General features: G+C 42.5%; 3 protein-coding genes across 4 annotated transcripts; 2 read left to right on the forward strand and 1 right to left on the reverse strand.

Moving 5' to 3' along the window:
- Positions 1-10,291: 10,291 nt before the first annotated feature.
- On the reverse strand, positions 10,292-26,637 carry CUNH12orf4 (chromosome unknown C12orf4 homolog). 2 transcript variants are annotated; one of them, XM_050324563.1, is made up of 14 exons: positions 26,505-26,637; positions 25,814-26,013; positions 25,395-25,540; positions 24,100-24,281; positions 22,782-22,881; positions 22,565-22,686; positions 21,262-21,368; positions 20,306-20,503; positions 18,682-18,789; positions 17,505-17,573; positions 16,254-16,456; positions 12,186-12,243; positions 11,510-11,577; positions 10,292-10,553 (listed from the first exon to the last, which is right to left on the reverse strand). In XM_050324563.1, the coding sequence occupies exons 2-14, from the start codon at positions 25,989-25,991 to the stop codon at positions 10,461-10,463; spliced, it is 1,632 nt and encodes a 543-aa protein (XP_050180520.1). In that variant the 5' UTR covers positions 25,992-26,013; positions 26,505-26,637; the 3' UTR covers positions 10,292-10,460. The 2 variants fall into 2 exon arrangements, with proteins under 2 accessions (XP_050180520.1, XP_050180519.1); XM_050324562.1 differs by having other exon boundaries at positions 18,661-18,789.
- A 55-nt stretch (positions 26,638-26,692) lies between these two features.
- On the forward strand, positions 26,693-33,792 carry RAD51AP1 (RAD51 associated protein 1). Its single transcript, XM_050324590.1, is given in 9 exon segments — positions 26,693-26,739; positions 28,358-28,407; positions 29,869-29,998; positions 30,388-30,497; positions 30,836-30,910; positions 31,501-31,524; positions 31,527-31,643; positions 32,319-32,459; positions 33,294-33,792. Coding segments are annotated over 9 exon segments (795 nt in total). The 5' UTR covers positions 26,693-26,719; the 3' UTR covers positions 33,422-33,792.
- Positions 33,793-42,595: 8,803 nt separating this feature from the next.
- Positions 42,596-59,910, forward strand: DYRK4 (dual specificity tyrosine phosphorylation regulated kinase 4). The gene is made up of 14 exons (XM_050324560.1): positions 42,596-42,840; positions 46,649-46,732; positions 47,585-47,734; positions 48,530-48,665; positions 49,796-49,959; positions 50,302-50,438; positions 51,336-51,476; positions 52,368-52,506; positions 54,179-54,260; positions 55,535-55,707; positions 56,677-56,737; positions 57,279-57,408; positions 58,842-58,996; positions 59,427-59,910. Exons 1-14 carry the CDS (start codon positions 42,817-42,819, stop codon positions 59,651-59,653), a joined length of 1,803 nt encoding a protein of 600 aa, XP_050180517.1. The 5' UTR covers positions 42,596-42,816; the 3' UTR covers positions 59,654-59,910.
- The last annotated feature ends 7,323 nt before the right edge of the window (positions 59,911-67,233 follow it).

The following is a 67,233-nucleotide window of genomic DNA, read 5'->3' on the forward strand; positions in this document are numbered from 1 at the left end:
AGAGGAGAAAGGAGATTTCCAGGTGGCAAACCTGCCTCTTGTGGCAGGGCAAGTGTTGCAGACTCTGGACAACCTGCATGAAACTCTGCAAGCCCAAGAATGTCCACGGGGCCCCATCAGACCATCTTTAGGCTAGTGGGGTTTGTTGGCCAGCATGTAGAGGTTTATAACACAAAGAGTGGGACTATTATGAATGAAATGTGAATCACAGTGTGGAAACAGCAGAAAAAAGTAATCACAGAACATGCTGAGTTGGAAGGGACCCACAAGGATCATCGAGTCCAACCCTTAGCCCTGCACAGAACCATCCCCAAGAGTCACACCATGGGCCTGAGAGCACCAAATACAGCAAAGGTTGCAGGGCTGGGCTGTATTGACACCCAAGGACCCACCAAGAGCCATAAAACTGGTTAAAACTCAGGAATGTGTTGTGGGCATCAAGACTAATTTGGATGGGGCCACAGCATAGGTGACCAATCAGCAGCAGATCTGAGCCCTGGCAGCAGGAGGGTGACAAAAAGGGTTGTAGCACAATGAATTTGTTATTTCTCTTCCCATTATCCAACAGAGAGGTGGATTTTTTGTCCTCTGCTGAGATTTCACACACTACAGGCAGGCACAAATCACAGAACAGCTTCCAGTTATTTTTTTTTTTTTTTTGGAGGGGAAGTGGGAGAAAGGATCTACTCCCCAAGGAAATGGTGGCAGGTTTAGGACTAGGGAGATTCTATCTTCCTTGGGGAAAAAAAAATCTTGGTTTACTGCTTATTCATGCTAAATTAACTTTCTGAAGAGGGACTGTCAAGCACAGATCCAGTCAAATACCCCCATCTTTGCCTCCTGAGGTGGCTGTGGCTGTCTCTCCGTGTCTCCCAGGAGCTGGAATGACTGTCAGAAGACACAGTGGTGACTCCACAGAGAACCTGTGGCTTCCCAGCCGCTGCTGTGCCCCCCGGCCCACGCTGCTTCTCTCATCACCTCCTCAGCTGTTCCCACTCCCCAGGGACAGGCAGCCCAAGGGTAAAAGGCTGAGCTGGAAAAAGCAGAAGTGACAGCCCCCAGCCCCCACAGGGATCTGCTTGGTGATATTTGTTAGGAGAGGGGAATGACATGGTGCATGTTTAATTTGGGTTTAGCGTGGTCACGTGTATGGTTTCCTCGTTCCTGCAGGACCAGGGATGCTAAATGCCACTTTTAAGTAACATAACGAATAGGAAAGCAAAAAACACTGGGTTTTATTGCTGTTGGTGATGAGATTTTGTTCAGTGTCCCAACTGACCAGATCTCGTGGTGATTCCTGGCCATGGAAACTATTCAGATTAAATGATGTAATGCACTATAGATGACTGAAGGCAATTTCTGCCATTTTCCAGGTAAATTCCTTGTGTTGTGTATCATTAGCTCAGCTGAGGACTTTCCTTGCATATCAATTCTTCACCTGTTGGTCTGGATCCCTCCTCATATTTTGAAGGGGAATTCTGAAACCTTTTGTGCAGTCATCTGAGCTTTTCCCTATTTTTTTCAAGCTTTTTTTTTTCCTGCATGGTGGGCAACACTTGAAGGTTCAAAGCTTGCAATTCATTTTTTGACAGCAGTTGTGACTTGTAGTCTAATTTCCGTAGAAAGGACCCTATTTTTGAAATCTCCTCCTGTCCTCTTCTCTCACCCTTTTCCCATTCCCTCTGCTGTGCTGGTGGGAGAGGAGCAGGTGGGAATATGCTGGCAGCCATGGAGCCCAGGAACTGACCCAGCTCATTCCCTGCTAGTTGTGTTTTCCAGAGGGAGCTGAAACACTCCCAGGACTCTGCCACCTTCCCTGACAAGGTCTGTGTTTCACAGGGCCTTGGTTAGGAGGTGCCTTGAAGATCATCTCATGCTGCAGATTGATGAACTGGCCTGACCTAAGGAAAGAAAGGCACATGTAGAAGGTAGGAGGAGCATTAAGGAGAAGAGGGTGTAAAACAAGCAGTTAGTGAACCTCTTTTTGCTGTGAGATGAAGGAGACAAGGCAGCCTCTATCCCAGTGGTGTAACAGGATTAGTAAAGAAATTATGAAAAGAAATGTGGAAAGAGGTAAAATATGGCACTAGAAAAGTGGAAATGAACTCTGTTCATTCTGTGAGACCTGGACTATTGGCAGGAATAATGTATTCCCAGGGCCAAGGCTTTGCATTTGTTAATGGTAGACTGCATGAGAGCCCTGTCAACCCATCCCTCCACCTTGCCAGGGTCCTGCTGGATGCCAGCCCTACTCCCATTGTATCAGCCTTTCCTACAGTTTATTGTTGCCAACTGCCAACTTGTGGAGTCAGGGAAATTAAACTAATCCAGTGCTGGTTGTGGATTCTTCCTCAAGTGCCTGCTCCACTCCTGCAGCACGTTGTTTCCAGCTCCCCACATTATTATTCACTGCGATTTTCTACCATGTGCTCATCACTCATAGCACCCAGAGGAAAAAACAGCATTAAAAAAGCAGATTGGGTTTTTTGCCAGAAAAGACCTTATTCTTTAACTTGATCTTTTTAACACCCGCTTTTTTATATGTGTGTATGATTCTAGATCACAGAATATTCGGAGCTGGAAGGGACCCACAAGGATCATCGAGTCCAACTCTTAAGTGAATGGCTGGTTTGCTCCTAATCCATGACCATACAACACACTGAAACCAGCTGTAGCTTCCCCCCAAAGCACAGCCCAGAGGTTTTCAATCAGCCAGTTTTAATATTGATTGCACTGATCATTGCATAATATTTTTAAAGCCTGCAAGTCCCATTTCCAGAAAGGGCCTTGTTATTTCTTCGTCGGGAACCACAGCATAAGGTATTTGTTGTGATGGTTTTTAACATGTGGAAGATCAAGATCAGATTCCTAAAATATTCAGAAAACCAGTTATAGCTTTAACAGTGGTTGTGGTTAAATATAAAACCCAAGTAATTCGTTCTATTAAAAAGCCCAAGTCTTATTTTTATCAAGTGTTGTTATGAGGACATGTTCTAAATCAGCCTAAGGCTCTTGCAGCTACAAGAGCTTCATTTCTGCAATTTTTTAACAGCCCAATTAAGTTGGTGCAGCTTCTTGTGCATGTTGTTAGTACAGAGTTCTCCCTCTGACACTGCCCAGGTCTGACAGACTCCAGAAGATTAAACATCTGAGGAAGACAGGCGAAGAAAATGCAAGAGCTGAGTAATGACGTTGAGTTTATTCTTCCCCTGCAAAGGTGAGTCTCACTGGGACAGGGTCAGGTTGTGATGGGCACACGGGACTAAGAAATAAACCCATACATTTTATGCATTCCTGTCACACTTCCCTTGCCATCCCTCCCCACACCGCCCTGCACTCCACAGGCACGGGCCCAGTCTAAGATCCCGCTGCCAATGATGATATGCAAGCATTCCAAGCATCCTCTGACCACAATGTGTATCCCATGCAGGATTAAAGAGCAGTTTGCCTGATGCCCACTGGACAGGCGGTGTGGTGTGGAGCAGGGTCAAGGCAAGCACGTGGCAGAGCCCTGAAATTCCCTTTTTGATCAAGCAGGCAGTGAGCACATGTTGGCTCACCGTGGAATGTGTGCTCAGCTTGCTTTAGTGGAGTTTCAGCACTGACCTTTCGCTGCATTCCTCCAGCAGCAGTAAAATGGTCCTGCTTAAGTAAACTGACATGTACCACGTGCAAACCCAGCTGTCTTCTGCAGCCCACCATTTCTCCTACTGTTACAGAAAGCCTGGGGGCCCGGCAATGCCGTCATTTAATGTGCAATAACCTCCCATGAAAATAACGTTGTGAAAATTAATTGTGCTCGTGGAACGACAAAGTCCACCCTGAGAAACCAGAACTGGCCACAGGGGTGGGTGCATGCTAATAGGTCCTGGATTGTTGTACCTTATTGCTGTCTGGGTGACACAAACACAGGAAGCACCACCTCCAGCTCCATCCATCCTTACCTCTCTTTGATTGCTTTATGTTTTCCATTCTCCTTAGTTTTTATTTATGAGATGCACTGAACTCCAGACACTCGGGCTTGGCTCTCAGACAGTGCTGAATGTCTCCCATCTGAAAGTCAATCTGCTTTAGTTTGGGTACTCAAAATGAAGCCATTGCTTGGTGTTTGGAGAGCTCTTTCCTTTATGTGCATGGCCTGAGCTTCCCAAAAGTCACAACTGAAAGCATCTTTCTTCATTAAAAATAAAAAAAAAAAAAATCAAGTAGAAAATACAAAAAAGACATGGATCCAGCATGTGTTGCATAAAGCCTGCACTGCCAAATTCTTGATGCCTTTGTCCTAGAATCATAGAATCGTTCGGGTTGGAAGTGACCTTTAAAGGCCATCCAGCCCAACACCCCTGCAATGAGCAGGGACATCTTCAACAGATCAGGTTGCTCAGAGCCCTAGTCAGCCTGACCTTGAATGTTTCCAGGGATGGGGCATCCACCACCTCTCTGTTTCACCACCCTCACTGCAAAAAATGTCCTCCTTTTATCTAATGTCAGCTGACCCTTCTTTAGTTTAAAACCACGACCCCTTGTCCTGCCACAACAGGCCCTGCTGAGAAGTTTGTCCTCGTCTTCCTTATAGACCCCTTCGAGAACTGAAAGGTCCCCTGGAGCCTTTTCTTCTTCCTGCTGAACAACCCTAATTTTCTCAGCCTTTCCTCCCGGCAGAGCTGCTCCACCCCTCTGGACTCTCCAGCAGATCCCGTGCTGGGCACCTGAGGGGTCCCCCCATCACAACAACCAGGATGTGCCGACTCACCTGGTGGGTCTCACCCCCAGACAAGGGGGCAGATTGTCCTCATCAATAAATGCCTACTTGTGCAAAATAATTATGGGCAAAAGTAAAACTAGAAAATACTGTTATCCTCTTCCAGCAAAAGATTCCCCACTGTAAACCACAGTAAGATATAACTGTGGTAGTCAGACACAGAATCAGCATGACTGAAAGCCTCTTCTTCCAAACTCTATATATGAATACCCTTAATGAGTTCTGCACACCCCAAAGATTCTCTTTTTATTTTTAATTAACATGATCCCTTTAATTACAATCTAGGTGTGAGATCATGCTATCATAGAAATGTTGGTTAGTAGGGAACTCTGGAAGTCATCTGGTCCAACCTCCCACTTGCATCAGGACTCCTGCCAGCCCTAGAAAAGATCAGGCCATGGCTGACCTTCATGTTGTATTTCCAGCAGTAGAGAGACAGCCATCTAACTTAACATATGATGATGGCTATAGGGCTGAGAATAATTCTCTGACTAGGTTTGAATACACTGGATGGTACCTGTTGCGAAGAGCAGTGGATTTTCCTCTTTTTTTTTTTCCTTTCTTTTTTCTTCCTTTCTTTTTTCTTTCTTTCTTTTCTTTTCTTTTTTTGTCTTTCACAAAATCATTTAGGCTGAAAAAGACCTTTAAAGATCATGGACACCAAACACCAACACTGCCAACACTAATCCATGCCCCTAAGCCCCACATGCACATATCTTTCTAAATCCCTCCAGGAATGGTGACTCCAGCACTTCCCTGGGCAGCTGTGCCCATCTAAACCTTCCCCTAGCACAGCTTGAGGCCTTTTCCTCTGTTCCTATCACTTATTCCTTGGGAAAAGAGACCAATCCCCAGCACAGTACAAGCTCTTCTCAGGTAGTTGTAGAGAGTGACAAGGTCTCTCTTCGGTGCTGACAGCAGAATCTCCTCCAGTCTGCTGCCTGTCTCCTGCACGACTTGTCAACAGGGTACCATTCAACCTCTTGAATGCTTCCATTTTTCAATCAATTTAGGAGAATAAATTGCTTGATGCAGTGGTAGGCTTTCTAAAAGGACTAGATAATTTGAAACACAGAGACTTTGCTGGGTGTTGGGCACTTCAGGGTGAGGCAGTTAATTTCCACTAAGGACACAGTCATTTCATCTCAAGCTTTGCCTTCTGCCTCGTGGTCACTCAGAAAGATGCCAAGGGTGTATTTTTATCTGCAAGTTCACATTTCTCAACAGGAAGGCTCCACAAGGACAGCTGAGGAGCACTAATGCAAGAGTGGTGTGGACCATTTTCCATGTAGCAACATCAGCTTGCAAGACTTGCCCGTAATTTACGGACTGCCTGGAAGAAAGAACCACTTCCATGGGCAGGGAGGATTGCCCAAAATGGCTGAAAACACATCCAAGATAACAACTGGTGGTCAGGCAGCGGTTTCCAAACAACCACTCAACAGAAGGACTCACATCCTTTGTGTAGCTGGTCAAGCTTGAGGCCAAGTTCCTGTCACCGACCCACTGCAAATCCCATCTTTTCTTGGTGAGGGAGGAGAGGTTCATTCCTCAAAAACAGGAGGTTTGGCTGGCTTGTGCTGGTGGGATTTCCGCTGTGGGAACAGGCCTGGAGAAGACTGATGAGGATGAGGAGGGGCGGAAGGAAGCAGGCCCTGACTGTGGAGCGCTGGCTATTTCTGCTGGGATTTAAAACCATCCTTTGCAGCCAAGCTGAAACAAGTCACTATAAATGACTTGCATGAGTGAGCACAGAGCATTTTGGAGGATTATAATTTATACCAGGCAGGAGCTGTTATGGGTCAGTTTTGGGAACTTAAAATAAGATTTTTGGGAGACAACCAAGCCAGTTTCAACTCTGGTAACTTCCCAGTCCAAGACATTCCTAACATGATGTGTACAGGGTCTGTTCCTGCCTGGGGGCTGAGGGCCTCGAGCTCCTATTGGAACTCAAAGATGCCCTGGTGACATTTGGCACTGTTAAGACCAGCCTGGGATAGTGAGAGGTGTCCCTGCCCGTGGCAGGGGGTTGGAACTGGATGATCTTCCAGGTCCCTTCCAACCCAGGCCTTTCTATGATTCCATGATTCTCTACAATGACAGTTGATAGGTCCTCCTAAGCAATGGAATGCTTTGGGCATGACACTTGTTGTGGGGCCTTATAGAACAAGGTAGGGCTTGCAGGACTGACTTCACATCTTAATCTGACTTGTTTCAATGGCTTTTCTCTTTTGGAGCCTTTATTATAATGGATGAACTCTGTTTTTCGCCCTTTGCAGTTTATTCTGAAGTGGGAATTGGAAATAAGGAACTATGAGCCACCTTTCTTTACCCAGTATCTGGCTTAACCTCCGAGAAACAGTCTTTAAAAGAGCTTTACAGGTAAAAGAGCTTTACAGATTTCTTAGGGGTTTCTCTATACCTTAAAATCATCAGGGCAACCTGTAACATGTGCAGAGAAAGAAGTTAGCCCATTCCAAATGGGAATTAAGATGCAATTTATATGCCCACCTCAGAAGCTGTGAGCCTGCCACTTGGTACTGAAGCACAGGAGTGAAAATGCTTCCAAGAACTGAAATGCTTTGCTTCCAAATATTCAAAAATGCATTTTCATTTCGAGAATAACAAGCACATAAGACAGCAGGCTGTGCCTGAACTCACTCAGGTTTGGTAACCTTAGGTTGCCTTCACCACACGTGCTCTCCCCAGGGCTCAGCCCAGGAGCAAAGTTGTTTGTCCCAGTGCAGAAGAATATATTCTAATTCTGTGGCCCCACGGGACCACAGTCCTGTGGTTGCTACTGACTTCTAGCACCTCCAGTATCCAGAATGAAGCAATAAATGTATTTTTATGCAGTACTGATGGTCTGCCCTGATGCCTCCACGAGGCAAAGATACAAGCAGAAGGCAAGCATCTCTTTACACTGCTGACCTGGTGAGAATACCAGCAAATAGCTCTATATTTTTGGATATAGCACAGGCAAGAAATAAGAGTAACTGAGGCCTGCAAGGACTAATGCTCAAAATACCACACAAGCATAAATTAAACTTTCCTCCAATGAGGGGAAAATGAGATACAGAAGAAATAAACTGATCAACTTTTAAGCTCACAGGAATCACAGAGCTGGGTTAGAATGTGGGATCTCAGTCCTAACTGAGATGGAACCAGGTGTTCTTTAAAGTCCCTTCCACCCAAACCATTCCATAATTTCCTCCTTTACACCATATCCCTTCTTCCATAATCACCTTCCATGGCTTCACTCACCTCTGATACAACAGGAAAAGTCATAAAATATTATACCCTTGACAAATCAAGACTCCTGGCAATTTTTCTTCCCTTGCAACAAGCTCGGTTCAGACTCTGCAAAGGGCACCTGCAGTTTGCAGCTGTCACCACGAGCAGGTTAAAAAGCATCTGAACAACAGCATTTGCTCCTCACTCCTCCCAGTGGCAAGAATTCTTTATTCAGTACGGGCCATGCCTGCAATTTTGCACGGCATTTTCAAGGCATTAAATCCTGTCATCCTTCCAAGGAATAGTGCACTGCATATACAAATAGAAAACCTCATGCCCATTAAGTCACTTTCCTCTTAATCCTGAATAGCTTTTCATGACCCAAACAGGGTTTCTGAGGTGGCTTTACACCAGAAATTGCAGCCTGCATGTAACAGTTGCTGGGAACAGATCAAACAGAAAGTACAGTTTAGGTGATCCCATCTCTATATTCCGTTTTTTGGTTTTTTGTTTGTTTGGTTTTTGTGGGGTTTTTTGTTTTGCCTTTTTTTGTGTGTGTTTTTGTTTTTGTTTTTTGTTTTCTAAAATGCAGTTAAAAATCTGCTGTTCCCACCACTTACTTCCTTAGGAATAGATATGAAAAATGGGAATAATAAATGTCGTGTCAAGGATCCTTCTGACAAAGATTCCCTCTCTGGTAGGACAATTAATCATTTCTAAGGGTCAGACTTCAAGCAGAACTAATAATTTTCCCATACCATTCCTACCACTTTGACTTTCCAAAACCTCATCCCTAGAGCTTGTTTGCTCTTTTTAGTACCAAAGACCAACTGCTGACAAGTTCCTGTGCAACCTGCTGAGGTGTGAAAACACACGTTCTAAGATTAAAAGGCAAAGAGCTTAACTATTTTCTTAGAAATCAGCAGCAGTTTCACCAAAGTGCAACTAAATTAAATGGTGTCTCCCTGCTTTGGCAAAGGAATGGGCATCATTTTTGTTACCAAATAGTCTGGAAGTACAAGCAGGGTATTTGCTCAAGCACTGCTGGTGTTCCACAGGCTCCTTGCTGGTGGATGTGCTGAGGGGAAAAAAATAAAACCAAAACTATGTTAACACAGACCTTTACCACAACACAGATAACTCTCAGAGCTTATAAAGAGGGATACTTCTGCCACCACACCTTTCCCAAGCAGAACAGTGTTAGAGCACTTGCTTTTCTGGGACCAGAGTTTGATTTCAGCTGAAGGCCAGCAATGTAAAACGAGCTCCAACAGGATTAATCCAGCTCCTTCTAGATGAATTTACATCCTTCTTTTCTAGAACACCAAATTAGGTCACATTACTTGCATGATTCCTCTTTAGAAGCTGCTGGCAGAGGAAAAGCAAGCATTTGACAGTGCAGCACGAGATGTTTGCTGGGTCACTTACACGGCTTCTTCCAGCATGCAGGACTCAAAATTACTGAGAGTCTGTTATTACACAGTGACTTTATAAACATCATGAACATGGGAGGGCTTCTTCCAGCCTCCTGGGTCCACAGCTGAGCTCCAGGATGTCCAAGAAGGAGGAAGAACAGTTCCCAGTATCCCCCTTACCTGCTGTCACTGGGACACAGGGCTGGTTTGGTTGGGGTTTTTTTTGGCTGGATTCAAGTTTGTCCCAAGAAATTCCATAGCTGCACCTTGAGTTGTCTCCCTGGCGTTTCTGATTAGTCAAAAAATGTTAATAGCTAATAAGCAGCAAATTATACCTGTACAACAGTCCAGAACACTGCAGTGTTCCTATTAATTGTTCATATCACACACTTGTCAGTGTGAAGTCTGGAAATGAAGCAAAAAGCAAACAAAGTAAAAAAAACAAAAACAAAAACAAAAAAAAAAAAACAACAACAAAAGGAAGAAATAATAACTAAAAAGTCTAATTATTGTCACAGGTGTATATTCATTTGATTTTTTAAACACTCCCATGATTTATAAAATGCATGATTCCTGTGTTTTGTTCTGTACAAATGGGGCAGTAATACATTTTATTTTGTGGCCACTGCTACAAATTATTCCAAGGAGACACCTGACATGGTTTATAAATTTTTTATAGCACTGAGAAAATTCAGAAAACGTTTGTAGAAGTCAACAACCAGAAGAACTTGCTCCTACCATAAGCCCTTATTCCTTACATATTTCTGTAGATTGCACACAATAAGTTACCTTGAATGTCTTTCAGATGAAGTTCAGGACTTTAACATTAATACTGTGGTGAAACAAAGCAAGAGGCAAAAATCAGCTGCTCACACCCAAGTACAGACAGCATCTATCTTTTTTATTTCTCTTATTACGACGACACAATTCTTGAAAATGCAACAAATACCATTTCAGGGTCATCAGCCCCCAGGAAAGAGACATTCTGGTCCAGAATCTCTTTCATCTCATCCTCTGTCCACAGGATACAGCTTTCTGCTCCTCAAAGTTCAGTGTTTGGAGGTCAGAGTCAGCGTGGAGGACACTCTGAAGATCTGGGGGAGCATGTTGCTCAGCTGGTAAAACATTTCCTCGGAAATTGTCTGGAAAAAAACCCCACACTGGTGAGCTTTGGCTTTTGGAAGAATTAAATCTCTCTCTCTCTCAACCTTCTTTCTCGATTTTTCAGAGAGCTGCTGCTTTTCAGAAGACCACACTGGTAATTTTCAAACTTACAAATAACTTTCATAACTTTCAAACTTTCAAATTTAATTGTGTGTTATAATTCTACTTAATTCAATTAAAAGGAAAAGACTGACCTAAAAACACTGTGTATTTATGTGACATATCCAATTTCCAGTAGATTTCTCGTTCCAGTGACTGATTATTTCTACCTAACAAAAGCAGGATAGTGCTGCTTGTTATCCACAGGACTCCTGTGCTCTCTGAATTCCAGCATTAGATTCAACTTCAGTATTTATTCCTGGCTTCCTCCTTGCTCAGAAGCTTCCTACTTTGTCAAGAAATACATGTTATTTCTTTCCTAACATAGCTCTGATTTTATGTCCAGCACTGCCTCTTATCTATGGAAAACTTCCTGCTTCTGAAGATCAGCTACAGTTCCAAATTAAATCATTTTGGATCCTTAATTACAACGAACTTCAAATACCTGGAGTAATTCAGGTTTTTCTGAAAGCATCACTGAAGTGACTGCATTGCAGCTTTCCAAGTTGTTAGGTGTTATGATTAATAAACACCTGAAGTTCTGTAATGCAAGGTTAGCCCATCTCCTCAACATCTCCAACAGCAAAAAAGTGATGCTCATTTGGAAAGCTGAACTTCCCAGTTTGAAATTTTAGCATCCTCAGAAGGTAATACTTGATATTCAAAAATGCAAACCTTAATCCTGTTTTATAGGCAGGAACCAAGCCCACACTGATTAATTTAAGCTCACCCCAACAGAGCAGGGAACAGCAAACACATCAAAACTAGATCTGCTGACAAGTAACTTCTTTTTCCAGCAGTCTCCTGGGTTGGATGTGAAATTGGTTTGACCTACCTGTGGTACCAGGAATTGTACAGTCCGAGAAATTCCTCCATCCCACGAGGCCATTTCCATCATGAAACCTAGAACACCAGTATTTATTATGTATCTATGCAATATTTCCCATTAATCACGCCAGCATCCATCAGTGAGGGAGTTCTCACGTGAAAGTAGGAATGGATGACACGTCCATTGGGAATTACTAAAGGTCACCACAGGAGGAGGTTCCTCAAGCAGGTGGTAGAAAGAACATTACTAACATTTTAAACTGAATGATTGGTTCAAGTATTTAAGGGCACTCTCTCCAGCAGCTCCCTGTCCTTGCTGTGCTGGGATCCCAGAGCTGGGGCAGCTCTGCAGGGGGGTCTGTCCAGAGCAGGGGGCAGAACCCCCCCTTGACCTGCACCAGCAGCTCTTGCCCTCCTTCAGAAACTTCTCAAAGCAGTAATAATCACTTTTTCTCCTCTATGTTTAGGTTGTAAAGATCCTTCTGAAACATTTTTCATCTCACTACTCTAAGTGTCTATTTCCTGGTGTGACTGCTTATAGTTAAAAATAAAAAAAAAAAGTGTGTTTAACAAATGATAAATTTTGAAAACCACCTTCTTAATTCTTTTGTAAAATACACAGCCTGAGCAGAGACTGGATGTCACCAAATGCAACACAAACCAAAACCCAACCACTGCCACACCTTTGACACACTTGAACACGAGCTCTGCCCTCTTCAAGCACCATGGGATGGTCATCTCCTAAAAATGAAAAAAAGAAAAGCCTCAGTGCACAGTGGATCTAAGCAACAAGAGTAACAGGGGAAAAATTTATTAAAAGTAATATATTTTTGTTGCAGAACCTCATTTTCCCTGCAGCATTACAGAGTGAGTTTTTTAGAGTTTTCTGGGCAGGTGCTATGTACCTTATAGGACACCATAAAAGAAAAAAATGAAATTGCATTTATGTGAACAGTAAAAACAAACAAAATTCATCTTCATCTGATGAAGGAGTTTCAGATAGAACAGAGAGCAAACCCTTACCTAAAAGTTCAACAGCAAAACGTGGCATGAAAACCACAGGGATTTAAGATACGGCTACAAGGATTGGACTAAATAATTTAAGTAACAGTTTAAATAATCTAGTACATTAAACATTCTTTGGCTGAATATTCCTAGCCAGAGACAGAATGACTCACTGTAAACACTTCTCAGAAAGAAAACAGTCTCTATTTGTTCAGAGGTGGTCTCAAGATGAAGATGAGCACTTTCTAGTCTGAATACAGGAACAGAGAAATGGGAACCAATTTATCTTTCCAGGTACCTTTTCAAATGTAAGCTTTACGTCATTTTCTATTCACCAAAAAAGAAAAACAAAACAAAACAGCCAGGCTTTATTTTGCAACGTCAAACACTGCAATCTGCCCATTATCAAAGAGCTTAATTTCAGGATTAAAGAAAGTTATTTGAGAAGGAAGGTTATCTAAGAATGACAACTGATAACACTGAGGCAATAAACTGAATGTGTGGCCAAAATTCCTACTTAGGTGGGAGTAACTCCTGCCCTCCCAAAACACACAGTATGTTAAAACCAGCCTAAGTTAGGAATGGTTTTTCAGAAGATTTTCATTATGTAAATCACTGCATCAACAGATGCTGCTTTCAGGGTATTCAACACATTAATCAGAACAATGCTGGACAAGTATTGGTCTGGGGTTTTTTTAATTTCTGAGCTTTTTAGAAGAAACACTTGGCCTTTATTATAACTCATCTGCCCCCATGTGCTTTCTGTCACAATAACTGAGGTGTTTGTTGTTGGTTTTGATCTCTGTTTTGGCTTGGGTTAAAAAAACAAGTGACTGAGAAGAAAAGTTCTCTCTCGGGACCACCTTGTGCAATCACTGATGGGAACTAAGCCTGAAGAGGACTGATTGAAACAGCAGGATGTGACACCATTCCTTGGACTGGTTTAGAGGGACACAGATGTTAAATGCTGTGGGCACTCAGGGAAACAACAGGTTGAACCCAGAATGTCACTCCATGAGAGCCACAGGAACTGAAGATGATGTCGTAGTGATTCGATTCTAATCCATCTTTAACAATGTAAATTCTCGTGAATTTGCCACATTATTGGGATTTTTCTCTACGTGCAAACCAAGTAACAGTTGTGAAAATGATGATCATTTAAGTACCAATTCAAAATACAGTGCAGGACACAGAAAGTGAAACAGCAAACAGTCCATCTCCTATAGTGAGTTTTGGTTAATAGCATTCAAGTAAGTAAAAAAAGATTTCAAATCAAATTTCAATGGTTAATTTTTTAAAGTTAAAATTAGCAAGAGTTTGTTAATCAAAGTATGTCTGTGCAAATCCTAAATGCTGTATGAGCAGCTGTACATTTAGAGGGGGAAAAACTCAGAGGAGAAATATCTGAGGTTAACAAACCCATTACTGATTTCTCTATACACATAAACCATGCTCATAAATATTTGTTACACAGCTAACACTCCATTTCTACTTTTCTAAAAAGCACTTTTGACTTAAGTTATGGTAGCAGAGACAACTGCCTGAGATCCCTGAAGAGTCCCAGTGTGGTCACTGTTGCTGTGTGGGACAAAAAGTACCGAGGAACTGTGCCAGCTCTGGCATTTTTAGCAATGATAGTTTATATTAGATGTCTAACAATTCCCTGGAAGTGCCCAAGGATGTGTTTGATGGGGCCCTGAGCATCCTGGGCTAGTGGAAGGTGTCCCTGTCCACGGCAGGAGGCTGGAACTGGATGATCTTTCAGGTCCCTTCCAACCCAGGCCATTCTGTGATTCTGTGATCACTCCTCTGGGGTTATAACCTTCCAACCTTGAAGGAAGACCTTTGGGAAAAGCAGAGAGAACACTCCTAATGAATGCCTGTCAGGGTGAAACATCCCTGCAGCTGGGCTCCTGGTTAACCACTTTACAAAAATGTTCCTATGTAGGTGGTAAACGCAGATTCAGAACTGGGGCTGCTGAAGGCACCGAGTTCAGGCTGAGCTTTCAGAAATCTGTCATTATTCACTTTTCCTTCACCAAGAAGTCACATATTTGTGTGTTCCAAATGAGGTCAGCCAGCTGCAAAGCAGTGCTGCCAATGCAAGTCACACAAGGCAGTTTTGCCTAAACAGGCACTTATCACATACGTCACTCCCTGCTTACCCTGCAAAGACTTACAACTTCATACAAAACATAAATCGTTTCATCAGGACCTTTTCAGAATCCTGCACTAGGCAAGAAGATTATTCTTCAGTTTCACACACTTTCAAGGCACGAGGAACACTTGGTCTTGTGCTTTATGTGTATTTTAAAATACAGATACGCAAACGAAAGCTAAAACTAACAAGGTTTAAATAAAACAAAAGAGGAGAAGAAGAATAAAGTCAGATGGTAACTTGGTTAAGAAAAAGGTCAATGCATTTATGAAACACAGCAACTGGGTCCCACCAGTGACCCACACTCCTGCCCTGCATGTTGTTTACTTGCATTTGTGCCCAAAACAAAGCACTTGATACAAATTTCAGAACTAATTCCACCTGTTCCTAAAAGTCTGCTTTTCTGTATGGGAAAATATCCTTTAGAAGCTTCATTTCCCAACATTTTTACCTTTTGCATTGCTTGCTTTTTCATGATAATTGACCCTGATCCTGCAAAGGGGGGGCCACTTTCTACACCATGGTCCAGTCAAATTCTGTTACAAAACCAGTCACTGTTGAAGGGAATCCATGGATGAGCCTCTACCTTGCTGTGACTCAGGCACTCCCAAAAAAGGAAAGGCAATATTGAAATTACAAGTGAAAAACCAAAGGATTATTTAAAAAAACCCTGTAACAGACTATAATTACCATTTATACCCTTGCATGGATGGCAAAATTATCTCCCTTTTCTCATTTCTTTAGGTTTATAGACTTTCCACCTCTTAAGGCTGTGCTGCCTGTCCATCACTTCTCTCCCTGCCTTCCCACCCCCTTTTCTTCCCTGCTGGCATCTTCTGAGCCAGGTGTGACAGAGAAAAGAGGCTGCCAACAGTTTTCAATCCCTGTGCACTGTGAAAAGTTACTGACTGAGAGACAAGCTCTACATCAGAATCCCACTAAAGAAAGTAAGACAGAACTCAGCCCAGTAGGTAAGAACAGCAATATGCTGCCTCTTGCCCAGCTGGTATCTGGGAGGACTTAGAGGAAAAAAGGGAAAAAAATTAAGGATGATATCGATTAGACAGTAAAGAAGGGGAAAGTTCAAAGAAAAGGTGACATTTGGTTGCTGCTGTGTAGGGCTGAGGTGCTACAGAGTGGTGTTTATGGATACAGAACCCTAAGCTGAGCTTTGCTAGATCTGCAGCTCCTAAAACTTGCTTTTAAGGTTTTATAGCTAATGATAATGAAAAGTGGGGATCTGGTATCACTGCTGCACCAGCACCTCTGAAGGTACAGGTCCCAAGCAAGATCTGTTGCCCCAAGGCTCCCCCTTTCATTAATAACTTTACAGCTGTGCAACGAGCCGGATCCAGGAGGTGACGTGTCCAAAATGAGGGGTGGGAATAACAACTCCAGGTGATACAGCTGGCTGAAACGTTCTTAAGTGGTTCAGTTCCTTCACTTGGGCCACCACACAGATCCAAGTGCCAGGACAACGGTATGTGACTGAGACAGACCACCCCCCTTTGGCTTAAAACACACCCTTTGCAAAAAATCACTTCGGTTGCACCCGAGGATATAAAACCAAACCTTTCCACTGACTTACTTCTGACATTTCGTGCACCAGCAGGAGAGGAATGCTGATGGTGGTGATGTCGTGCGTGCAGCAGACTTTGAGGATGTTTCTGAGCCCCATGATCGCAGGATCACGAGCGGTCACATTGACAGACCTCACGTTGTCGTCCACGCACAGGTGAAAAGCAACGTGGATTTCAGACAGGTTGGAATGGCGTGTGATGTAGAATTCTCCTGCAGAATCACATAAACCAGGGTCTCACGGGGGTGATCTGCACTGAAATCCACTCGTCAGGCAGTGTAAGGGCAGGGCCATCCAAGATAAAAAGTCAAACAGAAATATACAGCAGAGATGGGAACACACACACAGGGAGATTAGAAAGAAAAGGTTAGGAACCAACTGATCTAAAGTTGTCCTGGAATACCACTGTTCTACATCCATCCTACACTCGTTTCCCTGCTTTGATGGGCTCCACTGGCACGGTGGACACGTGGTGTAAGAACACAGCAGTGCCAGCACAGGCGGATATGATCTATATACAGCACGAGGCAGCAAAACAAACACAGAGGAGGTGTAATACTCAAAATACAAGCACTGAATTGCAGACAGGTGTGGGAGGAGGAAATACCAAAAATGGATGGGTTCAAATAAAGGATGTGGAAACAGATAGGGGGTTACGTAACAACTGAGATACGGTACTGGAAGACAAAAGGTATCAGAGATCTTTAGAACTGAAAATAATTCATAAGAATGGGATGATGAGCTGCAGAGTTGTTTGCAAACAAACACGCATTCATCTTCAAATTCCACAGCAGCTCTTGTTACTAAACATCAGGATGTAGATACTGATTGATTTCTCCATTCCCCCAGTTAAAAAAAACACATCCTAAAATGCTTTTCTGCATCCCAAACAGTGATGTACATCTAGTTATTTCCAAAAAATAAGATTAGCTGCTGGCATTTCAGTTTCACCTTTTCCCCAAGACGCTCAGAGATCTTTTTTTTTTTTTTTTTTTCCACCCTCAAATTCTGAAAAGAAATTTTAGGCAAAGAGAAGTGACTTGCCCCAGGTGACATGATGCAGTGGCAAAGCTGGGAATAGAAACCAGATGTCCTGACACCCAGTTCCCTGCCTTAGCCACAGGAACATCCTTCTCCTCTGATTGAGGTCAACTTGGGTTTAGTTTATAATTTATGCTCTGACTTTGGAGCTAAAAATGTGCATGTATAGAACACAACTTGCTTCAGGAAGGGGGAGGGGGTCACTGCAACACGACTCACCCGGCAAAATATTGGACTGGTTTCGTTCAATGCTCTTTAATTTATCTTCATTTCCACTCGTTCTGTTTTCTGTACATAAGCACACAGCAGAATTATTAAACATATCCTCTAATTATCACACTTTAGCATGAAAGTTTGACGTACTGAGATAGTATTTGGCTTGAATTTTTACCACAAAGTCCCCCGAAAGAAGGGGGATGGACAGAAGTGGTTTTGTTGCCTTCAGCACACACCAAACTGAATCCTACCTCAGGTTATTGACTTTCTTATCATATTCTATGGTATCTCTTCATTTGGACAAAACAAAACACAGTTTCTCATGCATGATACTGAACTTTCCAAATTGCCCCCAAAACTGCATAGCACCTATTATCTTTTTAAATGATGTAAAAATGTAACAAATTTGTTCCTAATAGATTTACAAAAATCAGCAGCATTTGCATAAAAACAGCTTTCACTATTTCCCTCAAGACTACAGCAATATTCCCAAGGATAATGCAATATTTCCAAGAAGACCTGTTTTTATTATGTACTCCTATGAATTTGTTCCCATTCCTGACATACTTAAATCACACAAGCAGCTCTTTGCAAGGAAAACAAAGCTCTGGGGTGTACAAACACCACGTGGTCAGAACATTTCACAGCCATTTGTAAATACAACTGCAAAGGAAACCATTCACAAAGGTCTGGTGAGCACTAAAAGGTACACACATTCAGTCAATCTGTTACTCGGTTTTCAGCATTCACTCTGAAGGAAGGGGGAAAAGTCGAAACACTCCTCTCCTGCTACTTTTAAAGATTTAATTTAAATAGAAATAAAAATGTATCCACAGCTAAAGTGTGTGTTGCTACAGGCAGTTTAAACTGCAGAGGAAAGCAGGATGGCCTGACACACTTCCCATGCTGTTAAAACGTGATCAGAACCTAAGGACTTACAGGTTGGTTTTCGTTAAAATTCCATCTGTTACGGCAGCAAAGAGAGGCTTTTATGGCAAGAGAATTTCATGCAGGAGTCTCAGGGTTTACTGCTAAACCCAAACCTCCCAGTTTTACAGAGGAGGTAACAGCAGAAGAGTGGAATCAACTCAGCCCTGCCCACAAACACCCAGCTGCCCACTGCTCTGTTTCAAGGGAAGCAATTCTGGTTGCCACTGACCGTGCTGCCTCTTGGACTTACTGCTGCGCTGGGCTCGGGCCTTGAGCACAACCTTCTGCACGATCTCCAGCTGTTCCTGGATTCCAGGAAAGTGGAAATCTGTGCATTCTTGGCAAACAGTGGCAAAATCTAGGGAAAAAAAAAAAAAAGATGCTGATCCACGTCATCAGGCCGTGCTCAGTGCCATTACATAATTCTACTACGAAGTCAACCCCCCCAAAAAGCAGACAAAGCCCTGCTGCATCCCTTTTCAATTTCTGGGAAAAAATAAATTATGGGAGGAACAAAATATTTTTTGAAATAAATTAAATGCTTGGGAAAAAAAACAACAAAAACAAACACCAAAGGATTATTTATTCAACAACTTTGAGTGTCACTGCTCATCAAACAAAACCAGCCAGAGTAAAAAAAAACTACAAAAGAAAACCCCTGAGCCACAGTAGCCCCAAAAAGCTCTAATAAAATACTTGAGGTAGGCAAGGCATAAAGTATATAAAAAAGAAACTATTCTCAGAGGTTTGAGAGAGTCCCTTCAGAGCTCAAAGAAGTCCAAATTTACTGAGGATTATATTTCACAGATTGTGATACGGTCCATATTTCTCCCTTTACTGTGGCTGGGAGATGCGATTTTGTTTTTAAGGGTACTACTTAAATGTCTTGTCTTATCAACTAATATTTACCATGAAAACAGATCTTCTGCTCTTGTTATTCATTTAAATATTTAAGCAGTTAAAAAAAGCAACTGCAAGTCAGAAACAGCACAAATGCAACTGCACAATTTTTACTGGTACATTTCCCTTCCTTTCTTGCTACAAGCCTGATTCCACGCTGTTTCCAGGGAATCTCAACCTCCAAAGTATATTTTTTTCTATGGCATGGTGGAATAATGACAAGTGATAGTGGCTCCAGTCATAAAAAGGTCATTCCAAGTGTGAGTATTCTGGAACTGAACTTCAAGACTGAGGTGGGAAGGTCAACAGTGTGATTCTCAGAAAGCCCTGGTGACCAAAATTGGACCAGGAACAAACACACCTTCAGTTGGTTAACCCTGACAGGAAACACCTTCATCATAATGTCCAGTTCCTCAAAAGACATGCACTTCAAATGGCTACTTGTCAAGCTTTCCAGGAACAGACCTGGAAGTGATATCCCCATTGTTCATCTTTAATGGAATTCACGCTACCAAAAGCACATGACATTTTTATACATTTACTTATCACTTCAAAGTCTCACAGAAAACATTATTTCATTTTTTGCAAACAGGTTTCAGGGTGCAAATCTGATATCAGAGAGTGAGAAGCCCCTTTAAAAAGCCAGCCTAAGGCAGCAAAATCAACATTGAACTGTCCTCTCCAGCACGTTCTTCACTCAAACACAAAACCTAGGGAAGACATGAGAGGGGGGAACAGCTCAACACTGTCATCCAGCCTCATCCATGCCTCTGTTTTGCATTTGCTACCCTTTTGCAAGGCCATATCCTAACCACTAGGGTTTTTGCTCAACATTTAACTAAAAGTTAACTAAAAGTTTACTAAAGTTAAATTTTACATTAGGGGCTCCACTGAATTTTAACATTACAAGGACTATTTTTCCATGAGAGAAGACAGCGAGATTTTTAAATGACGCACCCTCCGGGAGGTCTCACCTCTTTTGATCCCACTGTATGAACTGATCCTGTTGTCCACCAGCAAAACCAGGCCACAGAGAGAAGTCGAGTAGAGAGACATTGCAGTCTGCAGCCTGTGGAGCTTCACCCCACTGCGATGGTTGCGCTTGTGTTTGCAGAAATCCAGCACGTCGGCCCTCAGCAACCTCAGGTTGTGCATGGTCTTCAGCTGAGCCCCTGGCCAGAGCACACACGGCTCAGTGCACACAGCAAAAGGCAAAACTCAGGACTGGGATTAAAAAGCAAGGGATCAGAGCGCTCCCCTCGAGTTTTGTTAAAAAGATCCGTGAGGGAGTTACAACCAACACCGCTCAAACAAAGTTCTTAACCCCATATTCAGTTTTACAGACGCATCAGCAGCTGGCAAAGTAAAGGGTAAAAACACTGTATTTTCACATGGTGTCACAGAGCAAGGCTTGTTCACACCTGAAATGAGCCTTGTTCTCTGCTACAGAATCATTCAGGTTGGAAAAGACCCTTGCTGGTGGTTTTTTAAGGCACATAATAAGGTCAAAAGAGCACAAGAAGTCTCTTCTGAACAAACAAAAAATGCAAATTTTAAGTATCTATTCTTCTGTTAACTGAGTGTGAGAACTGAGTTTGATAACCACATTTTCTTAGCAAGGAAAGTTAAAATATCATTTTTAAGCACTATGAGCTTTGATGTTACTGTGCTTTTCCACGAGTCACTCTGCTGAAGTGGGTAAAAACTTGCTTCTAGAGATGTCTTCCCTGAAGTACATTTCAGATAGCTAGATAATGCTTGATACAGTTTATACCATCCTATTCTTCTCTTACACATGTAAAGAACAAATACAAACCAAACTGTATCTTATACACATGGACAGTTAAATACTGCAAACAATACATGGCTTAGACACATTATTTGTAAGCCCCCATCATGTTTGGTTTTGGGCTCAGTTTACTCCACTTACCCAAGTGAATAGTAAAGCTTTCTTCTAACAGCCTTTGCTCTTCATAAATTCTTCCATTTCCTTCCACAGATTCTCTCAGTTGACTGGGCTGAACCTTAATTTCATCACTAAAATAACGAGAAACATGCATAATGAGAAGTTTGTTCCTAATTTTTTGTTCCAGACCAACAACTCTGTGAAAGTTATCCAAAGTTTTCTCAGCTGGTCTGTGGAATTCAGGACACTAAAACCTCCATGAACTCCACTAAGCTGGGACTTTACCTTTTCCTTCCTGGCAGCAGGGAGAGTAGACTCCACTGTTAGGTTTACATGCTTTGGCTCATTTGTAAAGCACTTCAAGACTGAGCAATAAAACCAAGTTTTATAACATAATAAGAATGCAGGAATAAAAGGGGAAAAAAATTCTTCTCAGCCTATCTATAATAGTCAAAACCTTATTTATGAAGTTACTAGATAAACCATTTCTTTTGTCTCCCCACACAAAATTGGAGGTTAAAAAAAGCCTTATCAAATGTTCCACAGTGTTCAAAGAAATCTTTCAGATATCAGTTTTAATTTTTTCCCTAAGTTCAGCTGTCTGCTAGTGATACAGTGTGGATGCTGCAGGAAATAACGTGAACTCTCTCCAATTTGAGTCTGCATCAATGAAGCATTTCTCTCTGTTTTCCAAGTGCCTTGTTTATAAACTTATAAAGGTGTTTTATAAACTTTACAAAGGTGTTTTGTAAACGTTGCAAATGCCTAGTGATGAGACAGGACTGAAATACACCGCTGACAAATACATAAACACACATATAAGCAATATAATAATGCATAAATATGTGTGTGTCTCTATGTCTGTACATGTATGTAACACATCTCTCTCTCTCTTTAACCTTAAAAGTGGCTTATTAATTCCAAATGTGTGATATTGTTACCATCATAACCATCATTATGGTATCGAGTCACCATTACTCTACAGAATATCCTTAAATAATAACAAAAAGCCTTGTGAAACAGTGTCAAACACAGACATAAGAGATAAAGGCAAAATAGGAGGAAATTCCATTTAGCTCAAGTCGTATTTCAGTGCATTACAACACCTTCTGGTACTGAAAGGTTCTAGCATTACACAATGAAGAAACTCCTAAAATATAAATATTTAATTATGGTGCTTTATTTGCCTTTGATTTGCTTAATGGTTGTATAGATATTATAATAACCCTAATAAACAAGATTATATTATCCTATTTAAAAGATTACATAAAGGCAAGTCCTTTGAACCATTACAGGTGGAAGTAAGGACCACAGAGGAATTAAATACCTGATTGAGCTGTTGTTGGGATTCTTTAGGTCCTGATGAAGCTTTATCACCCATTCCTGATACTCCTGTTTCTGGATAGCAGTAGTCTGTTTTAATTCATTGGTCCACTTGTTCTCCAAATCCTGACAAGACAACAGTGATAATTTGAGTGGTTTGGGTTTTCTTTTTAGGGTGATTATGAGCTCGATGTTTTCTGGTTCACTGGACCTCAGTTTACCTGCTGGCATTCAAAATGCTGAGCTGCTAAGGAGTTCACATCCTGGTCAGTCAGTGATTTCCCAAGCTCCTGCATCACCTTATCCATTTCTGCTCCTTGTCTGAAAGAGATAAGAAACACAGACTTCAAACCCCTGGCGGAGGAACACCCTTCGCTGTGATAAGAACAGTAGTAGTGGCAGAATGAATGGTTATATATCAGTCCCAGATTTAGCAATGAATACCCACAAATCAAATTAGAGTTAAGGGTCAGGGATTCCCAGTCAGCTCCTGAGTCAACAGAACAACAACCTACACTCATTTGGGACCCTCTCAGCTGCCACCAGCACAGGGAATTCCTGGTTATGACAAATAGATCTGATAAATTCCACCAGAGTCAATATACAGCTGCATCACACCTCAGCTCTAAAACATCACTGCTCCTTCACATTTCAGAAGAGCCAATAAGCAGCAAAAAAGTTTGCAAACCCATTACTGGCAGCATTTATCCCCAAATCAGAAATATGTACAATTCAGTCTTGGAGAAACCACCTGCACAGGTGTGCATTGTATAATGTGAGCTTGGACACACGCAGTTCAAGAGGAGCAGTGCCACTCAGAATGCTCAAACACACCTACTCAGAGGATTCTGGCAGGAAAGAAGAACCCACAATGTATGTGTTCCCTCTTGTGGACAAAAAAGTCACCTGCAGCTATCCAAGCTTATTCCAGAACTTGGGATTCAAAATCAACAGTTTCTGATTTATAAGTGCCTCAAGTCTTTTGCTTATCTTTTCACACTCTTTATTTTCAATATATCTGAAGCCCTTCAACACTTAAAAGGTGGTTAGAACAATGGAAATCAAAACTTATATTCTCCTCAGTCATTGAAAATAATGAAAGTTAAGGCCATCAAAGTAATATAAGACAGTTGTCCCTAAGGAATCATGGAATCATGGAATGGTGTGGGTTGGAAGAGACCCTAAAGATATCTCTTTCCAATCCCCCTGCCATGGGCAGGGACACCTTCCACCAGCCCAGGTTGCTCAGAGCCCCATCCAACCTGGCCTTGGACACTGCCAGGGATGGGGCAGCCACAGCTTCTCTGGGCAACCTGTGCCAGGGCCTGCCCACCCTCCCAGGGAAGGATTTCTCCCTGATATCCAACCTAAACCTGCTCTCTGTCAGTTTGAAGCCATTCCCCATGTCCTGTCACTACATGTTCTTACACTCAGTGTTTACACACAACAAACACAAGTTGACACACTGTCCCAGAAGTTTATACACCCAGGGACATGCAGGAAGAGAGGAGAAAACATAAAAAACACGAAAAGGAATACCTTTCCCGTAGTTTCTTCAGTTCCACGTCCCTTTCACTTATTAATTCCGAGATGCTGACAAAATAGTTGTGCTCCAGGTTTAACAGCATTTCAGAAGCTGGAGAATGTATCAGATCGTGATAAACATCTGCAAAATCTTCATCCCAGCTGGTTTCTTCAGGTCTGGCATGTTCTAATGTTGTCTAAGGATTTTAAAGAGAGTTTAAAGCACAAGGTACCATTTAGGACACATGAGGATCCCTCAGAATGGTGGGGCAAAACCAAGTGGGCACACACACAGCTTCTACCATACACACATTATCTCTCCCAATTTAAACTTTCTACTTTAGCTTTAAATTTTCCCCTTTCCCATATTCTTTCTCTTTCAAAGCAACTGAAGGCAGAATCACTAAGGTTTGCACTACAGGGAGGGATTATGAATTTTCACACAACACCAACCTGAAAAGAACAGCAATGTCCACAGTATTTGCAACTGATAAAATGTCAGATAAGGCCCAAAGCACCTGCTGTGCAAACAAAAATGCTTTGCTAGCAAGGATAACTAACCTCTGACGTCACTAAGAGTTTGATCAACAGTACTGATTTGGGAAAAGATGTTTTTATTGAACAAAGAATGGCCCAAAGGTGCCAGTTTTGAAAGCTCTTTACAAAATGTTTCCCAACATTTTGCTATATTCCATGAGAAGCAAACCTCAATTCCTATAAACTTTTCCTCAAATACTGCAGTTTCTGTCAACTCTTTTTCTGTCTTCACCAGGACCCCTCCAGTTCTTCCCATTCCACTACTTTGAAGATCACATGCAAAACTGGAAACCTCATTCCAGCTAAAGCCTCATCATTCCTAAATACTGTAAAATAGTTCACATGAACTCAAAAAATGAGCTGAAAAGTCACTCTCAAATGTGCACTTTCTCTTTATAGTTTCCATTCCTACTACTGAGATTTAGAAGTATCACTTTAATTTAATTTAAAAAAAACACTCTTCCTTTAATTCTAATGCACTATAACCCTGATGCCTATTTTTGTTTGGATTATCAACTGGTAAATGAACTAGCCCTTTACTTTCTCATTTTGTATCTTTTGAACCTACTAAATTCAGGACAAATCTGACTTAGAACTTGTAGGATGAGGACTTAATGCCCACTTTCACATGAAAAAAAAAAAAACCTTGTAAGAATTCATCAGTAAAAGTGAATTTCACTGTAGTTTTGCCTCTTCACAACTGTGGTTCTGTCTGTACTCACACACTCTCACAAAGCAAGTCCTGAATATTAACTTCCTAGCCTTAACCTTACCTCTTTATAAGCTTTAGCCCAAGTATCTGCCAGCTGGTTGATGTCTACTTTTCCTGATTTCACCGCTTCCAGAGCCACTTCAGCCTCTCTATCGTAATCTTTTACAGTTTCCTCTTCTATGAACTTGTTCAGAGATTGCTTCAGGTCTACAGAACAAGAAGAGAATGGTCCATCGACACAACACATCAAATAGAAGTACCAGCAATCATCTGAGAAACATAAACAGCTTTTCTGAACACCTTTTCCTTGGCCACTTCACTTGACAGTGACTTTCTTTGATGTTTTGCCATATAAATAACATTTTTTTAACACTATTCTACTAAAAGACCTTTTTTTTTTTTTTTAATGTTCCTTAAAGCAAGTTGCAAGACAACTGTGGACAAAGAGACGTGCCACTGATCCAAGAAAGGGATTCATACCATTTTCTACAAAGCACGGCAGGTTGTGCAGAACCATCAGGCGTCCGTGCAAATGGCTGATGTTCTCTTGCACGGGGAATTTGAGAGGCACAGTGAGCACGAAATGCTCATTTCCAGCACTGAACGTGTACACGTAGTCTCTCTCCCGAGTGTGAGTCTTTCCTTTATTAGGCTTCATCTTCTTGGGGTGATTTCCTGCGCTAGAAATGAAAATAACAAGAATTACATTCTTGTAAAAATCTAGAAGAAACGTGGCTTTGTTAATAATTGATAGTTTCCGTCACGTTTGTTTGTTTGTTTGTTTGTTTTTGGTGGGGTTTCCTGTGAACAAATCCACGTGTCGGAAACAGACGAGACAGCTCAGACAGGCAAACAAACACCTCGGGGCAACCCATCCCAAAGCCAGGCGGTGTCCCGGCCCGTCCGGGAGCTGGATCCGAAGGGAAAGCGCCGGCAGAAACCCAAGACTGACCAAGGTGTTCCTGCTGTGCCCCGAGAGGGTCAGCGGGGAGGAGGCAGCGTGGGACAAACCCCCGTCCCAAACCGGCACCTCCTGCTCCTGGGAAAAACAAACAAACAGGAGCAAAGCCCGCACGGCCCGCGGGATGCCCGCACGTTTCCCCAGCCCCGGGAAGGCTGGGAGTAAGAAGGCTGGGAATAAGAAGGGCGGATAAAGCCGTGGCTCACTCACCTGCTGCGGGCGGGCAGGGCGCTCACCCGGCCAGCGGGGCAGGCACCGGCCCGGCCCGGCCCCGCCTCCCCGGCACCGCAGCTTCGCGTCCGGAGAGGCAGATTCGGCTCTTTTTCCGTGGCGAACGTGCTGAGAGAGCGGCCCTGGAGGGAGGGGAGGGAAGGGAAGGGCGGGCGGAGCGGCGGCAGGAGCGGGAGCGCCCGCCCGGAGCGGGGATGGCGCGGCCGGGCAGGAGGTGCGTGTGCCGGGGGGACAGGAGGGCTCCCCGCCCGCTCTGGGGGCCTGGGGCGGCTCCCAGGGTGGCCCTGTCTTCCTTTCCAGCGGGAAGGGAATCGGGAGCGGAGGGTCCCAGGGGGTCGCGGTCAGTGGCGCTGGGTCCGGCTGGGGGCCTGTCACCAGTGGGGTCCCTCGGGGTTCAGTGATAGAATCTGGGAATGGTTTGGATTGGAAGGGACCTGAAAGATCACCTCGTTCCCTGCCATGGGCAGGGACACCTTCCACTAGCCCAGGTTGCTCAGAGCCCCATCCAACCTGGCCTTGGACACTGCCAGGGATGGGGCAGCCACAGCTTCTCTGGACAACCTGTGCCAGGGCCTGCCCACCGTCCCAGGGAAGGATTTCTCCCTGAATATCCAATCTAAACCTGCTCTCTGTCAGTTTGAAGCCATTCCCCATGTCCTGTCACTCCAGGCCCTTGGAAATAGTCTCTGTCCATCTTCCTTGGGGGCTCCCTTCAGGTCCTGGAAGGCCCCAGTTGGGTCATCCCAAAGCTTCCTCTTCTCCAGGCTGGACAATCACAATAAGTGATCCTGCCCCTCTGCTCAGCCCTGTGAGGCACATCTGGAGTGCTGTGTCCAGTCCTGAGCTCCTCAGGACAGGAGGGACATGGAGCTCCTGGAGCGGGTCCAGCAGGGGTTATGGAGATGATTCAGGGACTGGAGCATCTCCCTGAGGGGGAAAGGCTGAGGGAGCTGGGGCTGTTCAGCCTCCAGAGCAGACACTGAGAGGGGACCCCATCCATGTGTGTCAGGGGCTGCAGGGAGGGGGCAGAGGATGGCCCAGGCTCTGCTCGGGGGGCCCAGCAATGGCACAAGAGGAACGGGCAGGAACTGATGCCCAGGAAGTTCCAGCTGGACATGAGGAAGAACTTCTTTGCTGTGCAGTGACCCAGCCCTGAACAGACTGCCCAGAGAGGGTGTGGAGTCTCAGGCTGTGTCCCCTCTGGTCCTCTCAAATAACACCTGCCCTGGCAGCAGCATTTCAAGTGTCTAAAAGTGACCTCACAGATAAATAATTTCCCTTGCACAGGAGCAGCTCACAGGCAGTGTGTCCATAAGGAGAATGCAATGCTCCCATATGACAACAACAAAAAGCACTGTTATTTTAAGATTTTTAAAAAATCTAGAAGCTATTCCTAATAACCCTGTTCTGTACAGTAGTACTGGTTATACACATTATCTCTTCTCTCTGGTGACAGACCCAAGGGCACGGCTGGGGCTGTGTCAGGGCAGGCTCAGGTTGGATGTTATGAGAAGGTTCTTCCCCCAGAGGGTGGTTGGCACTGAACAGGCTCCCCAGGGCAGTGGGCACAGCCCCAAGGCTGGCAGGCCTCAAGGAGTGTTTGGGCACTCAGGCACGTGGTGGGATTATTGGGGTGCCCTGTGCAGGGCCAGGAGTTGGACTGGATGATCACTGTGTGTCCCTTCCCACTCAGGGGATTCTGTGATTTTGTGATTCCCTGCCTCTGAACATGTATTGCTTTTTTTCTTGTAAAACGTGCTTTACCCAAAAATCAACTGATAGCAAGTCAAGACAGTTGTAAAGGACTGATAGTGTATTTTTTTTTGCCACAGGAACAGGAAAGTTGTCGATTATTCTCAGTTTGGGGATTTGGAAGATGACGGTAAGTGGCGTGTTCCTGCACGTAACAGACATGCCAGGAACTAATGGAACCACCCAAAATGGGTGCGAGGGGAGATGAGGGGAGACCCCACAGCTTCCTCATGAGGGACTTGACCCTTGTGTGCCCCTTCCAGCTCAGCATATTCTGTGATTTTGTGAGTCTGTGAAAATATCATCAGAGTGTCTTTAGTGAAGCATGTTTTTTTAGGAACGGTTTGTTGAGCTCTCACTTCTTTCAGCAGCAGGAATCTGGGCACACTGGTGAATATTCCAGTTCCACGAGTGATGGCTGTAAAGCAGAGCCTAAGAGCAGTGTGCCAGGAAACTTGTGTCTTGTTGCAGTAAAATCTGCTTTTCTCCCTGCCCCAGTTTTCAGTGGCAATTGGTTCCATGACCCCCTGATTATTAGCTCACAGGGCTGTAAATGTGAATATAGAGGAGGTGTGAATCATCTCTACACAGATCTAACATTCCTCCACAGCTCTGTGTCTCAGTGGGTTTGTGGTAAGGGCATAGCAGTCAAATTTGGGGTATCATTGACCAGAAAAATAGATTGCAAGCTGTCTGTTTGCAAGCTGGAGGACAAAGGTCCTCCTTTCCTTCTAAGCCCTAATGGATGTTACTCGTTTTTCTGGCAGAGTTTGTTTGCTTTCATTTTTGTTTCCTTTTTTTTGTTTTCCCCATGCTGTTTGCAGGATCCAGGGAATAGTTTGAATTAATGGGAAGGGGAGGGCAAAAATAAATAACACTGAAGGGAATGCAGAGTCTTAGTTTAAATGTGGGTGGTGCATGACTTTTCTTAGTTTCTTGACCACTTCTGACAATCAAGAAAAATATAAATTCTCCAAAACCTTTGCAATCTTAGCTAAGGTTCTCCATCATTTAGAGAATACTAAGGATCATTATTTTTTTTTCCTTATTTTGCACTGTGATGTTTGGTGCCCTCAACTGAAAGAAAGGCAGTTTTATTGCCTTCTAAAGATACTTGAAAATTGTACCTAATAAGAGGCACTATGAAAATGGTAGAAAAAAGGGAGCAGCATAGATTTTCAAAAGGGGGAGTCATTAAGGGGAACAATCCCCAAAACACCAGGAACTCAAATCACAATTACTATGATAATATATAATATCAATCTTATCAATCTTATCAAAAGATTGATGCTCAGCATATCAAAATCTGGTAGCACAGTGGACATGGAAGCTTTATTGCTAATAAAAGTTGAAATCGTTGCCTCTGGAATAAAAGCATATGTAAAAGAGGCCTTGTGGAATTTTCATTTAAAATACATTTAATGATATCAGACTTACAGTTGGGTTCTTTAAACATAGAATGAATTTCAGAAAAAAAAAAGGGTTATCTGTGATATATGTTCAGTGTGTGTTGAGATTTAGGTCGAATAACCTCTTTTAGCCACGTGGAAAAGTGTAGGAAAACTGAGAGCTTGTTGCTGTTTCCCAACAGATGAAGACTTTGCACCTTCCAGCAAAAAATCCAGAACTCAGCCCAAGGAACTGAAGAAGGAGAAAAAAGAGAAGCAAAAAAAGCCACCCAAAGAAGTGACTCAGTCACAAACACAGACACTTAGCAAAAGGTAACAAATGTTGTGGTCAGCTCTGTGCTAATACCAATTATTAGTATGTATAAATATATATATAAAATGTTTTGCAATCATGATACTATTAAGTGTAGAGTGCTTTAAACATTGGGGTGGATTTGACTAAATAATTTCAGAATGTAATGCTCATAACACAAAATGCTATAAATATGTATTGAAAATATGAATCTCTTTACAAGTATCTGAATTTTAAAAAGTTCAGTAAGTCAGAAATAGATGTGTAACACTCACATTTTTATTATTTATTTTATTATTATTTTTATGTATTATTATTTCTTACTATTTCTATTTCTTTTATTATTCTTTTATCATATTTTTATTAATTCTTTTATTATTTACCATGGTTGTGGGGTTTTTTTTTCCAGGTTATCCTTGGATGACAAACTCTATAAGAGAGATTTGGAAGTTGCCTTAGCCTTGTCCGTCAAAGAAAAATCTGCAAATATCCTCGAGGTGCAAAATTCAGAAGAACAAGGTTACTCTGCAGTTCAATGCAACACTCTTCATTCAGATGTAGTGAATTTGAACATGACAATTTATTTTACAGTGATCTAGATGGAAAACCATGCTTGATTTCAAGCATGTCGTGATGAGGAAGTGAGAATTTCTAGGTAGTGCCTGTCTTTTTATGTTCTTGTTTTTTTTCTCTCAGAAAAGTGCCTCTCCTGTAAGACCTCCCAACCATCCAGCTTGATTAGAGACAGATAAAAACTGTTGCTGTTTTCATTTATTAATATTTCTGCTTTTTATCATGTGGTTTTTTGCACATTAACGTTTTATTTTTTTTAACTTTTTTTCTGGATCTTAAAACAGATAGGAGTATTGAATCAGAAAATATACACAGGAGTCCCCCTTTTTCCAACTGCAGTGGAGACAGTGAGATTTTAGGTAAGTTGTTCCCATATTCTGTCTTCAGAAAGAACATTTAAGTAGCTTATCTCTTCTTTGTTTCTATTGGTGCTGTTCACTGATGTGAAAAAAAGAGTCTTTGTCTTAAATAAAGATTGAGGGATGCATTAATTTTTTCATTAAGGAGTCTTAAAATGGGCAAACCTGGGGATTGCTGAGTGAGACTGTTAACACATCACTAAAAGTTAGTTGGAAATCACAACAGGCAATGACATTTTTAGATGCTGACTTCATTTAATTCTTCGAGAAGCTACACTTGCCCTCTACTCTTTTAATGGGTCCATAATGCCCAAGGATCAAATAAACATTTGCTGAGCCATTGGAAACTTCATTTTTCCAGTTGTGTTTTGGTCCTTCTGTTAGCTTGGTTACAGAGGAATGTCACGATGAGAAAGTGCAGTTTGGTTGGTTAAAAGTGTTCAACGAGAACCCCAGGAAAGCAGGTGCCAGTGACATGTTTCTGTGTCACCACAGGTGAATTCTGGGAGCTCAAATGCCTGCGTTCTTTTTGAGGAGGAGAACAGATTTGCTGGGAATTTCAGTCAATTGAACCACCTTCTGTTTCCTAGGTCTCAGTCAGGGGATGGATGAGGACACCCCCGGGGTGATGGTGGGAAAAGAGCGGGGACATCCCGAGTTCCAGCGCAGCAGAAGGTGGTTGACAGTGATGACAGAGAGCAGGACACTGACTCTGAGCCAGAGTCTGTCCCCAGTAAGTTCTTCTCCACAAAAACCCTCTCCTTAAATGTGCTTTGAAAGTGATACCTTACATTTAGTTTGTATTTTCCGTGAAATTCCTGCTACTTCCACTGTATTTTCCCTCCCCCCCTTACTGATTTAACCTCTAATGCCACTGACAACCCAATTGCACTTTTACACTAAATTTAAACAATCGCAACTTATTCATGCACAGACCCCAGAGTGGCAAAATTCCACAGCTTCCCTGCATTTGTATGTCAGGACAAATTTCTTCTGCCCTCCTTGTCCTGCGAGCTTTTGTCCTTTTAAAGAGCCTCTGCTCATTTTTCCTGTGGTTTGCTGGGGTTTGCATCAGCGTGAAGGCTCTGGAGTATGAGCTGTTGGTGGTTTCAGCTTAAGCTTTTTAAAAAAAGTAAATAGGCTCCCTTCTTTCTTTCTTTCTTTCTTTTTTTCTTTAATACTTTCTTTCTTTCCTTCAGTTCTCAACTCTTAGAAAACCAAGCTCATCCATGTCTCAGTCATTCCCCAGTAGGTGACATGTCTGTATAAGTATTTACTGCTCAAAGATGGGACAGTCTAGTACCATGTCTGCTGTTTCTGCAGAGAGCTTGTGCTGATCTGTCATCTTGCATAATGGTTTCTCTGCTAAAGAGTGTCTTCCCAAAGTCACTTGTATTTTCCAACCAAGCATCACCTGTAGTTTCTCCTTCCTGGACAACGGAACAGAAGCCTGAGCCAAGGCAAAAGATGACATCCTCAGAACCAGTTGGGAGGCCTCTGCTTGCATCAAGTCCTGTAGCACACAAAAAGCCTAAGTGGACACCCCCAGGTACGTGTGAGGTTGTAACTGCAAACAGATCCAGGAGCTGACTTGAGTTTTTAGCAATCTCCCCTGAAAGCAAACAAAAAAAACCAAACTATTTCAGCAAAATACCTGCCTTTTTATAAAAAAAGGTTTTCTTTTGACAGATTTAAGATTAAAACAGAGAGAAGGGATGAAAAGCTTTCTCTGTGCTTCTTTTGCAGCATTATCCTCAACTCCTTTATCTGGGGAGGAGAGGTTAATGAAATACTTTCCAGGGTGTGGATCAAGAGATTGGTTTATGTCCATTTCTTTCTTATTTAGAGCTTTTTTAATCTCTGTGACATGCTGCTAATTATCTATCCTAAACAAATAATACTAGAAAAATGTTTGAGAGTTTTAACTGCTCTAGTAAAGCAAATGCTTGGAAGCTTTATTTTGCCAGGTGTTTGAACATGCTGCTGCTGTTGACTCCTGCTGCATGCTTTGATTTTCCTTCTAATTTACTCCTGTGGTTCTCTTTGCTTGGCTCCTTTCCCTCAAGCCTTCCTTTCCCACTTGGAATTGTGCTGTGTGTCTGTGGAGCACCTGAAAACCCACAGTACACTGGGAACAGTTTTTATGGGCAGTGTTGCTCCAGTGTCCTGCTGGTGAATTAGGAACTGTGCACCATTCCAAAGGGATGGATTCCTGGGGACTGGGCTGATTTTCACCTTCTGTGTTGTTCAGACCTCTCTGCAATATCTTTAGAATAATTTTTTTTGTGTTCTGCTGGGAAAACTATAAAAAGCCAATGCTCACGTGATTTTTTTTCCCCTCTACACCTCTTGTAACTTCTTTTTGGTTTAAACTTCTTTTCAGCTCCGTCAGGAAGCAGTAATTCCTCTGGGAAGTGCATTGCTGTAAAGTCACCTCCTCACTGCCTCAGACTTGGCCTCTCCAGGCTGGCAAGAGTCAAACCACTGCATCCCAGTGCCACCAGCAGTTAAATGGTCAGACAAGGTGCCACACGAAGGAAAAGACTGTGGAAAGTGTTTTGCTTATAAACAGCACCGTGGCATCATCCATTTTGGAGGACTGTTGCTTATGGACAGTGTTGTAATGAGTTTTTATCCTGCATCTTGCTGGGCATCCTTGGGTGCTGCCGAATAATTGTACTATTTAATCAGGGTGACACCTGGGTCACCAGCTTTTTCATGTATTATATTCACAGATGTTGGTTTGTGATAATTTTAGTCCTCTAATATCTAAACTCTTGGCAATAAAATAGCCTAGACAGCAGTATGTATGACAGGAAATATGTTTTTTACAATGTTGTATTTTTTAAAAAAACTAAAATAAAGTGCTTTATATAATCTAATATTATTATTTGACTTCATTAATTTTGAAAATCACTTTAAATGTAGGCAACAGCCTGTCAGGTATTTTTGCATGTGTATGCCCTCACTGGAAGTCAGCAGCGTTAGCTGGGCTCAGACAGTGAGGATTTTGGTTGGAGCTCCTCAGGCTTCTTTGAGGACCATTGTCTTTAATTTTCAACGAAAGGGTTGGGTGTAATTTGCTGTAAACAGACTAAATGTAATCTGTGTTTCATGCCTGATCAGTTTTTGTTGTCTCAGCTTCCTTTTCCCCGGCAGACTCGCAACGTTATCAGTGCAAACCACAAAGCTGAAGAACCCCGTGTTACCACTTCCTCTGAGGCTCTGGGCAGAAACCTGCCCTTTGCATTTTAAAACACTTTGTCCTGCTGCTTACCAAGAATTACTGGGCCATCTCCACTCGTGTGTGGACATGGTATTTTTGGGATACTGACAAATCTGAAATTCCATTTCCTTGTATTTTGGGTTTTCCACACCATTTGGGGTTTTTTATTTTATTTTAATTGTTCTTGAATATGATTCAGTAGTTAAAGGTTAGTTTTCTCTAGGCCTGGCTGAATAAGAGCATGAAAGGACTTAAAGCTTGATCCACTGGCACTGAGTGTGAAAGACAAAAGCTACATATTCCTTAGTGTATTTAAGCTTCTCTCTGTTTAATGCTCAGGCCTCTCAGTTCCTCTCACCAAATTCTTCTTCATAATGACAACCCTTTAGGACAAGGTGATCATAGTTGTGATGTCATTAAAAGTTATAAGACCCCGATGAACAAAGAAATCATACTAAAAAGTGGACCTTTTAAAAAACAGATATTTATCTGCTCTGTTACCTTTCTGTTTCCCTCCTTTAACACATGAGAAGTTTCCTTAGATGTTTCACATTTTTTTACTTCCAGAAGATCTTTCCTTTGTTATGTTATTTGGCAAGATTCATTGAACTGAAGGATTCTACACGGTTATAATGAGGCAGTTGTCTAAGTAATACCTTGTGAACCCCATCTCAGCAGAAAGTTTAGAAGACAGGTGCACTTTTTAAAGAATTATATTAATAGTTTTAAAGGATACTGTTAGTATTTTTAAGAGTTTTTTAAAGAATTCTTACCTTAAGAATAATGAAGAATAATAACAGTCTGTAACTATGTAGGGAATCGACATTAGAGGGCACAACAACATCAAGTTATCACTCCAGTGAGGTGGAGCTGTGTGGCTGTGATTTGTATTTGCATCTCAAAGGGTTTGGTGACATTTGGGAGCAAAACATCTAGAACAGGAAAACAAAAGGAAATTTAACATGCAACTCTTGTCCAAGTGTATCAACAGCACAGCTTTAATGCAATTTCATAGGTGAAGGAACTAATAACAGTGTGAAAATTTGTGCTTAGTTATGGTTGCTTACAGCATTGCAGACTTAAAAGAGAATAATTTTGGTAATCATCTCTCCTTTTCCAGGCCCCTATTTCAATCCCATAAGCTGGAGACCATCAAAGAAAATGTCTATATTCTGAGATCTTTGCAGGGTTTTTGAAATCTAGTAAAATGTTAGAATGTCCCCTTATAAAGTATGTTCCCCTTGGCTGTGTTCACACAGCTGTGCAGGACTAACCGTGAAGCCACTGCCAGCCTGCAGGGTTTGGAAAGCCAGGCCATATATACTGGTGTGCTCGAGAGAAAGATCATTCAATGAACACTTACAAGCTCGTTTTCCTGCCACGTGGATGGATCTTGGTGCTCCTGTGCCTTGCCTGGCTGCCCCCACCCATTCCACCTGCCCTTCTGACAGACCCCTGGGAAGACAAAACAGCACAAAGGCTTTCCTAGCAAGGGTGAAACGTGGCCCTAAAGCAAAGGCAGATGAGATTTATTTCCCAAGAGCTGGCTGCATTTAGGACACCTGCAAAGGGACTGCAAATGTGGAGAAGCTGCCAGAGATCCTGGGAATATTTAAATCAGCAAGACAGAGATGTAGCACTGAGTGGGTTTGGAACGATCGTTTTAAGAAGAAGTCTGCATGGGATGTGTTTTCCACCTCTAGCTTATGCAGCTGTGCACAGAAAGTCTGATCCTCCTCATTCATCACCTCTGTGCTCTGTATCTTCATTACCCCAGCGAGGTTGTGATGATAAGTGATAATAGAGCACGTATTCTGTGCTGAACTGTGTTCCTTTGGAACATGGGGGAGCTTGTCTGCACTGAGAGCAGCTCCCTCTCCCCCTTTCCTCATTTGCTCACATTTGTCTGTCTTGCCAAAGAAACTTGGAGGCAGATTTTTCCAGCTGCTCCCAAAAGAGCGGGGAGGTGTGTTATTGCAGAGATGGGAAGCATTCTGTCCTCCACACATCACAGCCAGCCTGTTCCCAAGTGGGAACGCTGCCTGACTCCCGAATTTTCATCCCTATCGCTCCTGAGACATGTTACCCAGCACGTACTGCAGTAGCTCCTCTGGAACAACAAATAATTTATGAGCAAATTTGTGTTTCAGTAACGTGTGATATGATTTATTACTGTCCTGGTGATGCTGCTATTTCGCACTCTGTAGCTGAACGTGCAGGGGGTGTCTGACAAGGAGTGAGAAAGTGACTGTTATTGTCCAAATGTGAGACAAGACTGTGGTACCACTATTAAAAAATGCAGGTCTGGTGTGATAAACAGTGGTACTGCAACATCACTTGGATTCTAAGGCAGTGCTTGAGATCATCTGCTTCAGTTATTCTCTGGACAATAAATAACATGCAGTGGTTAAGGAAATAGCTCTCCTTCGAAATCTCCCTACTATTCTGTGAATTTATAAAACACAGACTGTTATTAAAATATTTTCTAGGAGTAATAGGGAAGTTCTTTTATTAAAAACATATTTCTCCTGAAAAATGTCACAGGAGGAGTGTCTGAGGGAGCTGGGGGTGTTGATCCTGGAGAAAACGAGGGTCGGGGGGACCTCCCTCTAAGGCACATCAGAAAGGCAGTGGTTCACTGCTGTCCACTTTCTCCTGCTCTCATCCAGGGGACACCAGGGTTTCCCCTGGTGTCCCCTGGATGAGAGCAGGAGAAAGTGGACAGCAGTGAACCACTGCCTTTCTGATGAGCCTGAATGCCTACAGCCTTCCTGAAAACTGGATTTTGGCCACTGGAACCTGTGCAGCCGAATGCAGACATCTTGCCAGAGCTAAAAGTGGATCCCAGCAGCAGGCAGTCCAACCTCCCGAAATAAAATAAATCCCTGGGCTTCACATCCGTCCTTTGCAGGAAGGCAGAAACCTCCAGAACAGCCAGAGATGGTCTGAAGCAAAATGCAGGCAGAGGGAGGGCTGTGTCTGAAAGTTGCATCCTGCCTTTACATTTTCCACCTAATCATTAGATCTGTTTTTAATTCTAGTATATATATATATATATATGTATATGTATATATGTATGTCTTTACTTTTTTAGTAGGAGCCATGTAATTGCAATTGTGATGATTAAGGTTATGTGTGAACTGAGGTTTGGGGAGAGGTGATTTCTTTCATCAGCCTAATTTCAAATGTTAGGAAGTCACAGGCTTACACCTTTTTTTACTGCCTTCTCTCTTCTCCAGGCTGAACAATCCCAATTCTCCCAGTCTTAGAGGGTCTCCATCCCTATAATCTTCTTGGTGGCCTCCTCTGGACTCACTCCAACCTACCTTTTCCTTTTTCAGAATGCTGAAATTAATAACAGTTAATTTTCTTATATTTTTATTGTTAAAAAAATTGTTCTACAAACACTAATATTATTTACTCTTTCTCTCAATATATTTTGATGCAAAGAAATATTCAGGACCACAGAGAGATTATATTTTGTCATTCAGTTTTTACCTCTTTTGGAAGTTTAAAAAAAAAAAAGGAAGGGAAGGAAAGAGAAGGATGAGAAAAAAAGACAGTCGGATGACAAAACATAAATGCTAAGAAGTGAAAATCCAAAATTGCTTTAATTAAAGAAAAACAAACAAACAAACAAAAACAAATTAAAAAATTCCAAAGAAACAAACAATAAAATATGAAGACTATAGCTCTTCTTACAAAACAAACAGAACACCAAATTTGAAAAATGTCTTAGAGAATCAGCAAAGAGGTTGTCCCACACAGCAAGAAATACAGCAATAAAATAATAAGTGGAAGGACTTGCACTGTAAAGTTCATTATGAACAAATCCTGCCTTTGCCTTCATATCCTGCTCCAATTCACATCAGTGAAGTGTTCTTCTGTTTCCAGGAGTCAAACTTAGAGCTGGAAAGGAGACAAGGAAAGTGATGGAAAATGGAGAAGCTGAAGTGAGTGAGTGTTTTGTGAAGCCTCGTGGAAGGTGGATTGTTCCCCGCACCCTGAACTCATCACCATGAACTCAGACTGTTCCCAAGGGCCTGGAGTGACAGGACATGGGGAATGGCTTCAAACTGACAGAGAGCAGGGTTAGATTGGATATCAGGGAGAAATCCTTCCCTGGGAGGGTGGGCAGGCCCTGGCACAGGTTGCCCAGAGAAGCTGTGGCTGCCCCATCCCTGGCAGTGTCCAAGGCCAGGCTGGATGGGGCTCTGAGCAACCTGGGACAGTGGAAGGTGTCCCTGCCCATACAGATGATCTTTAAGGTCTCTTCCAAATCAAACCATTCCATGATCCTGTGATTCAAAAAAAAAAAAAAGGAGATTTGAAGAGTTCTTTTCTCTGTTTTCTTCCAAACCCACTATGGCTTTACTGTCCTAAGGCTGGCATTGTTCCTCTGTTTTTTGAAATCTTTCTTTCTCTTTGGTTAAGATCGTGTCTGCATTTTTCTGCCTCTTATGAAACATGAATTGCTTTCTCATATGCAAAAAGAGTAAAGAAAATGATGACTTGAGTCTAAGTGTTACCTACTTCCCCATGGAGTCTGTCAGGAGTATAAAAATAGATTATGGTGAGGTGAATAAAACATGACTGAAGTCTGTTCCCTTAATATTCCAAACTAAGGCTGCTCCTGCTGTAGGCGTTTTGCTGATGGTTAATATATAAGGGCTTCATGGAGGATTAAAATGTAAAAAGAGACAGGACTACCTAGGAGCACTCACTCCAAGACTGCAAGTAGTTTTGGGGGGCTAAGGGGGAGCTGTGAGTCTAAATACTCTGAGTTACCTTTGAATTACCTTCATTAGACAGGTAATGTTTATAGCAGGAGAGGTAAAGCTGTGTCCTTTGAAGAAGAATAAAAAAAAATAAATAAAAGAAGAAAGGAAAGGAAAGAAAAGCAAATGACCCTCCAGGGATGGTTTTGCAACCCTGCTGAGCCCAATTGACAAACATGTTGTGCTTGTGCTAAGTCCTCAAAGATTTCATAGCACGTCAGCAGCTCCTCTGCCATCCACAGCTCAGTTTGGTGTTATTTGGTCTGTGTCAGTGCTGGGGAACGAGGTAAAACAACGTGGGACCTGATTGCAGCCACCTCACCCACAAAACTCATCAGTCAACCCATGCTTTTAGCCCTAGAGGGGCACGGGTTGGATTAGATTAACTTTAGTGCCAGATTCAAATGACAAAAAGGACAATTTAATGGAGGCAGATGTAAGACACGGAGCTTTGCCATGGTGGGGAAAGAAAGAAGGAAACAGTGAGAGCTGCTGTGATTTCAGCTTCTTCAGTAACTCTTGTTTACGAGTGAGAAGAAATAAAAGAATCCAGCCTGAGGTAACAGTGGTTGGCATTTGTTTCTATTGTTTGATGTGCATCTGGGTGCATTAGGCTGTGACACACCTGTTGTGAGGAGTAGAAAAATATCTGTTAGGAGACAGAAGATAGCCTGAGGAGTTGCACCACCTGCCATCAACTCCATATGATATTTTTATTGGATTAACCATAAATTTCTTTAGGAGAAATTGAACTGGGATGTGGGATTCTTGGGGCTGTCCTGTGCAGGACCAGGAGCTGGACTTGATGATCCCTGTGGGTCCCTTCCAACTCAGCATATTCTATGATTCTGTGATTTATTTGCCTACCAACTATTTTTGTTTTGTTGGGGCTTTCTTTCCTTGCCTGTGAATTTTCACCACATCCAGAGCTCCATTTCATCCGTGCACCCCTCTTGGTTTAAATCAGCTTATCTGGTCCATGCCCAGTTCCTGCTTCTCATGTGATTCCTCTACATTTTGGGAGTCCAGGAATAACCATATTTTCTGTTCTTGGAATAGTCCTGAGAACAGATTGAAGCACTAGAAAAGCCTGTTGGAGCACTGATTTCTGAGCTGTCATTTCTGTTTTCCAGAAACGATGATGTTGCTAAGGGTCCTTGTGGCTTTATGCAGTCAGAGAGCTGTTTGGAAAATCCCCAAATTCTATTTGAATTCTGCTGAGGACCCTTGCTCAGATGTTAGGAATTATCTCAAAAGGTTGTGGTAATTACATCCTTAGCTACACATAATTCCCTCCTATGTAAAATTACATTCATGGTCCTTATCCAGCTTTTGAACCCTTTTAGAACCAGCATTATAAATTTTTTCTGGTCTGCCAGGATAAAGAGCAGATCTTAACCATGATAGGAATTGTTAATAAAGAGCCAACTTACTGGCAACTAGCTTAAATGTTAGAATCTTGGTTTTACCATACCCCAAGCTTTTGCACCCTTCAGTGGAAGACATTTTCTAAGGAAGCCAGAAACTGTGAAAACTGTGACTGGTTTCCCCATTTCTAGCAGACTTGGACTGATTGGTTCATCTGGTGGGATCTTTGCCCAAGCTAAATGCATGCAAAACCTGAAATCACCCACTCCCTTCGCACTGATTTTGCCACGGCCTCATTGACACAGTTAATGTGCTTTGTTACAGCAAATGGAGCAGGAGTGGTTTAAGAAGCCTTTTGTCAACTCCACTCACATTACTCTGGGGAATTTGGTATTTCTCTTCCCTGCTGCAGCCTGCAGTGGCAGCATTTGGCTTTCTCTGGGGCCCTGCTCGAGCCTGTGTGGGTGCTCAGCTCATGGTCCCTCTGTGCCCTCTGCCCTCGGCTCGGGTCGGGAGCACTGAAGTGCAGCAGGAGCACAGTAAATGCTGTAAAGAGCAGAACTGATCGAATCTGCTCCTAGGGATGTGAAAATTTAGGGTGGCCAGTCTACATTATTCGCATAGGTTCTTTCTCAAGCCAAGCCAATAGAGAGACAGGGGCACTTCCACAGGGAAATTTATCTTGTATATTTAGCTAAGATGGAATGAATCCTCTTCCCACTTCATAAAGGGTTTTTATTGCATGAGAAGTTCTTTAATTTTCTTTACCACTAATGCTGTTTTACTTCCCAGTGCTGTTGCCAAACTCAATAAATTTGCAGTTAAGGTGTTGTCTGTGTCTATGAGCACTGCTAGCGATCACACCCACAAGGAATTTTTCTACCACTGCACTTAGCTCCATTAATGAAATACCTTTCAGAAGTGGGTATTTTTAATAAAATTAGTTACAGAGACCATACATATTTCCTTCAAACTTTAAATTTGTAAATTACAGCTGAAATATTTTATGCACTGCTTTTTACTTCAGTGTATCATGACTGAGACTTTGTAGTAATCCTGGCAGCTTTCTTGTGCTTTGAGAGTATTGTTGAGAAATGTAGGAGAGAACTTCATTCAGTTTCTTGTGTTGTCAAAAATTAGTTGGTCCTCTTCAGGTATGAGAAAAGAATCATCCTGAAGATTGGTTTTATTCCTGTGTGACTTAGCAAACGAAATTTGAATATGTTTACAAGAATGTAATAAAATAAAATGAGGAGAAGAAGAAGCATTGCAAAGAAGGGAAATAAAGAAAATAAAGTATCACAGAATGGTTTGGGTTGGAAGGGACTTTAAAAATCATCAAGTTCCAACTCCCCTGCCATGGGCAGGGACACCTTCCACTAGCCCAGGTTATTCAGAGCCCCATCCAACCTGGCCTTGGACACTGCCAGGGATGGAGCAGCAGAGGATGTTCTTCTTGATGAATGTTCTTCTTAATTAATTCTTCTTAAAGCTGAACTCTTGGGTAGATCTGTCCTTCACTCCTTTCTGTGTGGGCTGTCCTGGCAATGTTTGTCCTTTGACCATGCTGGGAAAAGTGGTGCCCATTCCAGGAACATCCATAAAGGTGGCAGCCTTCTAGAATGGCTTCTGTGGGTGAGCATGTATTTCTTCCATGAAAACCCCTGCTTTCTGAGTGAAAGTAGAAACCATTCAGGGGTTTGGACAGATCTAAGGCCAGCAGGGAACATGCCATTCCTTGGCTGTATGAAGGAAGGGGGCACACTGAATTTTCAGCTTTAGATATTCCCCTAGGACAGTGGGGGGGATAGGGACACCTCCATCAGTGCTCCATCACCCATGCACAACATCCAAAAGATGAAAAGGATAGACAAGGTGGCAGCTAAGCTCTGCCTCATTATCCACACCAGAATGAGAGCCTCATTATCTCCCAGGACAGAGCAGCTCTGCGCTGATGCCGTCAGGAACCACGGCCCAAGGTGCCACAGTTTGGTCCTCATTAACTGACACATAACGCCCAAGGAGAAACCAACCCTTGAGGAATTAATTTATTTTCATTTTCCAGTCTGTCAGTCTTGGTGAAAAGATTTTGCTCACCGCATAGCGAGGTCTCTGTGACAAATTTTGACAAAAAATACAAGTTCAAGTGTTTTTTGGTTTCACAAGCACATGAGCTCAGTGAGAAAGAACAGACTGGGATGACAAGGAGAACAGCCAATCCTGTTATATTTGTCTTTCTTATTACTGACTTGCCATGATAAATATGGAAAATTATATTTGGCTAGAAGGAGGCTGAGAAAGGGAACAGATGGCCACCGAAAGAATACTAGAGCAGCTAATAGTCACTGGCATATTTCCGGGGTGAAAATTTAAATCTGAAGCCAAGCAGAAGCATCATCCATTTCTTCCTGCTCAGGGCACTGTGCATGGAACTGCTCCTGCTATGCTCTGACTAGATGAAGGTGGGCTTCCTGAAATGCCTTCGCTGAATGGAATAAACAGCTCCTATCCTCCAGTTAGCAGCTCGTGCAGTTATGCTGACAGAAATAGTTGACAAGGTGGGGAAAATGTTTATGTTCCTGCTGCGTTTTGAGTGAATGAGAGTGTGTTTGCTATGGCTTTTCGATGCATTGCATGATTTAACACCTATGCTGCATTCTTTCCGTGCATTCTACAGGCTTTATTCGGTTTTGAGAGCAGAGGGAAGAGAATGCCTATTTAAATGGGGAGACAATGGAGTCTATATTTTATGTAGTTGTGTATTTAATAATTTCTGAAAGTTTAAGGCATTTCTGATTTCTGTGCTCAACGTAGTATTGAAAAAAATCAGCTGTTATTTTGGGAATTATGAAAATGTGTCATGATTTCTGATTTTCCAGAATGCTGTGTGCTCAGCACCTAAAACTCCTTATGCCTGCAGACTAGGCAGTGAATGAGGACTTGTTCTGTGTCTTTGGTGATAGCTGGAATTATCAAGGTGATCCCTGATTTGAAGGGCTGGAATAGCAGGAGCTGATGGTTTGGAGTTGAAGTGCAGCGTTGGAGCTGTGGGACAGGTTGAGTGCCACAGGAGTAGGGCAACCAGGAATGAAATGGAGTGGAATAGTAACAGTTGCTGCAGTTTTAATTTGAGGTGCATCTGCCAGAATTAAACCAGTCACAACAGCTCAGCTGCAGACCCTGTACTAGAAGTGCAGGATTTTGCTAAAGCAGCTCTGATGGGTCACCTGGATCAGGACCATCAAATAAAGCCACTGTGTGGATTAAGTGATCAATCCACCTGCTCCCCATTCATCCACCAGCAGGCACAGATCAGTTTTCCTACAGAAAACATTCTATTTAACTATATGGGGGAATTTTATGAGGGTTATTAATTTTAAGATGTTTTGAATGAATTGCTCAAAGAGCAATGGAGAGATTTAAACTCTTAATAAGCAGGTTTTGAGAAAGAGAGACAAAAATAATCACAATTTTCCAGGATAAAAGAGGCATGGCTTTTTTATCCTGGCTGATGGATAGGCTGATGGACTGATTTTGCTTTTGCAGTGTGAAAGGAGAAATCTTGTTAATCTTTCCTCACTGAATCAAAATTCTGGCAGCACATCTTGGAGCTCATTCACCTTCTTCCTTAGCTCTTGCTGAGCTTTAAAGACATTTGGTGACTTTTTCATGCTCTATTAGTAAATAGAATAATGATAAAAAATTAGTAATATTTTAGTAATGCTTAGCCTTTTAAAAGGAATAAAATGCCATTTTGGAGTGAAGATTCTGCAGTCTGTACAGGTATGCAAAGCCCATTGTTTCTTTGGGTTTCAGTCACAGCTGTTTCTCTCTAAAATCCTGGCTTTATATTGACTTGTAGTTAGGAAAGCATGAAGTAGTTAAGAAACTAAATGAAATTGGATATTTTCGTCAGCTCCAGAAACTGAAAATTAAAGCTAGATGGGAATAAAGTATGGAAGAAGTGTGGGGAGAGGTACAACATGCACTAAAATTAATAAGTCTTATTAGGAGCTTTGTTGGTATGTCTGGTACAGTTCTGAATGTGCATCCCAGACTCACCTTCATAACATGTGATTTTTACTTGGAATGCAAGAAATGTAGTTTGCCATGTGGAGTGCTTTTTTATAAAAATACTCTGGCACTGGGTTTTCCATAGGTCATCCATGGAAATCTGCACAAGGACCTTTGCTGTGCTGGGCAAGCTGTATCGTGCTCTGGGACATTCACGTGTAGGATGCAGAAGTCCAGTGGGTCTCATCTGGATGGTGGTGGTGCTGGGAATGTTTTTGGATTTACATACAATCCCTTACCCCTGGCCAGCTGACCTCCAGTTCCAAAAATGGGAATTACTATGACCTGCAAAGACAGGACACATCCCTTTCCTAACATCCTCCTCTGCTTCAGAGATACCCACGACCCTTCCTCTCAAGCTGTACCCAGTTAGCATGATAAGGCTCAAAGTTGTTCTCAGTTTGTTCTTAATCCTAAATTTACCCTCTAAGCTTGAGGGTATTTGTGTTCAAATGAAAAGAAAGGGCACATGAACACCACAGTTATCCAAAAGGCAGATTCCAGCTGCTCTGCACAGCTGGAGTGGTGTCCTCATGGTCGGTGGTGAGATGGTCAAAGGGCAGCAATTCCTCCATGTGATCAGCTAGATTTGTACACAGGGTTTTACCTCCATGTTTAGCTTGGAAAGGTCCTCTGGAGGTCTCTAATCCAGCCTCAAATCCAAGGATGGATGTAACATCCATCCTGAGCAACCTGTTGGAGCGAGCCCAGAGGAGACACCGAGGTGATCAGAGGATGGAGCAGCTCTGCTGGGAGGAAAGGCTGGGAGAGCTGGGATTGTTCAGCTGGAGAAGAGAAGGCTTTGGGGTGACCTCATTGTGGCCTTCCAGGACCTGAAGGGAGCCCACAAGGAAGATGGAGAGAGACTATTTCCAAGGGCCTGGAGTGACAGGACAGGGGGAATGGCTTCAAACTGACAGAGAGCAGGGTTAGATTGGATATCAGGGAGAAATTGTTCCCTGGGAGGGTGGGCAGGCCCTGGCACAGGTTGCCCAGAGAAGCTGTGGATGCCTGAACCCTGGGGCTCTGAGCAACCTGGGACAGTGGGAGGTGTCCCTGCCCATGGCCGGGGGTTGGAATGAGATGATCTTTAAGATCCCTTCCAACTCAAACCATTCTATGCTTTAATGCTTCAATGATTCTATGATTTTATTTCAATCTATACACATGAAAGTGATCCCCTGGCATTGACAGTGGCACTGGATAGGCTAAAAGTCATTGCAAAGAGCAAAGACTTTACCAGCAGCAGGTACTCTGCCCATTTAAGACTTTGTGACTGGCACAGGCCACGGAAGGCCTGACTGCAAAACAAATAAAGAAAAATACCATGCTGCTTTACTCAAGTATTTTCAATCTGCAGCTCACATCCACAAGATAATTTTGACTGCATATTTGTTATTTTGAAACTCTAGAGCTCCCCTGCTCCTCAAGAAAATGTTGCTGTTCTACAACTTCTGTAGTGGAACTGATGTGTCTATTTGGATAAAGGTGATTTTTTTTTTCACTATGAGTAGAATGACATCGTGTCTCAAAGCCCAGGGGACAAGAGAGCACTTGTGGGGTTCAGTCCAGCCTAGAGAGCAGAGCTCCAAACTGCTCTAACCACAGAGTTTTCAGTGTCTAAATCATCACAAAGATTTCTGCATTTCATTGCAGTTTGCTATCGGACAGAAATGCTGCTTATCATATTTACTAAAAGAACTACTGAAAGCTCCAGCAAAATCTTAAAAATGCTGAGCTGCTTAGCACTCTCCCCATGGCTTTGTTTTTTTCTATCTGTTGCCATCGTTATCTGCCCACTGGAACCAGTGGAGTTTTTCCTGTATATGTCAGTAAATTTAAACATTCATTTGTGTTTAAATCACAAACTGAATCAGTTTAATGCTCCTGTTAACAGTGGATGGGCTCACAATCTACCTTGTGAGGCAGTTTGAAGTTGTCCTTCCAAGCGGACTCACTGCCGGCTTTTGAGGGCATATTTAGGGCTGGGAAGGGCCCCCTGGCCCTTCACTGACCACCTGGGCTCCCCAGGCCTGCTGAGAGGAAGAAGAGCAGAGCAAGCTGTCCCTGCAGCTGCCCACGGAACAGCTGCTCAGCTGGCAGAGCCACTGCTACACCACAGTGTGTTTGTGTTTCCAGCAGCTTTTGTGCTCCTCTCTCCTGCACGGGCACAGGCATTGTCACAGAGGAAGGAAACGGAGAAACCCCACAGAGATTTCAGGTTGGTTGGTTTGTTTGTTTGTTTGTTTTCCAAAACAGTTTTTTAATTAAAGCATCCCTTCGTGTTTGCAGTCTTCCCACGTGGATGCTTTTTCTCAGTCTCAGCTGGCTGTTCAAGAGAGAGATCAGCTGGGATCTAACAGAGTCTTCCATCAGGTATGTGACTCTTCAGCTGACTTTAAAAACTCCTGAGTGCTTGTTTACCAAGAAAGCCCTTAGAACAAAGGAATATGAGCAGAGGCAAATCCTCTGTTCCCTACTTGCTTCCATTTCCACTGTATGACTGTCCCAGGTGCCTGCAAGTATTTTGGTTTTACTGGGTTCAGTAGCACTTGAGGCATTTCTTCTGCCAAATCATTTTTGTTTCTTGAAGCTTTTGGGAAAAGCCCACTAGAATCTCAGTTCTATGGTTATAAAGACTTTTCCATGGTATTGGAATAAAAAACTTTCTCACTGAACTTGACTGGATTGAGAGCTTTGTTTCTTTGCTTTTTCGGAAAAGATCAAACCTCACCTTTGTTGTCAAAAGCTTGAAAAATATGTTTCTATCCTTGCCCAGTGACAGAAATTTCACAGGTTTATAAGGTTTGTAACCTCAGCTCTCTGGATCTTGCCCTGTATTTCACAGAGCAGAGCTGATCGATTTCAAACAATTTTTTAATCATTTGCCAAAGAAATATAATCTACCTCAAAAATTCTCTTTGCTGCTAAAAGGGCAAAGACTTTATATATTCAAGGGTGTTGGAGGTTCTAACGTTCACAAAACTGTGCCCTTAAACGGGTGGCTTTAAATAATGAGTGGCATAGAAGTGTTTTGCAGATAACAATCTCCTCCTGCCACCGGGAGCTGCCGGAGCACATCTGCCCGTATCCCCTTTGCCATTAGGTGTCAGGAGCGACCCAAACGCATTTCCCAAGGTTTTAACCCTCCGCCCTGCTTTTTGTAGCCGTGAGACAGAATTGCTTTGCTGGCTCGTTACGGGATGTTTACTCCTGCTTTCCATTTAGAGGGTCAGCCGTGGCGTTCTCTCCCTCCCACATCTGGACGGTCAAGCAAAGCATGGCTTGGCTGCAGACCCTGCCAACCCTGCCCCCTTCGAGGGCAGCCTGCCTCAAATAGCAGAAAAGAGCTTGCAGAGCGTCCTCCCCTCTCTTCAGGTGAGTGATGAAGCTCTTGGACACCTTATGTGTGCCTGGTTGAGCAGCTTCTCTCTCAGGGCCACTGAGAGTGTCAGCGGCAAAGAGTCACAAAAGTGTTGGTGTGGGGGAAGAGGGAAATCATCAAGTGTCAGCTTCTGCTCCAGTTTCTCTTTTCAGCCATAGTTAAAGAGGGGAAAAAAAGAGAATAAGAACTGTAAACAGTCAACCAGAAAGATCACTTACCAGCATGGCTGTCTATAATGTCAGATATTTTAAAGGACCAACAGGAAGGTTTGGGGGTCAGCTGCACTTTTCCACCCTTCCTGTTTTCTCCTTGTTTTTTTTTTTTTTTTCCCCACAGTTCCTGTGTCCATCCTGTCTGCACTCTTCTTCTTTTGCTGCTTTTCTCCCCAGCAAATCAAGGGCTTGCACTACTCATCATCACAGCTTTTTTTACCTTTCTTCTCTAATGCAGTCTCTTTGCTCAGTGTTGAGAGGTTCTACAGGGCTGCCATGTGAAGTTTTTTCAAATCTCTTGCACTGGAAGTCCCCACATAAAGCATTTTGTTTGGGAGGTCAAGAATCTTCTCAAATACTTTGAGTGACAAATTGGCAGGTTGCTCCTACTAAAAATTATTTTAGTCCCAGAATTATTAGTACCAAACTCTTCTATCTGCTTGTCTGGTGCTCTTTTATCTCCTTCATTTCTTCATGGCTTGGTCCTGTTCTTTGTTTTGCCATTCTGGGAGCCCTGAAAATCTGTGTGTGCTGGGATCATGGTCATTTTTTAATTTTTTTTTTTTTTCTTGGCAGGAAAATGGACCTCAAGGCAATTTTTCCCAATTTAACCTTCCAGACAGTCTTCCTGAAAGTGACACCAGAGCCCAGACAAAACCATCAGAACTGGAAAGCACCAGCAATGGGGTCAGACTGCCCATGACAGCTTCAGGTAGAATATAACTGGACATGCTGAAAAACCTGGGGTGTGTGCAGTCAGGACGCTCAGGGAGTAGGGTGTCCATGAGAAATGGTTACTGGAGTGTTTAACAAACAATTGGAGCACAGGGAATATGGATGGGCTCAGAGATTTCTAATCGTGTGCAGAATAAGAGAATGAATAGACTAACACAAATATAGGAGAGAGTTATGAATTATACAAAAGAATGTATATTTGTGTAAGGTTAGGTCATGGAGGTGACAGCAAAATTCTATCACAGTGATAAAACCTTTTCCCACTTGCTGGTGGCTGTGTCCCACTTTACTGGTGTGGGCTAAACTGCATTTTGGGAGTTCTCAGTTCTAGAAAGTTTCTGGCAGAGATAATCTATTTTTAGAAGGAGTCTACAGAAAAAAAAAAAAAAAGAAGTAGTGGCCTTTTGCTTTGAAATGGTTTAGCAGCCCTGCCTTACTGGATGAAGATCTGCCACTGTTTAACAAAACACCCACACATGCATGCAACATGTTGATTTATAATCTCCTGTCTGAATATATATCCACATTTAAATGTATGAGTGGAGGTGTTAGGGCAGCTGAAATGATTCCATGCAGGAAGAATCAGAAGTAGGAGAACCAGATTTGGTCTCCTTTTAATCCCTAATGCATCTGATCTTGATTTTTTTTTTTTTAATCAGAAAAACAAGCACTTGAAAGCTTTGGTAAATTAAATCTTACTGCCATTTTAAAAATATGACAATCAAATCATTAAAAACATGTATTTTTTTATGGAAGCTATGAAGCTTGATGAAGCTGACAGGCAACAGATGGGATTTTCAAAAACACCTAAGCACATAACTTCCCTCAAAATCAAGTCATTTTTACCTAAGTTCTCTAAAAGTGTTGCTGAGAAATGAGGAATGCTTTGCTGAACATAATATTTTAGTCAAAAACAAAATAAAAATTATATATAAATTTGTACAAAATTGTAGAATGTTTGTTGGAAGGGACCTCTAACAGCTTTTCTCAGCATCTTGCTTGAAGTGGTGTGCTCTGCTGTAAAATGTTCCACTGTAAAAGCAATTTGCCATCAGGTTTCTGACATTTTATTGATTTTTGCTTTTACATTCTTGTTTTCTGATTTAGAAGCCTTGAAAAATTTTAGAAACCAGTTAACAGTCTATGAGCAAAAAGAAATTTTCAATTATACAGAGCTATGGTTTCTTGGCCTGGAAGCTAAAAAGATTGAAGGTTTGCCTGAAACCCAGAATAATAATTGTTATGATGATGAGCATGGTTCCTACTTAAAGGTAAGTGGAAAAAATCATGGTTTTTATTTTCAGCTCAATAAGTTTGTAGTGACTGTGTGCCAACTCTTTAAGTGTTATATGTGAGATAAATGTTGTTTCTAGAAGATAAATGTGAAAACATCGTTACCAATCACTTCAGAGCTCAGAGGAGAATCCACTTTGCATTGGACTATTGAAGCATCGCTTGTGATTTTCTCATTAAACCCTTATTTAATGTAGATTTCACTTGCTACTGGTCCATCATCCTTCATAGACAGCAAACTCCCACACACAGGAGCTACTTTTAAAGCCTGATCTTTGCTGTGCTGTTTGAATCTGAACCCTTTTCTTTTCTTTTGGAAGGTTTTACATGACCACATTGCCTATCGATACGAGGTGTTGGAGGTCATTGGGAAAGGCTCCTTTGGGCAGGTGGCTAAATGCCTGGATCACAAAACCAATGAATTAGTGGCACTGAAAATAATAAGGAATAAGAAAAGGTGAGGCATCTCTTGCCTTTAAAGCAGTGCAATCATCTGTGTTGTGTATGGGCAGTGACAAAGCACAGCAGTGAGAGCAAAGCAAAATCAAACCTCTGCACATCAGGTTTTCACTAAAAATGCAGTGAGATCAGAGCGAAGAAAAGGGATGCCAGGCACTCAGAACTGACCTAGAGCCAGAGAAGGCCCAGCCTGTGAAAGCAAACACAATTTCTCCAGGCTCACAAGGAGGTCTCTGTCTCTGGCACAGTTCACACCCAGCCCGGGTAACCAGCCCTGAGTGACCAAGAGCTGAGAGCCTTCACTCCCCACCAAGACCCCAAAACCACAGGATTAAGCTGGGAGGTTCCCCTCTCTCACTTTAACATGAAAAATTCTGTACTGTGGATCCTAAGCAACCTCTTCTTCTTGATGGGGCTGGTCACAAATTTTTCACTGGTGTCACCCTGAAGCAGAGTCAGTGAAGCAGATGAGAATGGTGCTGTTGACTCGAGCCACAGAGTTTTAGCTGTTCCATTTTCCCCCTCAGTGAACTCTAAATGTAAAGATGCTCCTCAAAACCGACTGTCTGACTGTGCTAGGTGTGAAATATTTCAAGTAAACAGAAGTATTCCCATGGACTTTGAAAGCACCAGGATTTTACTCTGGATGCTCAATTTGAAACCTTTTCATTTTTTTTCAGACCAGTCAAAGTAGCAGCCCTTAAGTGCTATGTAAGACTAGGAACCAACCATAATGAGCCAAAATTACAGCAGTTATCAGGGGTAAATGATACATTTTTAATCATTGTCCCACATGCTGAGTTGACAGTAAGACTGTGGTGTTTGTAACATTTATATTTCTACAAATACTACACTGAGTTAATGTCATCATTCCTGTGTCACGTTGATATTTCAGGTTTCACAGCCAGGCTTTGGTAGAAGTGAAGATCCTTGATGCCCTCTTGAAGAAAGACAAAGATGATTCTCACAACATCATCCACATGAAGGAATACTTCTACTTTCGCAACCACTTCTGTATTTCCTTTGAACTGCTGGGGTAAAGTATATTTTCCTTTACACCAACCTTAAGGAGCATTTTAGGCCTTGTGCCTTACAAGCTTTGATTTTTATGTCTTCTTCAGAAGAATTGGCAGCTCTTCATGTTGCAAGGAAGGAATACTGTGTAAACACACACTGACTGAGCCTTTGATCACCAAAGGTGAACTGGAAAAGACTTCACTCAGACAGTGACATGATACAATCCCTGTTTTCTGTGCTGTGTAGTGAAGTATTCTTTCCTGAAAGACCTCTGAGGAAAAGAGTAAATGATGAGTTCAGGACCGGTAAACTTCATGGGTGTATAAATATGAATAATATCAAATAATTTAAAAATAAAGCTGCTTCTTGCTCTTTGATGAACCTTTGCTGCAGGACACGTCTTAGGAGGAATTTTGGAGAAATCTTAGAGAAGTCAGGTAATTTTAGTCCCCAAACTCGTTGCAGTGAGAGAATCAACCTGGAATTATGGAGGAATTATGGAGTCTATCTAGAAATATTTACTGCTGATTAAAGATCTTTAGGCAAAAATGACTTACAGAAGGTGCCACAGCAAAGAGAAAAGAGGGTGAAAGGAGACTGAAGAAAATTTCTTTCAGTTCTTGAATGATGCCTTTTGTAGGTGAAAATCAGCACAGCTGCATGACATCATTGCACAGAGTTTGGAAAGCAGGCAGGTTCACTGACAATACATCTTCAGATGTGGGAGATGTTTGTGCATATTACACGCAGAACATTCTCCAGGAGGAAAAGAGCTTCTTCATGAGCCCTCCCTCACATAAGAAGAAAAGCTAAATACCCTCTTAATGCAGTGGAAATTAATCACGCCTTAAAAATAAGTTCCCCTAATCTCTTTTCTGCCTTCTGTCTTCTGCTTCTCCCACCCCCACAGAATAAATTTGTATGAGCTGATCAAAAAGAACAACTTCCAAGGTTTCAGTCTGTCTGTAATTCGACACTTCACTCGGGGTGTGCTGAGATGTTTACAAGTGCTCTACCAGGAAAGAATCATTCACTGTGATCTGAAGCCTGTAAGTACAAGCATTTCATAACCTGTTTTTCTGTACAGAATACATTAGTTCATCCTAGTTTTTTGTGGTTTTTTTGATTGAAGGAACTCTTAAGAAGAACCCATAAAACCTGGTAGGGTATTTGTACAGAAGCTATAATTTATTTCAAACTGTATTAGTTCCTATGGTTGGCAGATTCACTGAAGTATTAGACAAGACTGTTTGGTAGCCAAAATGTATGCAAATATGAATCCAATTCAGGTAATGACATTTTGCTTAGAGGAAAAAAAAACAACTTGTAAAATTAACTGGTTTGCTGTGAGGAACTTTGTAATGTTGATATTCACAAGGCAGCCTGTTATCCTGTAAAGTCTATTTAATTTCATGTGCCTACCTATGAAATGAAGTAGCCTAGTAAAGGACAAAGGAATTCTGTGGAACAGTATTTAGGATATCTACCTGTTTCTGCAGGAACATCTGCCATCCAAATTCAGCAGCTGTATCTGCTAAGTATTCCTGCTGCATGAAGCATTTCCATTCTCCTTAAGCCCCAATCTTAAATTTTCTGAAATTCCTGATATATTTTAACTTTATTTTCATTTCAGATAAATATTTCCCTTGATTTCTTTTTCAAAAGGACAAATGAACCGCTAAATCAATAAGCAGGCTCTCAAATAAAAATTCAAAGGGTGAAATTCTGTTCTCACTTTGCTTTATGTATCTGAATTCAGAATTCTGACAAGTCACATACTGTCTGTACCCATTGTCTTGCCAATATCTTTGCCAGATCAATCTGCAGGGAGAAGTGAGGGTTGCAAGACAACCAAAGTGTCTGAATCAGAAACAATTAACCCAGTGGAAATGTGTTTCCAGGTGGCCACTGAGAAGGAATGAGGTCAGCAGCATCAGTTAGTGCAGGTGTATTTAAATAGAGTAACATTAGTGAAAATTTAGAGAGCTAAATAAAAGAGAATCTTGTTCTCATTCGACAATTGTACAGTTTTAAGAATTTAATTTACGTTGCCTGAAACTCACATCTGTTATCCCATCTGCCTCCTGTGATATTTCACAACATAAGGTAGAATCTGGAGTTTCTCTGGATTTAAAGCTAACTAGTCACTGCTTCCAAAGCCTGCTTTTCCAGCTGATCAGCACCCTGGCACTGTGAGGGATTCAATATTACAGACAGAATCCTACCTTGGCACGAGGGGATATTTATCTGCAGAAGGGGGATGCTGCTTCCCTCAACAGAACCAAGAGCATCATCGGGGTGGTGGAATTCAGTCCTTGCCCTGACTTTCATCATTAGCAGCTTCTCCTTCCTGGCACATGAAATATCTCCTTAGGAGTTAATTAGCCAAGAAACTACTTTGTCATTGTTTGGCACCCACCTGGGAACTGTTCAGGCCTTCAAAGCTTCGACAAATAATCGTTCTAAAGGTTGATAAAGGCAGCCATCTCTCTTCTGACAAGTGGAGAAGAAGGTATGATCAGAAGGGACATCAAAGGAAACCCTTGATTTAGATAGGTTTTTCAATGAGGAGAAAATTCAGCTCTGCAGGAGGGAGCTAACAGGTCGTGTTTGCTCATCAGTGCAAATATCCCTGAGTTAGTGATTTGCATTGCTTATTTTCCAGTGTTCACTGACTTTACACGGTGTTAAACCCTCTTTCCCCTGTGATTTTATTTTTAGGAGAACATTCTACTGTACCACAATGGCCAAGGTTCAGTTAAAGTTATTGATTTTGGATCAAGCTGCTATGAAGACCAAAGAGGTTTGCAGAAAAGTCAAGTTGATGTAATTTTCTTAATAAGCTTTCTCAATTTTAAATGATGTAGTAAAACTTATCTTTGCTTGGGCTAATATATTTCTTAATTAGAGCCTAATGAATTGGTGGTTAAGCCACTGGTGGTGGACTAAATACTGGTAGGAGACAAGACATTGCCCTGCTTTTACTTTGTGCCAAACCTGATCAGCTCCTCTACTCCTTTTGAAATCAGAATTGCCCTTGCAAGAGTGGTTACTGAAACAGACCTATGATAATAATTCAAATATTTCACATAACAAGAAGTTTGTGAAGTGCAGAGAGCTTTTCTCAGTGAGGTGGTTAAATTACAATTGGTACTTTTTGTATTAATGCAAGAGAGAGGGGAATGGGAACTATGCTTTTAATTTAGAAAGTCTAAGTTCAGTTTGGGGTTTTTTTCCATCAAAGATTTGAGTAGAATGAGCAGGAGTTAACAAGAACTAAATTTGTAAAAGGAAAGAAATGTATAAAATTAACATAATAATAAATGTCAACAGATTTACAATTGACATATTTGATTTACAAAAGATACCTTGTAAAGAAGAATGATATCATCAGCAGGAAGAGAAGTAGTACAATAAATAATAAATGAAACTAACAAACAAACAGAAAACACACACACACAAAAAAACCAAAAACCAAACAAACAAAACAAACAAACAAAAAACCCCACACCAAAACCCAAGAAAGAAATCTGGATTGCATTTTATTAACTTAGAAAAACAAAACTAGTTTTAAACGGCTTCCTATATTTTTTCCTATGAAAGACTGATATTTAAGCTAAGCCAAACCTGTAAATCTATATTTTGGGTTTCAGACTTTTAGATTACATCCCAGTTTTGTAGGAGGGTGTAATCCATTTAGGTGTGGAATGATATCCTTTGGGGCTATAATGTATTAACAGGGAAATCAGAAGGCAGTAGAAGATAGGCCCTACTGTCAGTGAAACCAATAGTGATAATGAAGAACTGTTGATTGATGCAAGGGGAAGACTTTCAACCAGGAAAATGAGCGTGGAATGAGTTGAATCACAGCATTATCAAACAATTCCCAGACAGAACACTGGAAAACAAATCACCCATTAATTTGGGTAAGGGATTAGAGCCTCTGTGAGCAATCCCTGGACAGAGCAGAGATATGATGCCTGAACATGTATTTCACTTTCCTGTGAAATCTGGAGTCCCCATTTCAATCCAAGTGATGACGTTTTGCCTCCTGTGCGATGTTGTGTGTTGATGCAGTGTACACCTACGTCCAGAGCCGCTTTTATCGCTCACCTGAAGTGATTCTTGGCCATCCCTATGCTATGGCTGTTGATATGTGGAGCTTGGGCTGCATCATAGCAGAGCTTTACACAGGCTACCCACTGTTTCCAGGGGAAAATGAGGTTGACCAGCTCGCCTGCATCATGGAGGTAACTTTTGGGAGTGTCTTTTGATTTGCATACTCGTTTGATAAATGCAATGCCAGCAGCAAAGAGAGATCTCAAGAGATAATGAAATATTGCTGTGACCTGGCCTTTCAGAGGGAGGTTTTAATGCAGCCAGCTGGCTCTTTGAGAGGATGGGATCTACCACAGAACTGTGATTTATTGGCACATTTCATGTGCCAAACACTGCTTTATACACTCGCTGTCTGGCTTCTGAAGGAAGTTCTGGACAGAGAAGTTAGGACAGGATAAATGTATCTAAGGTGAAGGAAAACCCATCCAAATTATCACAGGCCACTCCTCTCTTAGAAATCAGATATGTGCTGGCCAGATCAGGTGTCTTTAGTCCAAAGTCCTGCTGAGAGAGGTTTTTGTTAGCAGTTGAGTAGCCAGCTGTGGCTCTGACTAGGAAACCTTGGAAACCTCAAAGCCCTGAGTGGAAACATGCTGTGTGACCTGCACAACTGCTGCTCTACTCACCTGGTGGAAAAACTTTTTCCTGATAGCCATTCTGCACTTCTCAAGTCACAGTTTGTGGCTGTGGCACTCTGAAGCTAATAAGGAGTTTGGCTCTGTCATTTTCTGTAAATGTTTTTCAAAGAGTTTTAAGAATGTACTGTGACATCTCCTACCTCAGATCACCTACACAGTGCAAACGTTAGAATGGGTGCAAAACTACCCATGAAAGTAAGTTATTTAGTTACTCCATCAGAATCCCCAAACTGCAGCCTGGTGTGGAACTCAGCCCCAAGGTCTGATCCTTCTAGGGCCGTGTTAGGGTTTGTACAAGTGTTTTCCAAAGGCAGCATCTCCATATATGGCCTCCTGCTGCAGTACATTTGAGACATTCAGCTTCTCATATGGTGGGTACAATACCACATCTCACCTGATGGGGTTTTTTTGTATCTTTATTAAATGAGGAGTAACTCTGTGAATTCATCTTCTGTGTTGAAGGTACTGGGTTTTCCACCAGCGGATTTGATCCAGGGCTCGTCAAGGAAGCGAACGTTCTTCGGTAATTGCTCCTACCTCTTTGTCCTTGCGGGAGGCCTCCCTGCTAATTAATCACTGGTTAATTGTCCTGGCAGAGAGCAGGACCAGAGACCCTCTGCTATGTCTTAACTGATAAAAATACTTTCAGGAAAGGGTATTGAGGAGAAGCAAAAGGGAATCATGAGGCTTAGAAGTGAACCTGATGCTGTGCTCTTTATGGGCCCCTAACTGCTAAGGTGACAGGGAAGGGATTGGGAGATCCATTCCCCTCATACTCCTTAAAAATATTGTTGCTAAAAGTGGGCTTTGGGAACCAACTTACATTGTTCGTTCCTCTGTGTATAATTTGGGTTTGGAAATTGCACAAAACAAACAAAGCAACAAAGTGTAGGATGCAGTCCCCAGGATGTAACCAATGCTGTTGGCCACAATGCTGGCAGAGTACCAATCCAGCAGGGAAAAACTTAGTGGGATGGATGTGGATTCTGGTTTTGCAATACTTTTAAATATTCTGATAGGATTTTTATTGTAGTTTATTTGAACCATGCCTTTATTTTTTTAAGATTCCAAAGGTTTTCCTAAATCCGTCACTAACAGCAAGGGGAAAAAGAGATGCCCAGACTCCAAGGATCTAAGCACAGTGCTGAAAACCCATGATGCTGGTTTCTTGGACTTCCTGAAAGGATGCCTAATGTGAGTTCATACTATGTGCAACAGGCTAGTTTTGGCTTTGCTTTCATTCTCTTGTAACTTAAAAATCTTTTTATCTCTTGGGGTTTGTTGGTTTGTTGGTTTGTTGGTTTGTTGGTTTGGTTTAGTTTGGTTTGGTTTCTAGCTTGTTTTATTTTGTTTCATTTTCCATATGGTAGCACTTGTACAGCCATTTTTATTCACACTTCATTGCAAATTACTGCACAGAAAGATATATTGGATTAGACTGAAGTGTGAAAGAAAGCTGACATCCAATCACAGACTCACAGAATGGTTTGGGCTGGAAGGGACCTTAAAGATCATGTTGTTCCAACCCCCCTGCCATGGGCAGGAACACCTTCCACCATCCCAGGTTGTTCAAAGCCCCATCCAAGCTGGGGCTGTGGAACAGAACATCATCATACCTAAAAGCAGATCTTCTGATGCTGGGGACTAAAAGCAATGCTTTTTGTCCATCGAGGCCTTTGTTTTAAATCCTTTCTGTTTTACCAGATAAATGTTTATCCAGATAACACAGATAATGGCAATGCACTGTCCCAAGGCAGTGTGTATCTGCAGATCAAAGTCTGGCTTTGTGCTTAAATCTACCTGCTGCTCCAGCAGGAAGAAATTCTTCCAACTTCCTCCAGTATGAATTATATTTGGTGCTGACTGAGTTGGTTTTGACTGGCCTTCCTGTGCTAAGCCTGGGAAATGGCAGGTGATACACTGTGGTTTATGTATGAAAACACCTCTTCTTTGAACAAATTCTCACAAAGTTCCTGTGTCAGGTTCACCTGGGTGAGATGAGACTCTCTTTAGTTCCAAAAAGGCAGAGTATACCCAGCCATGCCTCCACCCCATATGGTCCCATATATTTTCCAGTGCTACCTGGAATGTATGCAAGGTTAATATTTTGTGTCTTCTTTAGCACTGGCTTTAAGTTTCTTTCTGGCAGTTCAGCAGTACCTGCCTAAAGAAATCTTAAAGAAACTGCCAACTTGTGGTTGAATGGGGGAAAAAATCATCCCACTCTGTTTCACAAGAAGGCTGCTTTTGATGTTCTCAGTTTGCTACGTCTGTATGAATCACTGATCCATTTTGGTTTGCTGGCTGAATCAGAGGGTTTAGAAAATAACTTCAGTGAAGCACAGAACCAAGCCTTAAACAGGTCATTTTGGGTCCCTCCCCTAATAACACTGCATCTCAAAAACGGTCTGATGCTGCAGAGGGTTTGGGCAGCAAAGCACACAGCACTGAAGGGAGTTTTGAAGGATGGGGAAGATCACATAAGGCTTTGCCTTGTTTTCAGTGTCATTTTGTTTCAAGAAATGTCCTCATGACCCAACTTCCAGAAGACAAGAGTGAATCTTCTGTCTTAAACTAATTTTCTGTCAGAAGTGGCTGAGTAACTGTTTGTCTGCCATGGATTTAAGGTGGGAACCTGCCCTGCGCATGACCCCCGATGAAGCGATGAAACATTCCTGGATCCAGGAACCAAAACTATACCGAGCAATGCAGAAAACACAGACCCTGAGGAAACTGAGCGACGGCTCCTTCTCCGTGCCGGAAAAGAAACAGGAGAATATTCGTAAGCGTGTTCTGCCTGCAGAACTGAGTGCATTTCTGACAGGGTTCGGGATTTCTCTGTCTTTGGTATCGTCTGTTAAGCGAGGTGATGATGGATGGTCACTGAAATGTGGGGGGTGAAGGCCCTATTGTGTAGCTCTGCTTGTGTACAGCTGCATTCCTTATGTTCTAGAGTAGCTACCAACAAGAAGGCTGGAAATGCTAAAGATCCACCTTGTCACTTACTGAGAGCAAAACACTTACAGTATCTGACATCACAGCATGGTGTATTTCACTTCCAGGCAAAACAATCCATCAGTCGGGGTTTTAAGACCCCAGGGAAAATTTCCACCTGATTTGCTGTGAATTTGTGTCAATCGTGTGGTTTTTTTAAGAGTCTGCAGTCTCACCCTACCCTTTCATTTGTTTGTTTGTTTGTTTGTTTATTGCAGAGAACATCTGGGAAGATCCCTCTGACCCAGAGGAAAGTGAACTGGCAGAAAGATTGACTCCCTTCACGGACACAGCAGAAGGGGATGTGCAGAACAGCAGGAAGCACGTTATCCCGGAGAAATACCTGGAAAACCACCTGGAAAGGCCTGCTCCCTACGATCAAGCAGAAGACAGTGGCGAAACAGCTTTCCCAAAAACTTCCTTTTTTTTCCCACCAATTAAGTAATGCACAGCACAAGCTCTGATTGGCTCAGTTGCATACCTAGTATATTTTGTAGGTATTATTTGTACTCAGGAATATAAGCTATGTCTGTCTGTACATGGGCTGTGCACATTGTAAGTATATTTAATGTTCTTTTTAGCCTGAAAGCATCCAGCCAACCAAAACAAAACCATTTGAAAACCATTCCTTTTCCTCATCTACATTCTTGTGGTCAGAGATTCTTCACAACCAGCAGCAATAAAATGGAGACTGTAGAGGTGGAGAGTGGCTTATTCTTGGTATTATAACAGACTTTTTGAATTCTATATTTTCCTGGATCTAAAAGAACAAATGTGTTGACTGGAGAATCTGAATCCTTTCACTTACATCAGCATAAATCAGGAATAATTAATGGAATAGATTACTGGATTCAATTACATATAAAAAAATAAGAGAAATCAAACCCAGCATGTTCACTTTCCTCCTTCTCTGTCTTCCTGTTTTTTATACTGCAGCTTCTGGATGGAAGCCATTTGTCACACCTTCCTAGCAGATTTAGAAATGTAAATTATGTCCTTTAGCTCTTTAGCAGCAACAAAGAAGAGTGATATTCTGAGCCCATTTCTGCAGGGACTCCACTCAGCATTCACATCAACAAGAAGAACGGATTAAAGCGAGATTTGGGGAAATTGTCCTTCACAGGAAGTTTAGCTTAATAGTTTGAAAGAAAAAAAAAAAAACCAAACAAACAAACAAAGCAGAATTCTATGATCCCTATGACTTATGTGTTCAATTAATTTAAACATTTTGCTCTTTGAACAGTAGGCTGTCTTTTCATTGCATTTGTAAAGCAGCCACCTCATTACAACTCCTGTATTTACCGTAGCTTACAGATAGTACTGCAATTTAAAGGGAGATGACCAGAAAATTGCCCTGCCAAATGCAGCTGCCACTTCAGCAGTGACACTGCAGTGCTCCCAAGAGAAACAGGTGTTGGTAGGTGTTTAGAGTCACCATAACAACAAATTCCCACAGCCTCACTGTGCAAGAGGAAAACCCAAAGGATTTGGAAATGGTCCTCAAACAGTTCTAATGTCACAAATCATCTGGCAGGGCAAGAGGTGACTGCACAACCAAAGGCCACCACTGACAAGCAGGCCAGCTTGCAGTGCCAGAATTATCTGTACCTCTGTCTTCCTTTGCAGCTGAACCCTGCTGGAGACTCTCAAACGCTCCTGTTCTCTGGCAGAACGATGCGCTGGGAGCGGTGATGCGGCCAGCTCTGCGATGCAGCCAGTTTGGCACAGTGTGCCCGGGGTGGGTGTGCTGCAGAGCGGGCACAGAACCCTCAGCACACGCCACAGACAGTCCCACCCCTGGGGGGGGCTGAGTGAAGGCATCAGACGCGTCATCAGGTTTAGGGAATATTCAGATAGGGGCTTGCAGGTATTTGGAAAACACTTTATTTGCAAGTGACACGGAAGACAAGAAGCAAAAGGTTTATGGTTAAGTGCAAGGGTTCAGTGTGGGCTGAGAAAGCAAGAATACTGATCCTGATATCAAATAACATAAGAGGTCAGATTCTTAGCCCCTTGGAACTGTAATTTGTGCTGTTTTGGTTCAGTTGCTGCTCATTCTTCACCTGCTGTGTTACATTTCCTTCACTGCTTAGGATGCTCCAAGTTAAAATATCTGATTCTCACAGCTGTGCACTTGAGTATTTGTCTGCTCTACCTCGGGGGCAAAGTTTGGGAGCAAGTACATCAAGGTGCCCTTGACAATGTTTTAGTCCTAATGAAGCTGTAGACCCCATTTGATATATGGGCTTCTCTGCTGGAGCCACCTTTTCTTCACAATGATACCTTTCAGTAGCTTTTTCTAGTAAGCAGCATCATATTACTTCTCATGGCATTTGCTGAAGGGCTTTTCAAGGCATTCAATGTTGAGGGAAAAGTGACAAAGTCATCTGAGCCTGTAATTCAGTTTGATTATCCTTCCATTCACAGAAGGCAGACGGATGGCATTTCGCTGTAGCTGCCATGTATTTACTGTCTTCCCTTCCCTGCTGACCTACTGTTCTATTTTAATTCCTTCAGCCTTCACAGTGATCTCCATCTTCAGAATCTTTCCTAATAAGGGCTCTTTTGGATAGCTGTTGGATTTTTTTTTTTTTTTCAGAGGTGACAGAAATAAATAGAAATTACTTGGCAGAAAGATCCAGCCCGGAGATATCATCACTGGTTTCACATCCCCCTGCAGAAACCAGCAGATCCATCAGGCCCTGGTAGCACCTTCATCTCTGTGCTGTGAGAGGACAACCTACAAAATGTTGGGAAGAATCCTTTGACTCATGCTCAGCTTGAGCCCCACACAGACTATTAATGGTGCAGACTCATAGCAAAAAGAAACACTGAGTGATCCATTTATTGAAAAGCCCAATTTTCGATGATTTATTGCCATTTTTTAAACCACATTTGCCAGGAAAATGAGGAAAAACTCCTTTACACTGAGCGTGGCAGAGCTCTGGAGCAGCTGCCCAGGAGGGGAATGGGGTGTCCCTCTGGAGACATCCCAAAGCCACCCGTGCCACCTGCTCGAGGTGACCCTGCCTGGGGAGGGGGGTTGGACTGGGTGATCTCCAGAGGTTTCTTCCACCTCCAAGGATTCTAGGATTCTGTGAAACACCACAATCCCAATTTATGGAGTGCAGAAGTGCAGCTGGTGGTGAGGTGCTGCCTGAACACTGCCTTTGGATCCCTCACTGATGGTTTTAATGCCATCCAGTGTCACTCCAGGCTGCCTGTGTTCAATTTGGAATGCATTGCTATCAGCCCTTCTTTAATATCACCCCCCCCCCAAAAGAGTAATAACTCCATCAGAAACACCTCCTGGAACAATGTGCAGGGAGGTCCCTGTTTATATCCAGAATGTTGTATCCCTACCTGGGAACAGAGTGCTCAGGGTTATACCCTGACCCAAATAACAATAAAAAAGCAGCCGGTGTTAGATGAGGGCAGATCTGAGCCATGAGAGAGCAGCAGTATGTCTGTACTACACCAAAAGAAAGACTGAGTTTAGCAATTCCCCCACTGAATTAGTGCATTTAAGAAGCTCTCAGAAAAAATAAATAAAATAAAGTGCAAGAAATCTAACACAAACAATTTGCAGCTTTGCCTTGTCTTGAATTCATGATGTGCCATAACACACTGTGGCTCCTGTAGCATCTGTGTGAGTAAACAGGGATCACCCACCCCAGGACAAACTGCTAACTAGCAATATAAATTTATTTGCAATGCTGGTTTTTATCTGCTTGTCAAACCCATAATATCTGTCAGACTGGATGCATTAAAGACATTTTGATTTTTCAGTCTGCAAAGAGACTGAAGATTAGAGTTTTAAAAGCAGAATTTCACAGTATAATAAGAGGTCTAACTAATTGAAGAATTTCAGGTATTTTTGATAGGGAAAAAACCTGGGAAAATGTAAGCTCTCAAGCTCTCACTGCCAATTAATTATTGTTTTTTTTTCCCCAATTGTCAGCTCTGTGAGCTTCTACTCCAAGGATATTACCTGCAAGAGCCAATCACTGGTTTTACAGGAGTATGGAATAGGCAAAAACTGAGGATTATTTCCAGTAAAACACCCAGTCTTGCCTATTAGTTGACAGGAGTTCCTTTGTGTCAGCACCAGTATCCACGTGGCACTGCACTGGGTGGGATGGACATAATGCAGGTTATACACAGGGAACTCGATTACACAATTAAAAGAAAAAACAACAACAACAAAACCACACACAAAAAAACCCCCAACAAAACCTAAAAGAAGGTGTCAGAGTCATTCTTAATCATTTAGGCACAGAAAACCTGCTAGTTTTTGACATCCAAAAGCTTGGTCATTGGCTGAACTGTTGCTTCTGCCAGGAAGAAGCAAGCATCAGTAACAGAGAACTCCCTTGGAGGGTTTCTGTGTGTTTGCATGGCAGGTAGGTGGGTTCTGCTTCCTGGCACCTGGCTGGAGTCCACTTTTCCTTCTCACCATTCCACGCCCATGTCCAGGCAATGCACAGCTCAAACCTATTTTCTTCCTGTCACAATCTTCCTGCTAGAAATGGAGTGGAAGGTGTCCCTGCCCCTGGCAGGGCGATTGGAATGAGATGATCTTTGAGGTCCCTTCCAACCCAAACCACTCTTTGAAGGTCACATTTCTTTCCACATTTCCAAAACACGACTCCGGTATTTTTTATTTTTTTCCAATTGAGTATTTAGTTTAAAATGTCACCTAGAAGAACAAGCAGAAGTGTTAAACAATCTCAACAGAAATTCAGAAGCTGTGAAGTGGAGTACTGACGTTGCTTCCTCTGGTTCTATACACCAGGATTCCTGTGCTTCCTCTCCTCCCATGCACTGCAGTGGAGCTGTTGGGCTGGGCAGACACGGGGCTGGAGCTGGCTGCGTGTCAGGGGGGTGTGTGGTGCCAGCAAAGGGTTTCAGCAATGGAACAATCAGGGTTGCTTCAAAAGAGTACTGGGCATAGCATTTCCATTCTTCTTCGTCACCCTTGTTGTATCTCACCATAACCCCCAAAGGGGAAAGGCGGTGAATCTTCACTCCTTTCCTCTTCTCTCCATCTGGTGCCTGAGGCAGATCCTCAGAGGTGCCATTTGCATCCTGTGTTTCTGACTCTCCTCTTCCTTTTCACACTTGGCTCCTGTATGAGCATTTAGCTTTTTAAAGGAAGCAGTTTTTACCTCCTTCCCTCTTCTCACGTCATCTATAATTTTATAATCTTCTTTGGCGTGTTGCTCACTGCCAATCTGAGGTACCTTCCCCATCCTGCACATCTCTCCCACGCTCCTCAGCAGTGGCATGCAGAGACCACATCCTGTTCCATCAGAGAGACCATGCAATTCTAATCTCTGTCACACAGCTAAGCCACCCCCTCTGGTAACTCAGGGACAGCTTTATTTTCCAGCAGCGTCTCAGTTGCATCCCCCAATCTCACACTCCCCTCCATGTGAGAAAGGGATTTTCCATTTAAAAGTGGAGCACCAGGAACAGTGAAAAAATCTCCCCCCAGCAGTTCTGCAGTGCAGATTCCTTTGCCTTTTTCCCTCCCCACTTCGTCATTAACTCTGTCTTTGGTTGTCCCCACAAAAGGGCCAAAGTCTCTCTGTTTTGATCTCCCTGTGCTGTCCTAGCCTTCAAATTTCCTTTGCTGTATCCCTCAGCCCTGCCTTGTTCCCCCTAACAGTGTCTTGGGCCTCTACTTGATCCTTTTAATCCCTGAAGACCAGCTCAGGTATCTCTCCTTCTCTGTTTTTAATCTGTTCTGTGAGCACTTGTCCCAGAAGATTAACACATATGGGCTTTTCTAGACTTTCCCAGCAAGTAAATACAAATAAACTGCCATGTCCTTCAAAATCCACAGACCTGGGCTCTGTTTTGTGGTGGATTATGCAACTGGGCACATTGGAGATGATGCACAAGGCACTTCCTGGCAGGACTGGTTGGAAACCTGCTGAGGGTCTTTGTTTTTCATGTCATTACACTGAGAAGTTTCAGGCAGGATGACAGATGATGCACTTTTCTCCTTCCACTCACTCCTGACAAGTAATAGCACAAGGAGCAAAGGCATTTTCCTTGTTCTGCTCTTCCACTGCAGCCCAGATTGCTGTCACAGCAGCTTCCTCTCATAAGGAGTCAGCCCATTTTCAACAAACTTGCCAATAATCATCACACCAGACAATAATCAGGGCTCATTTCAGAATCTGCAATGGAAGGACAAGTTAGTCAGAAGGGCCCCTTTTCCCTGGTGGAGAAGAGCCAACATCCACCCACCCTGAGGAGCACTGGGCAGGAGGCAAACACTCTGTTGCTTTTTTGTTTGGTTCTGTCGTACAAAGCAGCTATTAAAAATGTTTAAAGATGTGGATGAGATGGCCTAGCACAGTTTCACTCAGGCAGGATGCCAGGGCATATTATGTAAAATGCTGATCTTTCCTACATTTTAAATTGGATACAGAACAGCCCTCCTTTCTGGCACCAGGCCCAGCCTCCTGCACTTCCATATAAACTGGGCCCAAGATGCCACCAAAACTCAGAAATGGCAGTGATGGCAATGTCCTTCTCAAGAATCCAGGGCATGCTCTTCCTCTTGTTCCTCCGTGCCTTTGTTCTGGTCAGCCTGCAGCTCCACTGCTGCGTTTCTCCACCTTCCTGGACCCTCCCAACAGGGTCCACCTCCTCTGGGACCACGAGGAACAGGAGCTGATGGCATCTGAGCTGCAGATCCGTGCAACTGGCTGGGTGGCATCTGGATTCAGCCCTCGTGGAGGATTGCCTGGATCTGACATGGTGATAGGAGGTGTCTTCCCAAACGGCAGCTTCTACTTCGTAAGATGAAAAGGCTTCCTCTGCAGCCCCCTTTGCCAGGGGTCATGCTGCAGGTATATTGAAATAAAAGTGTGTTGAAAGGCTGAGAGAATTGGGATTGGCCAGCCTGGAGAAGAGAAGCTTTGGGGTGACCTCACTGTGGCCTTCCAGGACCTGAAGGGAGCCCACAAGGAAGATGGAGAGAGACTATTTCCAAGGGCCTGGAGTGACAGGACGTGGGGAATGGCTTCAAACTGACAGAGAGCAGGGTTAGATTGGATATCAGGGAGAAATCCTTCCCTGGGAGGGTGGGCAGGCCCTGGCACAGGTTGCCCAGAGAAGCTGTGGCTGCCCCATCCCTGGCAGTGTCCCAGGCCAGGTTGGATGGGGCTCTGAGCAACTTTTGCTCATTTACTTGATTTCCTCTGTAGGAAGTGGAGACATCAGTTCCCCTCCAAAGGTTTCTTCTCAAATGTGTCTTAGGAGTAGACCAGGACATCCTTGGGAATTGCTGGTTTTTTCACTGTCAGGCAACCACTAAGGGTAGATGCTTGATGTCATAACAGCTGGAGTTTAGAGGGAAAAGATGCCACCAAGGCTGCTAAATAAAAACCAGGCTGTTGGTTTGTTTCGTTTCATTTTAATGGCAGAAGAGGAACAGGCAGTTTGATGTTATCCAGACACAGAAAGAAAAATAGTTTATACCCATGAAGTGATGTCACAGTGGTTTTATTTCGTTCAACTGTTTTCAGTTCCCTTTTCCACCCCACAGTAAAACGTTTTTTGTGTGAAATCTGTCTCGGCACTTGTCTAAAAATGGGTGGACTTTAGAGGGGGTGAGGTAGTGACCCTTCCTTACGGTCGTTAGCTTGTTACAAAATAATTCTTGCAACTCCCACTTTTGAAATCTTTTTGTGATTGTGACACAAGCAGAACTTCTGGCTGTGAATTACTGCAGGAAAAAAAAAAAGATCAATTTAAAAGAAAGACTTGTTCTTATTTAGTAATAATTTTTAAAAAGTGATTTGAGGCAAACCTAAAGCATTTAATTTCTCCCGAGAGAGCATCCTGGAAGGAAAAATTGAAGTGCTTGGTTTCAAAAGTATTAAACATTCTATCATTTTCAGAAGATAAATATAACACTAACAATATTTTTTCCTGCCTTGGTAGTGGAAACTCTTTGTTATGCTAGAAAATAATTTTGATCCCACAGAAATTACTTTTCAACTCCTT

Source organism: Myiozetetes cayanensis, unplaced genomic scaffold (assembly GCF_022539395.1).
Source record: "Myiozetetes cayanensis isolate MyiCay16 unplaced genomic scaffold, myiCay2020 scf3, whole genome shotgun sequence".
NCBI classification, from domain to species: domain Eukaryota; kingdom Metazoa; phylum Chordata; class Aves; order Passeriformes; family Tyrannidae; genus Myiozetetes; species Myiozetetes cayanensis.

What these genes read in the sequence shown, in the direction of transcription:
- CUNH12orf4 (XM_050324562.1), bottom strand. Translation starts at nt 25,991, where the DNA reads ATGAAGCCTAATAAAGGAAAGACTCACACTCGGGAGAGAGACTACGTG. An exon ending in CTGAAGAAACTACGGGAAAG is followed by an intron (nt 22,882 to 24,099) that starts GTATTCCTTTTC and finishes TATCTCTTTCAG; the next exon opens with ACAAGGAGCAGAAATGGATA. An exon ending in TAAGTCCAAGAGGCAGCACG is followed by an intron (nt 17,574 to 18,660) that starts GTCAGTGGCAAC and finishes GCTTATGTACAG; the next exon opens with AAAACAGAACGAGTGGAAAT.
- DYRK4 (XM_050324560.1), top strand. Translation starts at nt 42,817, where the DNA reads ATGCTGACAGAAATAGTTGACAAG. An exon ending in ATTTCCTTTGAACTGCTGGG is followed by an intron (nt 51,477 to 52,367) that starts GTAAAGTATATT and finishes CCACCCCCACAG; the next exon opens with AATAAATTTGTATGAGCTGA. An exon ending in TTCACTGTGATCTGAAGCCT is followed by an intron (nt 52,507 to 54,178) that starts GTAAGTACAAGC and finishes TTTTATTTTTAG; the next exon opens with GAGAACATTCTACTGTACCA.